The sequence below is a fragment of the Medicago sativa genome, chromosome 2 (assembly GCF_051527215.1).
Source record: "Medicago sativa cultivar Bolivia chromosome 2, Bolivia_mono, whole genome shotgun sequence".
Classification (NCBI taxonomy): domain Eukaryota; kingdom Viridiplantae; phylum Streptophyta; class Magnoliopsida; order Fabales; family Fabaceae; genus Medicago; species Medicago sativa.
Window position 1 is genome coordinate 31175548 of NC_140750.1, and position 72089 is coordinate 31247636.

Sequence of the window (72089 nt, forward strand, 5' to 3'; positions counted from 1 at the left end):
GCAGCAGCCACCGCAGTATCATTCCTTCCAGCCATTCTAGTTCTCTTATAACATATAAAATTTGCAGCCTCCAGGTCTCTTCTCTGCACAACATACAACAATTAGAATAACATAATAAAGGTATTCCAACTGCTAAAAGACACAACTTGGCTCACTACTTGGCCGGACGGACCGACCTGCTCTGATACCAATTGTAACACCCCGTTTTTCACAACTTAAAAATTTCATAAAAATTATCAGAGTTTATCATCATAACGGAGCATCACGTACATCAATTCCAACAAATATAGTAATAGAAAATACTATTTATCTAAACAACCTGTCTTTATCAAATTCAATAATCAAATGCAGCGGAATTTAGTTTACATCATCTCATAAAAACCTTGGCATTAAAAGGCCACAACTTAACATCTCAATTAGTCTTCATAAATGTTTCAACATTATTAAAAATAAAATACGTAACAAGGAAAAACAAGCATCAGACAATCCCCATCCCGTTACATATCAGAGCACCTAGACACGATGTGAAAGCCTACTCACGAAAAACTGCTAGTCCTGGTTACCTGCGCGTTACCAACGTAAGGGCAACATTACAACAGAAGGGGTGAGATTTCACATTCATTAATGACAAGTAATAATTCATAAAAAGATAATCAACAGCGTATATCTAACATTAATATCATCATTTTAACAGCATTTAACAAGATTAAGCAGTCAACAACTTCATAGTTACCAAAAGTAACATATTTATCTTTATAACACATCATTTACATCATTTATTAATGTTAGGACAGCAACAACAACAGCAAGACAGCAACATTCATCACGACAATCATCATTTATTATAATTTACGACAACTCTACAATGCAACAACAACCTCAACAACAACTTAGACAACGTCAATATGCATGTGGTACCACCAGGGCATTAAGCCCCCTTCGCTAAGGTCATATTTGGACCCGTCGGGCATTAAGCCCCCATCGCTAAGGTCACAAAGGACCTGTCAGGCATTAAGCCCCCATCACTGACTATGCAACGACACAACGCTAAATGCAACAATTTCATTTATAATGTTAAATTCATTAACAATTACTCACAAGGATTTCATCATATCAAACAGCATCTACTGGAACAACAATTAAATCAGCAACATTTTTCATTTATACACCAGGACCTATCCCATCGTAGAAACGAGTCAAAACTGCAAGAATTTGTGAAACAGCAGGTCTGTACTGCACTAACTCGCAGTGGCGGATTACTCTACTTGCAATGGCGATCTCAAGGTTTACTCGCAGCGGCGAGCAAGGTTACTCGCAATGGCGAGTTGGGGAGTTACTCGCAGTGGCGAGTTGAATCACTCGCAATGGCGAGCGATGACAGAAGGGTCTGTCGCAGACCCTCTGTTCTCATCTCAGCATCCAAATTTCCACTACCCAAGCCCAAATCCATCAGAAATCATCTTCTACATGTTTCCTATGACTAATTAACATCTTTCTACATCAAATTACACCAAATTCACTGAAATCTTCCATTTTTATTGATTCTTGACCTAATCTCAATTCCTTAAACCTACAACAATTGACTACTTTCTATGAATCAAAACTTGTTAATAATGAGAGTTAGTCTCACCCTTACCTTAGATTATCTTTCTGAAATCCAACAGTCGCGTTCTTCGTTCTTAGGGTTCTCTCTGACTTCTCTTCTTTCTCCCCTCTTTTCCTCCAATTGTACGCGTTGTGTTTTTCTTTCTCACTTACATATTTTATTCTTTCTCTAATTACTCTTCTCACCACAATCCTACTCTCTCCCCTAATAATTATTTATTTCTACTAATAATAATATTCTCCCCCACTTAAGAATAATACTTATATTATTATCTAATAACATATATTCTATCCAAATATATTTAATAAACCACATAATATTATACATAAAATATAATAAACTAATTAAATAGTAACTATTAAAAGTAGGGCGTTACAGTGTGACCCTAGCATTCCTCTTTAAAGAAACTCCATTCAAATTATTGATCTTTGTTGACCGAATCTAAAGCCTCACAAGCTTCCATGTCACTGATCCTCATCAAACCAGTTGCTATTTTCAACCAATTGTTCATCTTCTTCTACGATGCTTTCCATACTTCCCATGACAGCCTCACGCGAGAAAGAAAATACCATATCCTCGGGCGATCTCAGTCACCGACGGTGACTTCTCAACGAAGCGAACCCGCCCGTACTAATCTGTTTGAAACCGCATCCACCACCCGCTCACCTGTGAACCGACCTTATCCGTTGAAGGTAGATCCTAGGTGCCAGTTTAGCCGAGTTTCCGATAGGTCAAAGGGTCTTGTCCACCCCTACCAACAGGGGTGGAGCTATTTATGCTTGAAGGGACTCAACTGAACCCCCTGGTCTTCTGAAAATTACACATAAATCTCTGTATTTTTACATTATGGATCCCCTGACTTTTATTGTTTGCACTTCTGACCAGCTCATATCTCATTGCACACTGCTTGCTTCTTTCTTATCAACTTAGTTTGTCTCTTCAGAATTACGATGCAAGTGGCTAATCATCAAGTTCCCTTACTATATAACAAAAACTTGATCTACTTCAACTCATAACTGTTTAAGGAAATATATAACAAACATTAGTCAACAGTAGAAAGAAAACATAGTAGTGTCAGTCGAATATAAATATTGTGGTTGATTAAGATATGAAAGATATTTTGGTCAAGAAAAAGATTTGAAAGATATTATATAGATATAAAAAAAAATGGTAGATATAATACATGCTTAGTAGATACAGGAGATGACACAAACAAAATGAGTGAGATAGTATGCATGATTTTGAGACTCTGGTATGACAGTTGAAGATTGGATTTAAGCATGCTATAGAAATAGTATTGAAAGTTAGTGTTTGTAATATCCCATCATGTTTCCTTATTAGTTGCCTTTTATATATAGATTGTCTAGTATAGTTGTAATTGTATATATTTACAGCTGGTTTTAGATTCTTTACTTGTGCAACCAAGAAAAAAGGAAGAAAATATAGCTGGCATAACATGCAGATTTATGGGGGTTGAGGCACATTTCTTTAGCACACGACATAAAACAAAATATTGAATAGAAGTCTATGAGTTTTCTCATCAACTAGCTGTGTCAAGAAGCAGGAGCGCAATTATATTTCATATAATATTAATAGAATGATTGTGTAATTTATCAATGTATAGTTGTAATAAATGTAAACGTAATAGGGATATATCTATAAATAATAATATATTTTGCAGTTAAACTGGTATGAGTAAGGACCGATTGTGATGCTATAAAATTAAGTTATGACAATGTAACATATCATCTGATTTGTATATTAAATTAATAAGGAAATACAACATGCAATTGGACAGTAATATATAGAATCTGGGAATATACATATTAAGTATAATGTTGAGATAATTTGTACACAATGACATAGTTTTTTTGGCATGATAAAGTCACAGCACCATCTTGCGATGATAGAATCTGGTAGGCATAATTAAATATTTGTTAAATTCAACTTGATGAGAATTCACAGCACCATCTTGTAACATCCATGTCTCTTCAAGTTCATATTGTTTGGCATTATTAGTAATATATTTTATAAAGACTCATTATTATACAAGATGACTCATTATTAATTGGTTATTTGATAAAGACCGAATTAAGCAACGTTAATTAATTGAACATTATTTACATATTAAATAAAGTAACATTGGCTCTAACATGCGTGTGTAAACTATGGAATGTTATGCAGGTATAGAATACAGAAATAAATGGATAATTAGTTATATTATACAAATTTGCTGAATATATAAAAGATATAAACCTTGATATATATATATATATATATATATATATATATATATAGCAGCAAGTTGATTTAATAATGCAAAACATTAAAAGTGACATTACAATGGAATGAAAAACAGTAACATAAAAGTAAATAAAGACAACAAAAGACCATTAATATTAAGGTACATAGAATTGAAACATACAACATAAACACTTTAATCACTCTGATTGTCATGCTCACTGTCACTGTCACTGTCATACACAAACTTAACATAGATATTCTTAGAAAAATCTTCAATCCAAAACATTAACCTATCATCGACTTCAACTTTCCTCTCCCTAACAAATGCATGCCAACCACTTGCTATATACCTCTTATGAGGATCTCCTTCTTCAGCAACAACCTCACATCCAAATGCATGCACTGCGTCTAGGTCCCGATCAAGTTACGTCAGCATTATGTTCTTCTCAGGACTTGAAACACCTTCGTAAGTAAGATGAGAAGGTAGACGCTGCAATAATTTAAAAAAAAAAATAATATTATGTTAATATACTACTAAATTATGAAATAAAATATAAAATAAACACATACGAGTTTATGATTTGGTTGAACATGAGATGCAGTCACAATCATCTCCCAAGAATTTCTCTTAACATTCAAAACAGGAGGCACTTCAACTGGTTCACGATAATTGTCAATCAGTTCCACTTTTGCCACTTCCTGAGTAACCTCATTGGCTTCAGCAATATGTTTGGATCCAACACTAAAAAAATAACATGAATAAAAGTAAAACTGATTAGTTATTTGTTACTCTTAATGATATGCATAATGAACTGACGAATATATAATTAACCATTACATATAGATGAATAATTTGCCTCTTTGAAGAAGACATTACAAACAACTGGTACAACAGAAGCTATGAAGGAGTAAAAGGATGCAAAATAGTTGTAGTAGACATGACTATTTAAACAACATAAAACCGGGTCAATAAAATGTTGTCATAATTGGGTTGAGCCATACAATGCAAAGCCCAAATATGAGTTGTATAAAGCTAACATATTATATTATTATTCGCACCACTATAATTCACATCAACATATTTATAAAAGAAATTGACAAATGGAAGAATTCCAAGTGTTAAAATCTAATGGTCGTATAACTGTACAACTATTTTCGTAGTTAAGTATCATGCACTACTTTGATGTTGTATAGTACAGAAATATAGGTAGTAATTGTCAATTGTAAGGAATTGGGCACAACATAGAAAAAAAAATCATAATAAACGAATCAAATATAGTGCATAACATGAAACCAAATATAGTACAAACATGCATGAAACCTTAGACAGTGCATAAGAAATAAAAACATAAAGAATGTTGTACTTAAATTACAAACCATAAATAAGGTTGTTGTAACATTGAACATAATATATAACATAAATAACATAGCAGAATTTAGTTTTATTCACTACTCTGATTGTCTTCATCAATTCTTATCACCCCAACATGAAGAATTTCTGCTGATTCCTCCAAGCCAAACACGAGCTAGTCTCCCACGTTAAGATTGAGATCCTGGGGAAACTTATACCATCATTTACCTATGAAATATTCAGGAGGGATTTTGTTTGATATTTTCACTTTGCAGTCAGTTGTTTCATCAATTTCTTCATTCATTAGAGTTATGGTATCAATAGTTGGGAGTGGAGAAGAATCAGCTACCCATTTAGGAAAGTGTTGCATATAAAAATATACAATGATACATATCAAATAGAATATTTGTAGTTGGAAATATGAAATTAATTTGAACAAATATGTATAAAGATTAAATAAAATACCAGAATGGCAAGAGATATTCTAAAACATAGTACAAAAACATTATTAGAAAGCAGAAAAGCATATCTAAAACATAATATATGATCTTTAAAACATAGTGAACAGAAAGTATAAACATGAACATATAAAACATGAAATGAAGTACAGGTAATAAAAATCAATCAAAAAAAGGGTCATGTGAAAAAATATAGATGAGTTAAAAATAGATGACATTAAAAATGAAATGTCTGAATGAAAAAATGTTACAAAAAAAAAAAGTGTGATGATAGTATAGAAGGAACTTACCACTGAGTAGTCAAGTAATGAGAAGGTAAAATATCTTGTTGTAGGGAAGAAAGAGAGACCGATGTAAGGGTTTGGAAAAGAATGAGAGAGGGATGTAATAGTTGTGTATGGAAGAATGAAAAAGTAGATATCATGAAAAGAGTGTAAGTTGATTGGATGTTACCTGCAAAATGATAATTTAAACTAAAACCGTACTTCTTCTTTTCCCACCAAACATATAGCAGTTGAGTTTAGTTACAAATGGAATGGTAAAGTGATACATAAGTGCAAATAAAGACAACCAACTAATGAGAACCAGATACATGCCCAAAATTCAGTTAGATGAGTGAACATAGTTAGGAAAAGTATATTTTAGACAACAATTACCCCTAAATCGTGTATGTGTCATTAAAAGAGATAAGGGCAAATTTTGGTTTTCCAAAGCATCTTCTTTTCTTATATTAAAGGAGATTTGCCCACTTATTGTAGTCCCAAAAGTGAAGGATATTTTTGTAATTTCCAACCTCTCGAACCCTCCTTCAATCACCAGCATCCCCATAACTTTATTTCTCCCGTTCCGTTCCGTTCCCTCTCAAAACCCTATACCAAAAACAAAACTCAATCCAAAAATTCAATTTCGAATTTCATCATTCCACAATATCAAACGCCAATCTTCACCAACAACAGTTTCAATCGAGTTTCCAATATGACACAATCGAAGAAAAATCACAAAGATAAACCAATTTGCCGCAAGAAAGTTTCATCAAATCTCATATTTTTTTTCAAAATCATCGTTTTTTTATGGAGTGGGAGGGTCAATTAGTAACTTCTATGGGGTGCAAATAGTAAAGTGTTTGGATTTAAGAGAAACCAGAGGAACTAGAATTGCAAAAATATAGAGATCGAGCTAAAGAACGTAAGGAAGATCAAAATCCTGATTATGAACAAACTGAACTTGGTTTTCATGCTGTTGCTCCTCCTGGTACCGTTGATATTAGGTAAAGCTTCGATTTTCGTCAAAAAAATGAGTATTATATACATCCGCATTTTTTCCTTAAAATTAACATATAATTTTTTTCTTTCAAAAATAGCACATCAATTTTTTAAAAGACAAAATAGAACATCATTATTAAATATAATATAATATAAATTTTGTCAAATTAGTAGTATACAAATCAAATATATTTTTTAGAAAAATATACATATTATATTAATAGGGCAATACTTAGGTGAAGTACCATAGGTCCAGTTGGTACTGTTCCCAATCAAATAATGTCACATGTACAAAAATACAAAATTAAGTGTTCCAAGTTGCAACTTATTTCCTGATATTCCATTGTCTCCATGATAGAGCTTGTTATCATTTGCGCACCTCATGAAGTTGTGACATCTGATTTCATGACCTCCACGGTTCCACCATCACGTAACACCATGATGACACTGTGACTGGACCATCGGGCCTTGCCTTCACCACCATGCCCAAAAATTGCAAAATTCTTCACAAATTGAATTGGTTTGATGTTGATTTATATCTTCTATGTATACTAAGACCATGGATGAAGTGATTTCAACATTGGTTTGTTTTCCACATAAAAAAAATACAAGGAAGAATTAGAAGAAGAAAAAAGTTAAGTTCAGGTCACAAAGGATATTTCGAGATGTAGCGGTGGAAGTGGTTTGTCATCGGAACTGTTAAAGGTAATAGAACTAGATGAGTTATGAGAATTTTATTTCATTTTTTTAATGAAATAAAAGGTCTATGTGTCATAATCTAATTGGAGAACTTGGATAACAGGATGACAATCACATAAGGCGCTGTATTTAAGTTTTCTCCATATTAATATTAATATTAATATTAACATATACACTACCAAAAAAACATATTAATATTAACATATATGCAAAACAAAATTTAGTTTCTCTCAACAAAATATAATTACAAATATTGAAATCTATATTACATGTCGTTTTTAAGTTGTCGAGTCATCGGTTCAATACAATTTAATATAGTTAAATACATATATAAATTTAACCTTAAGATCGAGTGATCTAACTGAGTTATCCAGTTTAATCCGGTTTAGTCATGCAGTTCAACCAGTGACCTAGTGGTTCGACCATTGACTCGGTGACCAAGTACACCTGCCAAGTCGATGACCGAGCCAAGTTTTAAAATTATGCCATTAAGTACATATTGTTTGTTGACTAAGTAATGTACAATGAGTCAGGTGCCATAATATCACATTGTACGATGTTATAACTATCTACTGAAGGAAAGTGAAACACATAAGTAGTATTGGTAGATATAGCTTTGCAACAAACATTTTGTAACATCAAGGATAAAACATCATCAGCGTGTTCACTATTAAAGGAAATTGAAACACAAAAATATCATTAAAATATTTGATGTATATAAAACATAAATACCATGGAGTAAAACACCATTTGGATCATTGCATCTACATTATAAGTGAAGCATCATATAATCTTATTGGTACTTATAACTTTCAATATTTGGAACATGCTTCAACACATTCATGGACACCAAATTTCGAATACATTCATATCTTATATGTATCAGATTGAAGAAGTCATAAGGAGAATATTATAAGACAAGTTCAATTACCAAGTTCAAAGCTTAAAGATATGGAGTCATGAATACCTCGAGTGTGGAGAATTGGTTGTAAGAATAGTGAAAGTTTGAAGAGATGAAGTAAAGAATATTTGTATACTATTGATTATAGTGAAAAGTCATTTGGATTTGCAAAGGTAAATCTCTCACTAGATAAGAGTTCTAGAGGTAGCACCTACATTAGATTGTGAACTTAGTATACAAATTTATGTGTTTTCCTCTATCTCTATCACTTATTTCTTTACTACATATTTAAATTAATCTTGATTACTAACTATGCTTTAAGGTAATTCTCATAAATAAAAGGAAAATTTTGAAAATGTTTTAAGTTGTTAATACAACAAAAACAATTCAAACCCACCGGTTCTTGTATTTTCTTGTTCATAATCAACCACATTTTAAGTAAGTTTATTTTTCTTTATTGGATCAAAACTCTTAAATATAGGGAACTCAAAATGCATTTAAGAGAAACTTGAATTATTTTGAGTAAATATCTAAATCATTTCTATCACTTTATAATACTTTTGTATCACCAGAAAATATATTTTTGATTGATCCTTGCACTGCAATCTATTCTCCTTTACCCTAGTTTCATCAATTTGTATTTTCATGGTAACATTTTTAATGAGATAATTGCTGTTGTATCTCTCTATTTCTTGTAAGTTTTGATTAGTCCCTCCAAACTTATTTTTCAATATTATTATTTTAATATTATTTATTCTAGTGTTGTGGATGATATGTGGTGGACTTGGGTGCGAACAGGTAGGGCTGAACAACGGGCGGGTTCGGGCCCAAAACCCCTGCCCAATCCAAATCGACGGGTGTGATAACAAGGCTCACTTTTCGCCCATACAACAGTTCAGATTTAACTGGTGATGATTTAGCATGTCAACGGGTTTTTCTAGCGGGTTCAAACGGTTGAGAGAGATTGTCCTTGAGTTGCAAAACTAAGAAAATCTATTGATGTGGAGCCATAAACGAAGGCATGAAGGATGAAAAAATTTCCAAACTCCATCAACCGCGCTTGACTACAGATCTAGGATGTAAAGAAAGAAAATACTTGAATTGCTTTTTATGTTTATTTTTTAGTAAAAAAGTCATGTGCAAGTCGCATGCTTTTAAAAAAGAGTACTGTCAGCGTCACACCTTCTAACACACTCCAATTAAAACTTGACATGTCATCAAAACAATTCATGCATTTACCTGCTGACCGGTTGCACAAGTTGAGGAAAAAAAGTTTGCAAAAAAAAAAAACAAAGCTTACTGCACTCTAGACTCTCCTCCATGGATCCTCTTTCCTATCTTCAATTTGTCTGAACTCTCATGCGACGTTAGCCGCCGTTGTATCAGCTGCAGCGATAAATGTTTTTGAAACATCCTTATTTAGAGATCTATCGTCCTCTCACGAGGTTGGATCTATTCCGTGCGCCATCATCGATCTGTTTCATTTCGAAGCTCCTGTGTCATCTATTGTTTTTTGGTCGCGAGTGATTTATACCACCGTTTCAGAGAAAGGAACTCCATTTCATATGACATTAAACTTGGTTCCATCTTCAATTTTTGTTGGATTCCATTTTTGTTACAGATCTATTTTTCCGATCTATTTTTTTCTAATATTTATTCGATTCAAAAATGACATTCTCTTTTGCAGAAGTTTTTTCAATTAAGATAACATCATCTACAATGTCATTCTCTTCTGTTTTGGAATCGAAAAACATGTTCTTTTGGTGATTGTTTGCAAAAGATATTCCAATTAATTTGTCCATGGTATTATTTGGGGAAAAAAAACAACATGAATCTGGAAATCTTTTCAATCAGGGTTAGATAAATTCCATTAACATATTATAATTTGCCAGAACATGAAAGGTTAAGACATACATGGATGGTGAAAACTTGTGTCCTGAAGATGTAAAGTTAAAGTTTACACAATAAAAAAATAATATAAAATAAATAGTTAGGCTCTTGTAAAATGGAACCGGTAACAGGTCAACAAATTAAAAAGGTTGATGACATGTTTAGTTATAATTGGAGTGTGTTACAGGGATGTGTTAGAGGGTGTGACCCTAGCATTCCTCTTTAAAGAAACTCCATTCAAATTATTGATCTTTGTTGACCGAATCTAAAGCCTCACAAGCTTCCATGTCACTGATCCTCATTAAACCAGTTGCTATTTTCAATCAATTGCTCATCTTCTTCTACGATGGTTTCCATGCTTCCCATGATAGCCTCACGCGAGAAAGAAAATACTATATCCTCGGGCGAATTCGGTCACCGACGGTGACTTCCCAACGAAGCGAACCAGCCCGTACTAATCTGTTTGAAACCGCATCCACCACCAGCTCACCTGTCAACCGACCTTATCCGTTGAAGGTAGATCCTAGGTGCCAGTTTAGCCGAGTTTCCGACGGGTCAGAGTGTCTTGTCCACCCCTACCAACAGGGGTAGAGCTATTTATGCTTGAAGGGATTCAACTGAACCCGTTGGTCTTCTGAAAATTACACATAAATCTCTGTATTTTTACATTATGGATCCCCCTGACTTTTATTGTTTGCACTTCTGACCAACTCATATCTCATTGCACACTGCTTGCTTCTTTCTTATCAACTTAGTCTGTCTCTTCAGAATTTCGATGCAAGTGGCTAATCATCAAGTTTCCTTGATATCAACCTTCTTGACTTTTCTTCATTCACATTTTTTAGTTCAATTCAATCTTACTTTTTAATTTTATATTGAATTTTGTCCTTTAGTTTTTACTTATAGTTTTATTTACAAAAGGCAAGCCTTAAGGGTTGAACCCTTGTTGGTCTGAAGTAAAAAGATCTTGAAATCGTGCTAGACTACAAGTTGTGAAATGTAATAATTCATAATTATTTCCTATAATAGAAAACAATAATCATAAAAATATATGTTTAGTGCGCGTTTATATAATGATTGTTGGTATCAATTAAAGTTAAAAAGTTTGCTATATTAAGAAAAAACACTCTTCTCTCACCTTTCATTCTACTGAGGTAACAAAACAACCACCATGCCGCCGCTCCCCACATAATCCAAACCTATCTCCCTCGATGTAGCTGCACACTAGTGGTGCGCTCGTTTTTGGCGACACCACCCTAAACCCTATCCGAGGTATGTTGCACAACAGTCGGCGCCTCCGCAGTTTATACAAACGTTTTCTTCTTGTCCATTACTGGGAGAAAGTAGGGTTGATCTCTTAAATTAGGTTCCTCACACAGGTTTGGTTTCATGTTCAGATTTTTTGTGGGTGTTATTAATCTAGATTTGTTAGGATCTGGGTCGATTTTCTGATGGTTCATTTGAAACGACGATGGCTGGTTAGGCCTCCATCGTTGTTGTTTCAAAGAGGACTGAATATGCTGATTTGGTTCTAGTTTCAAGTTTGAGATAGTTATAACTTTTGACTGTGTTTAGGACTTTAGTGCTTGAAAGGACGATGGCTGCAATCTGGGTCTGTTTCAGGATGATTCGTAGTTGTAAACTTGTTGTGGTGTTTTCCTCGCAGCAAGTGGTGGGTAGATGGAGTTGCTTCCGTGTTGGCGGACAATTCCATTTACCGGTTTTCATATGGAGGAACACACATTCCACTTATATGGAGTTGAACGCTCATACACCATTTTCTTCTGCAATTTGGTTTCGTGCCCCGAGTTGGGTTCATTGGATTGTACACATGGTGGCTGAACCTATTTGCTCCATTTTTGTTTCTTCCTTTATGGTTATTTTGTTAATTACCTTTTAGAGTTGGTCCTAAAAAGAGTGTAGCTTGACATTGGTTGTATTGCCCTTTAAAGGTTGTTATTGCACTCTTGTTTGATCTCACTGGGTCAGGTTTATGTCCCTCAATTGTTTGTACTTTTCTTTTATTTTATATATTTCTTTTTTCTTAACAAAATAGTTAAAAAGTTTGTACTTGCTTCAAGAGCCTATGACTGATGAAAATTAGTCGATAGTTGATAAATTAGTTTATAGCAAACATGTTTATAGCGGATGACTTGTAAGTTAATTTATAATAGATAACAGATATGATAATTGATTGAATTTGTAGTGTTCGCTAAATTTAACGGTTGAAGTAGTTCATAAATATGAAATGACATAAAAAATTGCTCGTTAATTAATATTTATTTTTTTAATTAAAATTATAGGGATAAAATGGAGATAAAAAATAATAAGCTATAAACTTTAAGTTATAAACTACATGAATTAGTTTATAAAAACCGTTATAAGCTCATAAAAATAAGTTATAAGTTTGGTAAAAATGATAATTATCAAACAAATATTTTTTGATCATGAGTCTATAAGCTATAAGAAGCTATTGGCCATAAGCTCAATTTTATGTCTTACCAAACATACACCTTGTGGTAAAAAGACATGTTTTGGATCGAGGGGTTTTGGGTTTGAACCCTATGTGTTCTTGAAGGAATATCATTTTTAAATGTTCTTTGAGCATGAAAGTCTTCTTCTCTTCCTTGTATTATTAGGGCATCATCTCCTTACGCAACATTTTCTTTATGGAAAAATAAAAAATCTGCACCCCTAATCCCAGATCCTTGCTACGCAACTAGATGTCAATATAATTGAGACGTCAAGTTTATCACACAATGAATTAACACTTTAATTTTTTCTTAAAAAAAATCAAGCTTACTTATAAATAATAGGGTGAATAGTGTTTTTCACCCCTGTAATATAGGCCATTTCCGGTTTTCACCCTTATGAAATTTTCGGTCCGGTTTGCACCCTTGTAAAATTTTTTTTTTCCCGGAAAACACCCTTCCCCCATCCAGCTCATCAAAATTGCCTATGTGGCACTGACTTGGTTTTTTCTTTTAGTTTTTTTATATTTTTTTCTTGCCACATCAGATATTATTATTAAAAAATAATTAAAATTAATTTAAAAATAAAAAGATAATTTAAAAAATTTGAAAATTAATTTTTTTTATTCTTAAATTTTTTTTTATTATCAAAATTTTTACGACTTTTTTATTCTGGAATTTTTATTTTCAAAATATAAAAAAGGTAAATTCTCAAAATTCATAAAAAATATTTCATTGAATTTTTTGAAAAAAAATTTCTTTTACAAAAAAGAATTTCTGGGAAAAAAGTTATTTAGAAAAAAAATCTGGAATTAATTTTCAAAAAAATCTGGAATTTAAATTGTAACACATTATTCCTTTTTCGAACAAAAATATTTAAAAAAAATCTGGAATTTAAATTTCAATATACAAAAAAGGTAAATGATTTTACGAAATTTTTTTTTTAAAAAACTTTTCGAATCTGGAACTTTTTTTCGAAAAGCCAAAACTTTTCGAAAAACATTTTTAAAAATCTGGAATTTTTCAAATCTGAAATATAATTTTTTTTCGAAATTATGAAGATTTTTCGATTTTGGCTAAAGATTCCAACGAAAATCCATTTTGGGGCTAATGATTCGAAAAAGTTCAGATTTTTCTTTTGAAATTAAAAACTTTGTTTTTTTTAATACAAAAAATATAAATTTTGGTAATAAAAAAATCGTTAAAATCTTTTTAATTTCTAAAAAAATGTGATTATACTTTTTTCCCATAAATTCTTTTTTGTAAAAGAATTTTTTTAAAAAAAAATTCAATGAAACTTTTTTTAATTTTTTTTTGAGAATTTACCTTTTTTATATTTTGAAATTTAAATTCCAGATTTTTTTTTAAATATTTTTAATTTCGAAAAAATGTGATTTCAAATTCGAGATTTTTAATTTTCCAGATTTTTTTTAATTTCCAGATTTTTTATGAAACTTTTTTTAATTTCGAAAATATTTAATGAAAATGAAAAATCTGACCTTTTTTAAAAATTTTGAAAATTTGCCTTTTTTGTATTTTGAAATTTAATTTCGAAAAAATGTGATTTTATTTTCTGTTTTTTCTAATTTTTGAAATTTTGAAAATAAAAATTCCAGAATAAAAAAGTCGTAAAAATTTTGATAATAAAAAAAAATTAAGAATTTTTTACAAAAAAATAAAAATTAAGAATTTTTTTCAAAAAAAATTAAATTATTTTTTCAAAAATTAATTTTCAAATTTTTTAAATTATTTTTTAATAATAATATCTGATGTGGCAAGCAAAAAAATATAAAAAACAAAAAGAAAAAACCAAGTCAGCGCCACATAGGCAATTTTGATGAGTTGGATGGGGGAGGGGTGTTTTCCGGAATTTTTTTTTTTACAAGGGTGCAAACCGGACCGAAAATTTCATAAGGGTGAAAACCGGAAATGACCTATATTACAGGGGTGAAAAACACTATTCACCCTAAATAATATCATCCTCGTAAAAAATAACATTGATTTTCTTGTCATTTCAGTGTACTGTGACTGTGAAGAGATAGGAATAATTTAAAAAGGTATTCAAGATCATGAACAATTTTCTCGAATGCATTTTTGAGTTCGTCTATATTTAATCATGTGTTCCGGAAGGAAAAAAAATCATTTTAAAATCCTAAATTTGTGTGTAAAGAATCATTTAAATACTTGACTTTAAAATTGCACGCAGACCAATTTTGCAGGGATAAAAAAAAATGTATCATTTTTTTTTTGGTGTTGCTAACCAGTGCCCTAAGGGCAATGGTTAAAGATTCTATAAATAGAATTGTTGTCTTGAAAATATAAGATGTTACTTTTGATCACATAATAATTACACACATTTTTCATGAAAACTTACTTATTTTGTATGCTTAACCAATGCCCTTAGGCACTGGTTAACATTCTCCTTTTTTATTTTTTTTTTATTTTTATGAAGACACATTCCTAAAGGTAAGGAATCTGAAAAACCAAAAGGTTTTGTCTTTGCAGAAAATGAAACTGGGAAGACAAAAATAAAGTTGATAATTTTCTCGGAACGAAAAATATATTCAAACTGCCTTTAATAATAACTAGCTTACAACTTAGTAGTTGGTTATTATCAAAAGAAAAACTAAGTACTCTCCACCTCAAAATAAAAAAAACTAAGTACTCTCATCATCCTAAATTATAAGTGGTTTAGACTATTTCACATAAATTGTTTTGACTATTTCACATAAATTAAGAAATGTAATCAATTTTGTATGAGAAATAAAAAGTATGTTATAAAACAAAATATGAATTATTTTACAAAATTATCCTTCATTGAAGATATGAAAAAGATTAAATTAGAGAAATGAAAAAAGATAGAGTAATAAATAGTTAAAAATATAACATAAAAACGACTTATAATTTGACACAAATTTTTTCCTTCCTAAAACGACTTTTTTTTTCCTTCAAGTGAGCTAAATTTCACCTATAATATGAATAAGTATTGCGCTCGGGATTCGAAACCCGACTCATGTATATAATGCATTGTTCTATCAACTTTGATATGTTAAGAGGGACAAACGGCTCATTATCTAGGAGGGAGGAACTTATTAAATTAATTCTCTATCGATAAAAAAAAAAAATCATTGAATTAGCTTCAATAAAAAAACCCAAATTACTTTTGTTAAAAAAAACCAAAAATTACTTGTTTTCTATCTTTTCTTCAATTCCTCGTTCAATTATTCCTGAAAGCTCCTTCATTCACAAGCAGAGCAGCTTCCCATCTTTCTTCTCTCGTTCCTTCGCAAAACCCTAAACCAAAAACAAAACTCAATCCAAAAATTCAATCTCACGTTTCAACACTTTCAATCGAGTTTCCAATATGACACAATCGAAGAAAAATCATAAAGATAAACCAATTCGCCGCAAGTAAGTTTCATCAAATCTCATCTTTTTTTTCAAAATCATCGTTTTTTTATGGAGTGGGAGAGTCAATTAGTATCTTCTGCGGGGTGCAAATAGTAAAGTGTTTGGATTTCGTACAGGGAAGAGAAACCAGAGGAACCAGAATTGCCGAAATATAGAGATCGAGCTAAAGAACGTAGGGAAGATCAAAATCCTGATTATGAACAAACTGAACTTGGTTTTCATGCTGTTGCTCCTCCTGGTACCGTTGATATCAGGTAAAGTTTCGATTTTCGTCGAAAAAATAGTTTTTTTTGGATACCCTTTATTTGTGGTTGGTGTTTTCTAATGTTGATGATGTTTTTTAGGGCATCTGATGCACACAAATTATCTATTGAAAAGAGCAAGTACCTCGGAGGTTCGTCTTGTACTTTTATTTTGTTCTACATTGATTTATAGTATCTTGGTTTGTGCTATGGTATAATGAAATTTTAACAAATCGGTAGTGTAGAAAGAGGACCTGTAGATTTTGTAGTAAGGTGAGTAGATAGATAGAGGGTATCTGAGAAAGACGTAGAAAAACTATATGAAAAACTATTAAGAAACATCTAGATATTAATGAATTGGATAGAGATATGAAATATGATAGAATAGAACATTATGATGTTGTTTGATCCATGTAGCCGACTCCACTTAATCACACAAGGCTTGGTTGTTGCTGTATTGTTCTAAAAGCTGCCTTGGTTTGCAAATAAACAGTTAATCTTAAACAGTGTTGTCGAATAGCAGCGTTGTAGTTTAATGAAATTTTAACAAATGACTATTGTTCTTAAAGCTGTCTTGGTTTGCAAAGAAAGTTATTTTAAAAGTAGCATTGTCAACTGGCCGCACTATAGTTTAATGAAAGTTTAACAGACTGCTATTGTTCTAAAAGCTGTCTTGGTTTGCAAAGAAACAGTTAATCTAAAATCAGTGTTGTCAAATTGCTGTGCTATAGTGTAATGAAATTTTTGGCTTTCTGCCGTCAGTCATCGAGTGTGCTATAGTACTGTAGCATAATGGAATTGGAACAAACCGATATTTTCTGCGATCTGCGATTGACACATTGCGTAAAAGCTTGTTTTAGGTCTCTTCTGCATGTTCATAAAATTGTTAATTACCATATAATATTTGTTTCTGGTAAGGTTTATTACTTTGGTGCATTGGAAACCTAAAAATAAGATGTAATGTAAAGTCAACATTCACTTGTTGTTGTCATCCTCAACAACAACAACAACAACAACAACAACGCCTTATCCCACTAAGTGGGGTCGGCTACATGGATCAAATGCCGCCATAATGTTCTATCAAAGACCATATTTGGATCCAACTCATTGACCTCTAAATCTTTTCTAATGGTTTCTCTAATAGTTTTCTTAGGTCTTCCTCTACCTCTTTTAACCTGACTCTCCTCCATTTGATCTACTCTTCTTACCACGGCGTCTACGGGCCTTCTCTCTACATGTCCAAACCATCTAAGCCTATTTTCTACCAACTTTTCTACTATAGGTGCTACCCCCACTCTCTCTCTAATGATGTCATTCCTAATCCTATCATGTCTAGTCTTACCACTCATCCAACGCAACATCCTCATCTCCGCTACGCTTACTTTACTCTCGTGTTGGCTCTTAATCGCCCAACACTCCGTACCATACAACATTGCCGGTCTGACTGCTGTCCGATAGAACTTTCCTTTCAGCTTAAGTGGTACTTTCTTATCGCACAAAACACCTGAGGCTCTTCTCCATTTCAACCACCCAGCTTGAATACGATGATGTACATCAGCTTCTATTTCTCCGTCATTTTGTACTATGGACCCAAGATATCTAAACCGTGTAACTTGGGGTATGATATGATCTCCAACTTTCACCTCTAAGGTAGACCCACTTCTCCTTTTACTGAAGTTACATTCCATATATTCCGTCTTGTTTCTACTCAGGCGGAAACCGTACGCTTCTAAGGCTTGCCTCCAAGTCTCTAGCCTCCCGTTTAACTCCTCCCTCGACTCACCAAGCAAGACTACATCATCTGCAAAAAGCATACATCTCGGTGCTAACTCTTGGATGTGTTCCGTCAGTACATCCAAAACTAAAGTAAAAAGATAAGGACTTAGGGTTGACCCTTGGTGCAGTCCTATTGTTATGGGAAAATCTCCGGTATCCCCATCCTGCGTCCTCACACTAGTCGAAGCCCCCTCATACATATCCTGGATAGCTCTAATATAGGCAAATCTCACCCCTTTCTTCTCCAGGGCTTTCCACAAAATCTCTCTAGGTACTCTATCATACGCCTTCTCCAAATCAATGAAAACTAAGTGCAAGTCTTTTTTATCCGTCCGATATCGCTCCATCACGCGTCGAAGTAGGTAGATCGCTTCCATAGTCGACCTCCCAGGCATAAAACCAAATTGGTTATCCGTAACGTGAGTCTCTTTTCTTAGTCTTCGCTCAATTACCCTTTCCCATAACTTCATGGTATGACTCATTAGCTTAATTCCCCTATAATTCGCGCAATCTTGTATATCCCCCTTGTTCTTATAGATTGGAATTAAGGTGCTTCTTCTCCACTCGTCCGGCATTTTCTTCGTCCTCATAATCTCGTTGAAAAGTTTTGTGAGCCACCCAATTCCTCTATCGCCAAGACTTTTCCACACTTCAATAGGTATGTTGTCCGGCCCAACTGCCTTGCCATTACTCATCCTTTTCAACGCTTCTTTGACAATAATTCAACAACAAGAAATGGATCGAGCTACGTTGTAATTTTTTTATCATAAATCTTATATAAGAATAGAATCTTTTAATGCTTTTTTCTATAGGTTATTTGGGTCTCCTTCTATACCTAGTTATTAGAATCTGGATTATATTTAATTTGCTCTAGCCTCCTAATCGATACATCTATAGGTGTCTTCCAAGAATCTCAAAAATTGTAGATGAGTCTCTACTAGTACTCACATTTTTAAACAATAGGGTCTACCCGTACTTTTTCTCTAATAATTTTGTTTCTACTCTTACCTTGCTGTTTGATCACTTATCCTTTGTATCATTCTTATTTGTGCAACACTGTACTTACTTTTTCATAGGCTTTTTACTACCCAATATTCAGTCTTGTAGTTGTGCGATAAAATTGTCATCTAATTCTGACATCTGAGTGATATTTTTCTATCAAACGTTACCCTAAGTATTCTTCCATTTCATCTACTCTGGTTGGATCTTGTAATTGACATCTGTTGGAAATTCCACCTTTACTGTGATCTCCCCCTTGTCGCCTAATTGCGACATTTGAGTTGCCTTGTGTTGTCTTTGAGGGGGTGAATTTAGTCCCACATCGGTTAGATAGGACTCTTGATAAGAGTTTATAAAGAGGAGGCACTCCTCACCTTACAGGTCGGTTTTGTAAGGATGAGTTATGCCCCAAATTTCAACAACATCTTCTGTTTCTTCGTTATTTTGTGAATTAGACCTAATATACCTAAACCATGCTACTTACTAAATAAGTAGATTAGCTTGAAATTTTGAATTTCCTATGCTGCATGTCTCATAATCTTTTCTTATTCAGGTTTATGTTCTTATGCTTTTGATTTCATTTTGACATTCTTGCTTTTTGATAGAGTATTTGTCTGTTATCACAAGCCTGGTTGTGGAATCAGTACACGTAGAGATATTTGCTTTAACTAAAACATGAAGCCCTAACTGAATGTCTTGTGTTAATAACTTACCTTGATTGCTTTAATTGTATTGTTCAGGTGATGTGGAGCATACACATTTGGTTAAAGGTTTGGATTATGCTTTGCTGAACAAAGTAAGAAGTGAGATTAAGAAGCCAGATGCTGGGGACGATGGGGATGGGAAACCCAGGTGACTGAGTCAGAATTGTCTGTAGTTGTTGTTATGTGGTTGTACTGCTATTGATTAAGCATTTTATTGTCCTTTAAAAGTTGTTTAGTAAAAATTGTTCTTATGTTTTCCTGGCAGAGCACCCAAGGAAGACCAGAAAGTGTCAATCCGCACAGCAGTTGCTAAGGTTCTTTTGTAGATTTATATATAATAGGAACTGGAGAATGATTTTACAATTTAAGTTGAGATTGAAGCTTATAGTTGAGAATTATTGTCAGCTGTTGGTATTAATACTTTTACTCTTTATTTCAGTCAGTTTATCAGTGGATAGTCAAGCCACAGACCATTAGCAAGACAAATGAGATGTTCCTCCCTGGTCGAATGACATTCATTTATAATATGGTGAGTATTTACATTTTGTTGATAAGGTTCTGTTGTTTTACAAGAACATATGATGGATACACTCTTATAATCATAGAATTGGCGTGTATAGTCTTGCAGCATGTATGCGTGTGTACTTGTGATCCAAGATACGAACATTTTGCCATCTGCAATCTACAGATGTTGTCAAATGCTCTTGGTTTGTGCATGATTATGTGTGTAGAAAACTGTTCTTATAATTATTTGAGAAATGAAAGGAGTGAATCTTGACTATAGTTTATATGGGACAGAGAAGACTCAAGATTAAACCATACGACTTGATATTTTAACTAGTGGCTGGTACTAGTACATATTGCATCTTTCTTTGTTTTGATTTGGATGTGCATAAAACATTGCAATGGTTGTTGGACCTGCTGGGTACCCACAAAATATCCATGATGAGTAGGGTAAATCTGATGGCATAGGCATTTTCTTGTACTTCATTCTTGTACTTCGTAGATATAATCTCAACTCTGAACTCAATGCTAAAATAGCTAGACAGTTGTAAGTTATAAATCCATGTGGACTGATTCAATCAAAGGAATTTCAAAATAGCTCCTCTTCCACACAACCTCAAGAAAAAATAGTTAATGAAGAAACAGCTACATGCAATTATTGCAACATGCATATGGCAAGTAGAAGATCTGATGGAACAGCATAGAGATATAAGATAATCATCCTGTTGAAAGAGCAAAATATAGATGGGTTGTCTAATTATTTGAGTAACTATTATTTTGACCAAGAGTGATCAAGAAAAGACCTTATGAGTATCTGCTATTATTGGAATATTTTTGATGTTTGTTAATTTGGATGTTTTAAGTTAGTAAAATGTTCTGGTTTTATTTTAAAGAAATTTGAATGGCTTTTTGTTTTTTTATAGACTTATTCTTAGTGATTAATTTGTTAAGGGAGGATTCGTTAGTAGCAAGGATTCTGCCCTAAAACTCCTTCATAATTCTTCTTTGATGTTCCAGCCCATACCACTGAACCACTTCTTTGGAGACTTTTGAATGGTGTTTTAGTCGAGTTCTAATAATGATAATTTGTTATTATAGTTAAAATGTGAGTAATGGGTAGGAGTACACACACTTAGGTACCTAGCGGGTAAGAATACTTTTTCAATTATGGGTATGTGGATCAGTATTATAGTACCCTAGTCATTGCCATCTCAGTGATAACTTAATAATATAATACTCAAAGTAATGATAGGAAAAATCATTTGCGAAGTTCAGGGTAAAAACTCATGTATAGACTAATGGATCCAATCTTATTATATATATAATTTTTTTTTTTTAAATTCTCTAAAAGCAATTTTCTGACATAACTTATGTTTAATCTGGTAGGAGAGTGGATACCATCATGATATTCCAACGACCTTGCACCGTAGTAAAGCTGATTGTCCAGTGCCCGAGGTTTGTGATCCTGCATTTACTCTTACGTTTGTCAGCTTGTCTATACTTACATTTTCCTGACTTGCTTTGCGTTTATTTGGAACAGGAAATGGTTACAGTTAATGTTGATGGATCTGTTCTAGATCGAATTGCTAAAATAATGTCATACCTTCGTCTTGGTTCTTCTGGAAAGGTCCTAAAGAAGAAGAAAAAGGAAAAAGATGCTAAAGGTATTGTACCAAGAAGATTCTTTGGGAAGTAGGGTTATTATCTTATAGATGCATGTTAATATTGATTCATACAGTTTTCATCCAAACCATGTTTCTGTTAGGTGCATTATTATTTTATGTAAAAGATCACAATGGTTTTTTTTTTTCTTCTTCGCTGTCATGATTTGTGGTGACCTTGTTTTTGATGTGGGGTGAAAAGCTTTTGATCAGTTTGAGAGACATAGGTCAATGATGTTAAATACTTTCCTCCCTTGTTTCTTTTCGAAGCATCCATTATCTCCTATTTTATATGCATTTTACTTAAAAAAAGGATTTAATGGTTAATAAATTCCTTACACTCTCTTATTACCCAGGGAAGTTTTTGGCTGTTGGTAATGGATATGACAAAGAGGATAAGCTGGCAAAGGTTGAAGGTGTGGGGACAAAGTATCATACAGAAAGAGAACCTATCCTTCCACCTCCACCTCCCATGAAGAAAAATCCTATTATTTCAAGAGAGAATCAAGGTCCAGCTGTTGCTAGAGAAGAAGATGACGACATTTTTGTTGGTGAAGGTGTTAACTATGTGATACCGGGTCCCCCAAGTCCTGTCTCTGAAGACATGGAAGAATCTCCGAAAAACAAAGAAAGACCTCAATATTTCGCTGAACCTGAACCTGAACCTGTTTATGGTCCTATCCCACCTGTGATGGATCAAGGATGGCAAGAAACGGTAAGTTGATGCTATGCATTTTAATTTTGGATTGCTGATTTACTTTGCAACATAATTGGAAAAATTTCCACATTCCTGTTATAACATACATGTTGTCTCTGCTCACGGAACAAACATTTTAGTATGGATACCCTTATTTTCCATTTTCTTCATTCTCATCGTCTTCAACACCTACTCGTTCATTATCATTCATTTGGAATAACTAAAATATTTTGTTCTCATTTTGAGATTTTACTTTTCACATTTTTTCTTTACCCACAGGGCCGTTTTTTTAGGCATTGTCATCATTCAAGTTTTTATTCATTTTCAAATACCTGTTTTCATGTGACCACTTCTCCCATTTTCAAATCTATTGTCCAGTCCTACATTTCTCTTCGAATCTAATATCACTGCTGCGAACTTCACCCAACGTTATCAACCATGCCTTCATTAGATTACCTATTATCTTTCGCACAGGTCCCTTCAAGAACGTCACCATTCTCCTCTAGTACTACTTCATCTAGTGTAAGTCTTGCACTGGGTATTGAGTTTGCTACCCTTATATCTTAATACGAGTCTCGAACCTATTGCAAATTGTGAAACTGACCGTCTCGATGGCATGATTTTCCCAACAGAAAAAGTCAATCAATCTTCAAAGCTTGACCCACTTTTCCATCTCAGTTTACAGCGCCGTCATATCTTAATTCATTTATGAATGACCTGGTTCAAAGTTGACCACATATATATGGCTATATGCTTGGTGTCTCCTCCCTTGTAAATTAGCTTAGTCTTCTTCACAAATACTTCTCTATGGTGACTCTCCAGTGTCAAATTCATTCATAGAGTAGGGGTACAATATTTATTAACCCTAATTAAAGGCTCCTATAAATCTTCTCATTTGGTCCCCTCACCACCCCTATAAAACACAGACTAAGCCCTAAGAGAAATGTCGGTTGTAGATGCATTTGACATATTGTCTGCACATGGTTTTTAATCATGCAAAAACTGGTTGCAATGAGGAAATACTCGCACAAAGCCCATGAAACACCAACAACTTTGTCATGCCCTAAGCTAGGTCATGCCCTAAGCTAGGTCATGCCCACTCTTTGTAAACTTCTTTCCATTGAGATCTTTGTCCATGTCTCATACATGATACATTAACTTTGTTTATTGAAGGTAGATGAACAGACTCCTTTAGGGATCGATCTTCTTTGAGCTCTAGACAAAGTCTTCAAAGGATAAAATTGAATACAAGTTACAACTATGTGTTTTTCTTTTCCCACTTGAATCCAGCTATACCAACGACAAACCCAAAAGTTATTTAAGGAAACTAAAATAACTGACTTCCACATCAGATTTCAAGTGGCCTTAAATGTGCCATATGGGGATGAGTACTGAAACAACAATAATATATGGTATTCCATTAGTCACCTCATCACTTGGGGATTACAACTCTTCGCTTTTGGAAGAAAAAAAACAGTGTAAATAGGGACTAAAAGTAAAAACTCACATGTCGGTGAGGACAGAAGTTAGTTAAGCCAAATTTTATATGAAATCCAGAACTATTAAAAAATTAATTATATTATCGGTGCTTTTCTGCTTGAATTATGTTTGATGGTGCATTGAGTTCCTAACTTATTTTGTTTCACTGTCTGGTCTCAGAATGGATATGATGTAATGCAAACACAAGCCATGGTTGGTGGCTACCAAGGGGAATGGCAGGAGTACCAGTATGCTGAACAACTGGCTTACCCTGATCAATATCTTCAGCAAAACATGCAGGGTTATGATGGCCAAGCAGATGTAAATATTCCACAAGATCCACGCTTTATGACTCAAGAGGAGAAGGATCGAGGTTTAGGATCAGTTTTTAAACGAGATGACGGGAGACTTCAACAGCTGAGGGAGAAGGATGCACGTGAGAAAGATCCTAATTTCATCTCAGAGAGTTACTCTGAATGTTACCCTGGGTATCAAGAATATAACCGTGAGGTAGTGGACAGTGATGATGAAGCTGACTTGTCCAAAATGGATATGGGAGGAAGGGTAAGTAACATCTGCTTTTCTCATGAGGAAACTTCCTGTATTTCTTTTTATTTGGTTGAAGTGGTGTACAATATATCTTGTCATTATTTCAGTAAACTATTTCATATAAATCAAAATAAAATAAAACAGTGACAATTATACGTTGATACTTGCATCTTTTAAAAAATAGCTACCACAGAAAAATAATTTTGATAAAATTGCTTACTAGTGTTGTCAAATATCGGCCATGGTGGATATTGGTGGTGGATTTTTTGCTTTCCATCATGGCCAATTTTGTGAAGGATGGCGGCACCATACTCGGGTATGGTGGCGCCATATTTCGTCTGGTATGTCAAATTTTTGGCTTTCCTCCATGGTCCACCATCGACAGCATTACTATAACCAATTGATGTGTTGAAAGATCCAATACTGAAATGTGCATTCTGACAGGCAAAGGGCCGACTTCATAGATGGGATTTTGAAACTGAAGAGGAATGGGCTACTTACAACGAGCAGAAGGAAGCAATGCCAAAAGCTGCATTCCAGTTTGGTGTGAAGATGCAAGATGGTCGGAAAACTAGAAAGCAAAACAAGGACCAGAAACTCAACAATGATTTGCACAAGATCAACAAGATACTCTCAAGAAAGAAGATGGATAAGGAAGGGGGCGGTGAAGGTGGCGATTATGATGATGAGCCAACCCCTGGAAAGAAGGTTCGAGTATGAGTCCTATTCACCAGACAATGTAGTATTATTTTTTGGCTAGAATGTAATGTAATCTTTATATATTGAGATGTTTATTCAATTTATATATCTTCTTATCTTACGATGATGAGCCAACCCCTCTTAGAAACCTTGTTAAGACTGTTTTCTCGTTTTCATAGATTGAAAATAATTGGCATTAATATCAACTGGGTGTCTAAACTACTACCAGTTTTCACGAAAACTGAGGACATAAATTTATGTCTGGCTGCTGAATAAGTGCTGATTGGCTTGATTTTCGAATACTAAGGGAGGGAATTTACTCATCTAGTGTGTTAATTTTGTGGAGGACGGTTATATTGTTGATATAAAAAGCAATTTGTAACTTTTTACTTTCCAAACTTTTTCCTTTAATATTTTCTCATTAATTTTTATTTGCTCAATCATCTCATTAATTCATTCATATTAGGTGTTTTCTTTATAAAAAAAATAAAATAAAATCATTTATGCTATGTTTGACAAATATTATCAAAATAGTATGGTACAAATGATAACATGGCACCTTTTGGTTTGAAGATGTTAAAAAGAAGTAAACAAGTATTTGTCCAAAAACAGATAGTAGAAAATAATATTAAAAAACATAATTAAATAGTAAATGCTAACTTGTGCCCTTGAGCCACAAGTTTAGAAACTAAAGAAACATTTTTTTGGAAATTATGCATTCAATGCATTAAAATTTTATCTTTTAAATACAAAAGTTATATTTTAATTTCTTTTTTAGCTTCTTAACCTTTGCCCTAAAGGCACAAGTTAACATGACCCTTAAAACGGTTTGTTTACTGATCCATTTTATGAAAAACTATAATTGAACTATGACATGACAGAACCATAACTCCTAAGGCTCAAACTCAGATCAGCCAGATCAATTAAAATTAAATCAAACAAAACCTAAAATTAGAGAACACTAAAATCACTAATCAAAGATTCCTAAATTCAAAAATAGAAACAAACTAAAATTAAAAGGGGGAAGAATTGAAGCTCCACCGCCATTCTCGTTGTCTCAAATTCCGAATAGTAGCAGTGTCATCGCCACTCTCAGTCACACATGCTGCTAGTAGAAACTGAGTAGCATCTGTCATGAACAAAATCTCCGCCATAAAACCCCTTTGTGACCGCCCAACTCAATGAAGCTCTCTGTTATTCTTCAGTTTCTTCTGTATTACAATTTACGATCCAACACCCTAGAGTACATTTGATTTTATTTTTCATAATTTTATGGGTTTTGTCTGCTTTGACTCTTCAATCTTCTCTTTGTATTTCCATTACATCTTTTGACAAATGTGTCACTTTTATCTTGCTTTTCCAACGATGATTACATTTGCTTATATATGTAACATACCAGATTAAGGTTTCAATTTTAACTTGGCTCAGTTCGGTTAAAAAATACTGAATCAGTTCATCGTACTGTTATGGCAGTTGAGTTCGGTTTGAAACAATTATTAACAGTTCGGTTCAGTTTTCTCTCTGAGCCAAACCATGAAGTCCTAAAAGAATAGTTAAGTCACCACAATACTTCTGCACCATGTCAAAACATTGGTAATTTTTATGGCAAAATTTTTTAAATCACCACTATTGGCAAATATTGCTCGCTATTCTGCAGATCTTTTTACAACATAAATAAAAACAGTGACAACAAGTACATGAATCAGGAAAACACCTACGGAATAAATCACCACGCTTCCAGTTTGACATTTTGGATCAACTCCATAAACAGTATTAAGAAAACGGGAATTGTCACGAGTGAAATTCTAATCTTAGCAAGTAACAATAGCAATAGAGGGCGTCTCATGAGCACCATTGCACCAATATCAACATTGTTCACTTGTCATAGTAGATCAATTTTCCCACTCTCTACAAGTGGTTTTATCGATTTGTAACAAATGAAGTAAAGGACATCAGGCTCCATCTCAAACAGCTTCGACCTGCAAGCATAATCAAATTAAACAGCTTTCTAACTTTTAAAAAACAGGAGAAAAAAATTCATGCGAGGAAAAGATAATTGCCTGTCATCAACAGGTCCATCTTCAAGTTGAATTCCTGTGAGATATTCTTTACTTCTACACAAAACAAACGTGTCTAGTCGGGGTGCTGGAACTGAAACATTCAAAACAAAATGTCATTGTAGATGGTTCGTTTATGTCAGGAGACATCCTAGTGTCAAAGACATAACATATAAAAAGGACAGCATGATTTATGGTAAAGCAGATCCAAACCCTCAATTAGCAAGAGAGAAAACACAAATGGAAAAAAACGAGGGAGAAGCCTCTCTAATATGGTTTTTCATGGAAAGGAATCTACAATAATTTAAATGCATGCGCAACAACTAAGCCTTATCCCACTAAGTGGAGTTGGCTACATGGATTAAACGACGCCAGACTGTTCTATCAAATACCATATTTCTATCCAAATCATTAATCTCTAGATCTTTCTCAATAGTTTCTCTTCTAGTTTTTCTAGGTCTTCCTCTACCTCTAGTGATTTGACTCCCCTCCATCTGATCTACTCTCCTTACTACAGAATCCGCGGGTCTTCTCTTTACATGACTTGTGTCCAACTGTAGTTATTATCAGTAAAGCTACAAGGTTTATAAAATAGCCAGTTGCAAGCAGTAATAAAGTTCGTTAGGTGTTGCCCAGTGCTAAGCTTATTCCGAGAACAGATGCTCTCTTCCCATAACTAACTAAATGATTCTCCAAGATATCCCACTATCTTCTTCATATCCAAATATAACAGAACCCATCACATAAATGATCCATCTCTCTCTGCCACATCAACATTTTTTCCTTCACCCTTCTTATGTTTCTTAACATAAACTCTCCACACTGTAGGTTTTAGGCAGCTCATGTGCTAACTGCACATTTTGGCCCACACTCTCATTTAGCCCCTTCTCTTTTCAATTTTTTAGGTTTGCATGGTTAATGAGACTTTTCAAATTTCTAGGTTTCCATGGTTAATGAAAGATTCTGAATGTAAAAGTGACCTTTGAGGATTAGCTATCAAAATATTCAAAATTAAGCACAACCAAAGGTCATTAAGTGCTTACAGGGATATAAAAATAATCTCTATAGCCATCACCATAAAGTATTACATCAAAATCATTTAGCATCATCCTAATTTGGTAATGGAAGGATGAACAGCCTAAGGGATTCATGCACTTTAAAACAACTTCAAATCAAATATGCAAAGAAAGCTACAAAGCATGAAGTTTATAAAATGTTGAAAAAATAGTGCTACAGAATTGATCATCATACTTTGAGTTTAATTCATTCAATCCAATCATTTCAAAATCTTTCATATTACTTGCCAAAATGGTAACAAGAAATTTTCTCTCATAACAGACTGATTTCAGAAAAATCAAATTTGAATACCTACAGTCCTAGACAGACACAAAATGGTCCATAAGAAATAACAAAACCAAAAAGGACAACTAATAATGGTAAATTACCCATGTCATCCTCTTCACTAATGACAGATTGTCTCTCATAAGACTGATAATTTTCAGGTAGTTTTGATAGAACACTGCTCTCTAGATGTTCCTTCAGGTCATCTGTGCACCTGCACCCAGAAAACTAGATTAAAAAACACCAAGTAGCCTACATTGCTATCTTTTAAAACACATTGATAGTCAGAAAAATTTCTTGTTAAAACACATTGAGCTATCTTTTACAACACATTGGATAGCCTTACCTTTCAGTGAAAAGTTTCTCATCCCTAGAAAGTCTGTTCCAAAGTTCTTGAGTTTTTCGGATGTGGAACATGTACTTTTCGATCTGCAATATAAATATGGTTGTAAAATTAAACAAAAAGCAATCTAGTGAATATAGCAATAGGTCATGCTACCAGTATTCAAATATTTCAACAATTAATGTGTATCTTAATTACATAAAACCTATGATATAGGTAGAAACTAAGGTGGTAAAAAATATTATCTCGCAAATAGAGGCTATACCGAAAATCAAATTTCAATCTAGTTAAAGATTAATAAGGCCGGTGTTAATACTTGAGGGTAAGGCAACAATAAATTATTGGTTTGTTTTTCTTAATTTCTATCAAATGAACTAATTTAGACTTAACAGTAAACACCCATAAATAATCCTATCACTTTGAGTGTAAAAGCTAAAAGCCTATGACTGATTACCTTCAGGATGCGGATGCGGAGATATGACCTTAATAGAAACAAGGTTCTATCTAAGTCCATCTGATACAGAGATACAGAAAGAGGGTCACTACCAACAGACAATTTCTCTTCCACAGTTTCTTCCTGTAAAAGGAGAAAAACACATTTATTAAATGTGAAGTAACTAGGAAAACCACCAAAACATCAATGAAAGGTTACTAATGAATGAAAAACCGACAATAAGAAATTTAAGTTTCTTTTCTCAGTTCAATATTTTTTATAAAAAAAAAACTTGAACTTAATATCCATGTCTTCAAAATTGAAATTCATTTCAGTTGGTAAGCTATCATAAGAAATCACAAAAAGTAGAAGGTAACAAGTTTTCGAAACGTTACCATCAATTCAATCTGTCCTTTGACGCGGTTGATCAAATCAGATTCAAAACGAAGAATCTCGGGGGCTGCCTTTTCGTTACGCCATGCTCGCTTGAGAAGCTCAACATCAGTGGTTGAAATCAAGGCATCATAATCGTCAGCGAGCGATGATTGTTCTCCTTCCGTAGATCTTGAACCCATGGATCAAAATTTACAATGAAAATGTTCTGCAAGTGTTATTTTTCAATTTTGTTGCTCAGTGCTATTCAATGAAAAGAACCAAGAGCATGGCCACCTGAAAAGAGTTAAGGAGAGAATATGTGTAAATGTGTTTTTTTGTTCTAACCTCATTAGATAAAGTGATGGAACATGAACAGTGTCAGAATGATGTTCGACAGCGGTCAAACTACTGATAATTAAATAATTTATAATTTATTTTAATACAATATATAAGGTTTTAAGTAGAGGTTCGTGACCACAGTCTGGACTGCGACGTAATAACTTTTTATGTTAGTGAAATCCAACGCGTCCATGACTGAATCTGCATTGATAATATTCTAATTAAATAATTAATATAGTCCCATAAGTATAACTTGGTAAAAGACTACAGACACATTTTGATATGTTGGGGGTACCGGTTCGAACCGACAATTCCCAGCTTCTTGGCACTTAGTGCGCACTCAACTACATAACACGGTAGAGTTAAACATGGTAGCCATAAACATTGTCATCAAACATGCTGCAAAATGTACTACCATAAACCACACATCTTATACATTCTTTAAAGCAACAGAATTTTCAATCACCCAAATGTGGTCAGGGGCGGATGTTGCCTAAAATATTGGGAGGTCATATATAATCAATTTTATCATAAGTTTTCCTCTTAAAAGATGCACCGATTTTCTTATGTATAACCAATGTATTGTTCCTAAAAAATACACAAATCAATTACTACTAACATAAGGCGGCAATAAATTCAACAGAATCTTTGACAACAAGAATGATGCTCTATTCAACACAAACAGAGACTAATTAAATTGTTAATTGACTTAATAAAAAGAGACATATACAATGTATATCAGAAACCCACATAACAAATGAGACACAAATAACTGGGGACCCTTTAATGCATCTAGCCTCCACAAATTTACACTTTAGGTACTGATTTTTTAAGATGGCCACCCATTGTTTGCTCAAATTCAGATGCAAACCCCACACCATTTTATTCAACATAGCAATATTATTATATCTAACCTTTCTACACCTTAATCCTCCCAGTTAAAGAACCATATTAAATATCAATTGATACAAAGAAGAAGAAAACAGAGCGCATGCGTAAAAAAAAAAAATAGCAGAAGAAGAAGAACAGCAACAACTAACACCAAAAGTGATTCAACAGAAGCAGACATCAGTAATTTCGCAATGAATCATCAATTTTCACAAAATATATAGAATACAAATTTCCCAATTTTCAATTTCTAGGATTCAATTTTTCCCCAGTTATTAAAGAAGAAACATAGAATAGTTTGTATTAAATGAATATGACAATTGAAAACAAACAAACCTGAATGGATGAGAGAGAGAGAGAGAGAGAGATAGAGAGAGAGAGAGAGAGAGAGAGAGAGAGAGAGAGAGAGAGAGAGAGAGAGACGAAAGTGGGGGTGCAATTAACAACACCCCATCGACTAAATTGACTAAAAATGAAATATTTCAACAGTAGATACCTGCTTGTTCTGTGAGGGTCGGAACTGTGTGACCTTCGTGCTGCGGTGCGTTCTCGATGTGCGCGGGAGAAAAGAAGGTGATGTTCTTTATGGAGGGAAAGTTATGTAACATTGAGTCAATATCCATCACCGGATAAATCCTATGGTCCATATTTTGACATGTGTCCGGATAAATGTCATTTTTGTATTATATTAAAAACACAAAAACAAATCAGAATGAGACTATGAGAGACTGAACCATTTTTCACGACCCGTTCTTCCTTTCTACCCTACCTCGTTTTCGTTTCAGAAATGATATTTGAACAACCATTTTTTGACAACTTTTGTGACAACTTCCTTTCTCATACTCATATGATCATTCTACTTTATCTCTCTATTGCTTTGATTTTTGTGTCACTTCTTAAACTTCTTTGTAAAATTTGGTTGTCCAAATAGTTGTCACAATAAATGGTTGTTCAAATAACATTGCTCTTTCGTTTTGATTTGTTCACAAATTGGATTGGATTTTCTAGAAAAGGAGATATGGAAGAAAAATACTCACCAACAAACAACATAACACTGTATACACACAACAACATTAAACAACCATGGTTACACAATAATCACAAGAAATATAATCTTGCTAGCTTGCTTATTAAAAGAAAGTTAAATGGGTATTGACATTGACGAGAATGAAAATCCATTCAGTGGATTGTGATTTTCTAAATTATCTTCTCCGGTATCTCTAAAATCCATTCAACGTGCTAAATCAGAATCATCTTGATAGGAAAAAAAATTGAGACATAGAAATGAAAAGGCGTATTTCAAATTTCATTGAGCATTTATTTTTACCCAGTAAACACTGAACAAATTCGCGGTGAGAATGATGGCGCACGACAACCAAGACGGCGGCGAGCGGTGGAGATAGCGACCGGGTACTGTAGAACGGGTACTGATTTGTGAAATGGGTCTATCAATCTAATTTTGTTTTTGTTTTTTAACATAGAAAAAAGGTTGAGACATGTGTTTAAATCTGAGCCATGAGATGAATCCAATGATGGATATTGACTCAAAGTTATGTAACTTTCCCTCCATAAAGGTATACAATCAGAATCTTTTTTTAGGGATTTAAAAACGGCGAAGGCTTCATTGCACGAGTAACTTATGTCACCTACAGTGCGAGACTACTGAGATCCGTTGGATTAGAATAGGTTTCAATGGACTTCTTCACCTCTCTTCTGCACTATATTTGAATAGTTCATGCTTTTACAACACCTAACAATAATTATCTTGTTAGTCGAAATCGACAAATACCCCACTAAAGGTTAAGCCCTTTTTCCCCAATAGACGAAAGGTCAATTGAGTGCTATTTTTGCCAAGGAAGGATTGTCAAATTCTTTCTTGAGTCTACTGGCTAATATGTGGGTCTTGAAGACATCAGACTGAGTCAAAGCTCAAGTAGAAATTAACATTGAGGCATTAAACCAATGCTCACCGATTATAGCGCCACAAGACACAAGAAGCGATAAACGAAGCATGTTTTGAGGAACTGCTCTGCACTTTAGACCTTGTCAACGGATCATGTTGTGAAGTTGAAAGCTGAAAGACAAACATAGGGCTCCACGAACACCTAAACGAGGATAAACTCATGCTCTACCCACATAAATAGCCGAACAAGGTTGTACACCACATCATTTTAGCCTGTAGGAATAGATTTGACTATCAATACTTAGTATGTACAATGTATTCAATAGACAATCAATCAAGACACAAGCTATTTTCTCTATTTATCCATTTACCACTTTTCCTTAATCTTAGTTTAAATGCATTTCTTAGTATAGTAACAAAAAATTCAAAAACTATCGTACTTAACGAAAGGGAATCAACTTCAATCCCTTAAAGAAAGAGAATTACAGTTGAGGACGTAAACTGATTCCTCAACTAATCTCTAGCTTTGTCAATAAAAATATCCTTCTGTCACTGTTATAAGCAAAAGTTAAATTCATTCAATAAATGATGTATGTAGTTTATATATAGACCACATACATGATTTATTAAATGAATCTAAAAAGTCAACCTTTACTTATAATAGTAACCGGAAGGAGTACAAAATAAGATCATACTAGAATCTATATTGTTTTAGTCGCTATGATCAATTATTCAATTAAGGATTGACCATTATTAATTACTATTAATTTAAATTATTGTCTTGTGTTATTAAACACTAATGATCATCATTCTACCAAAAAAAAACACTAATGATCATTTATCAATGATTTCAATGTCAAAAAAAAAAAATATCAATGATTTCATTGGACTATTTTTTCCTAGTGAACTATGATAGATTTGACCATTCTGTTAAGCACAAAGAGAGGTCCTGTCTCAACTGTTTAACTATTAAAACATCACCTCATTAGATAAATGATGTGGAGGAAACCTACATGCTAACGAGGATAGTCATCCCTCTTATACTTGTTTTCTCTTGACAACTACCTTATGCTAAAGGTACACCGTTCATAAGCTATAATTTACATTGTCAAAGTTCTAACATCTAATCCATATAATGGCCCATAATTATTCCAAAAAAAAAAAAAAAAAACTAATCCATACAGTGGCCAATAGTAGAACACATTTGGACTGTCACTCATTTGACTGTTTTGAAAATAGTGTATTCCCTCGCTGCTCCATAGAACGATAATCCGATTCCAACGTATAATTCCGTCTTCCAAGGTTACTTCAACTTCCCAACCTATATCCATTAATTATTCTCCTTAATTTAGGTGTTCATTTTCATTTTCATTTTCTCTATTCTTTTCATTTCCTTTGTAACATGCAATTCTCCAATGATGATGCTAATCAAAATCATAGCTATTGTGAAAATGCACTAGGCATTTTTGATGGTTGTTATGAATCAAGTGATGATTCAATTGGTATCATACCCTCTTTCACAAACAAGCCTTCTCAGGTTAACTTGAAGAATGTGATATCTAGGGCATTTTCCATTTTAACTGGACGAAACAAAGCATCGGAAACCAATGATGTATCATTCCTTGGTGTCGGAAAGGATGGAGACATTGTCGTTGACCCTTCGGTGTACATGCCAAGTGCACCACCAATTGAGATCGATTATAGTGCTTATAAAGCGGTGCTAGAGGTCGAGCCGCCTGAGTGGCTTCGTGATAGTTCTGCTACTGCTTGTATGCAGTGTAGTGCTCCGTTTACTGCGCTTACTCGTGGAAGGCATCATTGTCGATTTTGTGGTGGTGTTTTTTGTCGGGGGTGTACGAAGGGGAGGTGTTTGTTACCTGTTGCGTTTAGGGAAAGAAATCCGCAGAGGGTTTGTGATGCTTGCCATGGGAAGCTTGATCCTGTGCAGGATTTTCTTATCAGCAGTATTAGCAATGCTGTGCAGGTTGCAAAGCATGATGTAATGGATTGGACTTGTGCTAAAGGGTGGCTTAACCTTCCTATTGGTTTTTCTATGGAGGATGAGATTTATAAATCTTCAAATACTTTGAGAAACTACTGCAAGGTTTTTTTTTCTTTCATACTGCTTTATTTAAGATTGCATTGAGTGACATGTTATTTTATTTCATTGATGACTTATCCTATTGCTTGTATCTATGGAGCACCAATGCTTCATAAATGGAAAATTTTCGGTACCAACACATATCCGATATTTATATGCGTCTGATACCTAACATAATATCTTCGACACTTGCTACCAACTAAAGACACGTCGACACACTAATTTGAGAAAATGACATAATTTAGTGTAGTGTCCGACACCAGGACACACCTAATCCTAGGAGTGTCCGTGCTTCATTGAATGTCACTTGATACATGTTCAGTACATTATTAACTACGTTTTTTGTGACAGATTCATAGTATAAAATTATATACCATGATACAGGTGGCGAAAAACATGTAGCTAAGCATACTTGTTATGATCATTTTTTTTAATCATCAAATATTGAATTGATATATTATGATTTAATGAGCAATTAGCAATGTAAATGTCTCTCTACTATTATTTGCCAACACATTTATCTTGAATTTGAAAATTTTATGGTAAATGTATCCGTGTCCTACTATGTATCTGGGCTTCTTAGGATTGTATGATATTTGTTTGAGTGATTGCTGCTAATGCCATCAAGTATGGACTGTGAATTATGATCAAGTGATTTCTTTGTTGCTATGATAATAGTAGATTATTCAAATGTATCTTCTGGTAGGTTGCCAAGTCCAATCCTGAGAAGTCAATCCCTTTAGCCATTCTTAAGGAAGCCAAAGGCCTAGCAATTTTAACAGTTGTCAAGGCTGGTGCATTGCTCTCATACAAACTGGGTACTGGTTTGGTTGTTTCGAGAAAATCAGATGGATCATGGTCAGCACCATCAGCAATATTTTCCCTAGGTTTAGGATGGGGTGCTCAGGTAATGAATCATATATAAGTAGATTTCTATGATGTGTAGAAATATAACTCTACGGTTGTGCTCATTATTTTGGATTAATGGAAAATGAAGAAGAAAGAATAGCATGTGTCAAGTAATTTCTTTTATTAGTATATTTTGTATGCTGATCTTGCGTTTGCTGAAACCTTTGCTTAACCAAATATAATAGGAAATCATTAATAATACAATATTAAGACCCTGTTTGGATAAGGAGCTTATTTAAGTGCTTGTATATAAGCTATTTCTATGATAAAAAGATAAAATAAATTTAAATTGTTTTGATATAAGATGCTTCTTTAAGCTCTCCCAAACAGTCTCAGAAATGCTTATGTCAGTAGATAAGTTCAAATATGTCAATCCATACAGGCCATAAAATCAAAACATAACTGTTAGGTGTACGCGCCTACTTGTTGACATGCTTACGATTTCTCTGCGATTGACACAGATTGGAGGTGAACTTATGGACTTTATTATCGTTCTTCGTGATATCAAAGCTGTGAGGACATTTTGCAGTCACATGCATTTTTCTCTTGGTGCTGGTTGTAGTGCTGCTGCCGGGCCTATTGGAAGAGTTCTTGAAGCAGATATTCGTGCTGGTGACAGAGGTTCTTGCATGTGTTATACTTACAGTTGCAGTAAAGGTAGTTTGCCGTAAAACTTTGTTTCTTATCTCTTAACCTTCTTTTGGATGAACTGAAATGTCAAGAACAATTGTTATGCAAGATTCATTTAATTACATAACCATTAGGCTATTTTGTGCCATGTTAATAATATTCATACTATGGCAACCCACTAGGGTTGGTCTAGTGGTATTGACTTGGGACCTGCTAACATGGAATGTTCTCAAACCGTAGGTGCATTTGTGGGAGCGTCATTAGAAGGAAATATAGTTGCAACGAGAATGGATGCAAATATGCAGTTTTATGGAAATCCATGTCTCACCACATCTGACATTCTTTTAGGGATGGTGGACAAGCCGGAGGCTGCTGAACCATTGTACGGGGCTCTTCAAGACTTGTATTCCAGTTTAAGCTGTTAGTTCTACTTCCAGCTGTATGTAAATTGCACTCGTCATTCTATCCGCTGTATATATAAATCTGTCACATTCATCGAGTTCTTAAATGTGGTTCCTCAGTTAGCATATTTGAAGTCATTAGGGATCATGGAACAATACTTGAATTTTATATCCTGATGCACTTGACAAATAGACCAGTTTATCGTGTGAATATGTTAATAACTTTGTGCATAGCCAATGGATTAAATAAATTATTAGTTTTGTTTCTTGAAATTTTATATCCTTATTTAGAGGTTTCTCCGATTCGAATCTTCTCTCTCGATGCAGCGGTGCAATTACATCGAATTTTTTTTGCCGCAATGTTTGAAAGAATTCGAGTCCAAGGTTCCTATGGAATTTTTTACATTGAGTGGTCATTGATTATTGATACCAGAATCGAATTACCAAAAAAATAGTGCAATGTTCACTATCAATGAATCCTTGTAGTTTTAAATGTTATGCTTTGACTTAATTCTTCCAACTAGCAACGTAATCTATCTCTGGTTATGCACTTCTATTTTAGACTAAACATTCAAACACTTTTTTTTTTTTTGTTTTTTTACTATATTATACTATTTAGTAGTTAAAGCTTGAACTTTGGGTCCTAATTTTGGGTTCCCTGGGAGGATAGCTTGATATTCATGTTGTCTTTTGACAACATTGACAAGCTTGGAATTGTGATACCCATTATCATGTGGGTCATTTGATGTGCTAGAAATATGATTTTTTTTATGATATCAATATGCCTCTCAAGGTAGAGGCTTCTTTGTCGAAAATCAATGTTATGACTCGTGATGTGACTCAACCATTCAGCGGCATGCATAAGGAGATTACCAACAGTCAACCTCGGCTCATTGTTTGGTAAAGAGGCCATTATGGTTCATATATCCTTAATGTGGATGACATCGCTCAAACTAACCTACGGGCTTTTGTGACTTAATTAGAGAGTCTGATGGAGAATCTATGCGCGATTTCCATGGTGATATTTGTTACTTGAATATTTTTCATAAAGAAATTTTGGCTTTGATTCACGAGATTCAAATTTGTTGGGACAAATGTTTGAAAGACATTGTTTGCTATACTGATTCTATGGAAATGAGATAACCATTAGTAAAGAGTTCAAGGTTTCAACTTCGACACACTCTTAGGGAAGGGAATAGGTGCGCTGACTATTTAGCCAAGTTTAAAATAAGGTCTATTAATGATATGTGGATTGTTTCTTGATTCAGGGATAGTACGAGTGTTGCTTATCATTGCGATCAATAATCTTTTTCTTTGTTTTCTACGTATGTATTTTCTCTAGTAACAAAAAATAAAATAAAATAAAATACTCCAAGAGTCTCTGAGTTCAACCATTTAAACTACGTCTGGTGACAATTTACAAATAAGTTAATTCTATGTTATAATACATTTAAGGTAATTATTTTGTACCAAATAGATCTATAAGTTTTTTTTTCCGTCAAGATAGATCAAGAAGTTTTTTAATTTTATCAATTTTATATTTGCCGATCAACTTAAATAATTATTTTATACTAAACCCGGCTCTTTCATTTATCAAGAATTATATATCCTATAAAATAGATTATATATATAATATTCACCATTAAATTCTCTCAAAAAAAAAATCACCATTAAATTTTTTTTTTTTTTGACAAGCCATTAAATTAAATTGTTGTTGTTAATGATATGTAAATAATTAAGTAGATTAATAGGTTAACAGTCAAAAACCATTTTGCATGTTAATTGGATCGAATTTATTCACATCTGAATGACCCTTTCAACCTGATTACTCTCTCTTCCCCCATAAAATATGGTAAATTCTACATCACACTATTACTACCACTATCTCCATAGAGAGTAATATAGCTGAGTGAATAGGTTTTAAGTACAATTTCATGCACAACAACACAAAACCACTCTTGATAGTAAAATTTTCAGCATGGGAAACAAAGTTTGCATGCTTAATTGTGGTTGTGTCCCCATAAAAAATACTAAAAAAAGAAAGACTATAAAACAAAACCTCTCAACTCCAACATCATTTCCTAATCCCTCCACTGATTTTACCCTAGATGAATATTTTGCAAACAATGAAATTACTATTCCCACCCCTCTTCCCATAAAAGAAGTCCCATTTTATGATTGTGAAATTTGCTGTGAATCAAAGCCTCTAAATGACTCATTCAATATACAAGGTTGCTCTCATTTCTTTTGCACCAAATGCACAATCAAATACATAGTTTCAAAGCTTCAAGAAAACAAGCTTAACCTAAATTGTCCTGAATCAAGTTGTTCTGGAGTATTGAATCATCAATATTGCAAACCAATTTTACCTAACAAAGTGTTGGATTGGTGGGAAAAAGCTTTGAGTGAATCAGTGATTCCTGAAGAGAATAAATTCTATTGTCCTTTTTATGATTGTTCAGCACTTTTAATTAGTGAGAATAATCACAAAAATGAAGTGATTGCACAATGCATATGTCCTCATTGCAATAGGATAATTTGTGTCCAGTGTAAAACTCCTTGGCATCAAGAAATGAGTTGTGAAAAGTTTCAGAAATTGAAGCATAGTGATGATGAGCTTATGTTTGATCTTGCTAATAGGAGGAAATGGAAAAAGTGTCCACTTTGTAAGCAGTTTATTGAAAAGTCTGAAGGATGCAATCACATGAAATGCAGGTTGGTAATTCATTTCCTTTTTTTCTTATTTTTTTTTCTTTCTACACAATGTTTTTCTTTTAAAATCATTGAATGTGTATGTCTTTGAATTCTTGATTAATCAATTAATCTTATTTAAGGTTTCATTTCAAGAAAAAACTTATGGAACTTATATTTTTCTGTCCTTTGATACTGGATCTCGATGTTTATGATCTTAAGTTAAATTTTTCAATTTTTTTTAGCAAAAGTGACACTTTTTTAATAGGCCAATGTTCGTTAAGTTAGTGGTAGGGATTTCATCTCTTTCATGCGATACTTTTGCACTCTACTTTGTTTTTAAAAGATAGTAAAGTTAGTTATGTTAGTTTTCGGGAACTACTTGTAACTCTTTCAATGTCTCTTAGCTTATTCAACTAAACTAATAGTTCCTTTTCCCCTTGCTTGAACTTGCTAACTTTATCCTTCAATGGATAAAATCCCACTTTATTACTACATGGTTATACAACTCTGATAGAAAGAGGAGAGAACTGGGTAAAGTAATCGTATTGTGTTCTATAGTCCAAAACGATTCCTCTCCTTGTTAAGGTAAAAATCCATAGCCATAGTTGTCGAGCTTGTGTTTTTTTGGTGGATATTCGATATGGGTTTATTGGGATTTAGAAATATTTCATGATGAACATATTGAAAAACCTTCTTTGAATTTGCCAACAATATCTAGAATTCATTTATTTCTTGCTGGGATGGCGTGTTTTTGCGCGTTTCATGTAATGAAGAGAAGTTTTTTCCGATCTTTCACTAAGAAAAGTATTGTTACGACAACAAAATTAGCCATATTAACTAGTTGGGGCTCTCCATGGTTTAGTAAAAGGGAGGGGATAACGTCTTTTGATCCAAGGGATTTATTTTATTCATAATCATACGGGACTAACTAAAGTGACATGAATCGCGCAATTTTAGACCGGATTGAAACTCCGTCTCCTAATGATATAAAATCAAACTCTTACTTATACAATGGATTGTATAGTACATGCACTGGGTTCATGATGATTGCATGTAGAAGTATTTTTTTCTTTTAAAAAAAAATGAATTTAACATGTATTTTAATAACTGATTAAAGATTTATTTTGGAAAACTCGGTAACCGACCTAAATATTGACTAACTCAGGGATCAATTCCACTGTCCATTGGCGGAAGATAACTGGTCAGCGATAGTGATTCATAGATGTAGAGCTAGACAATCAAAATTTTCTTTCAATAATAAGAAAAAGCTAGACAATCAATCTCTTAGGAATATATCAAAATTTGAAAATAATTAGACCAGGAAGCCACAAGGCAATAATCCCTAACAACACTCCCAGTACAAGGAAGATGATTATTAATTAATCCTGATATTCATTTATGAGTCTTGTTAACGAGTGTCCCCGGAGCACTCTTTAAACATTTCAAAAGAAGAAATTATTCCATAAAAAAAGTCAAATATTTCAATTTTCAATGCATTGATTACATAAAATTTCAAAAAAAATTACTACTCCTTCCGTCCCGCAATAGATGACCTATTTGAAAATTTGCAATTTTGACCTAACTTACTTTGACCATATTTTTCTACTAATATACAAAGATAAATAATATCATATAAGATTAGATTCGTCTCGATGAGCATTTTCAAAATATCAATTTTTCATAATTTTTTCTAACATATTATTCAAAATATTTTAGCTCAAAATTATGCATTGGTACGCGTAATGGAGTCAACTGTGTCATGTATTATGGGACGGAGGGAGTATTTAAAGGTCTTAAAGAGTGTCCCGTTAACGCTTCCCTTCATTTATTTACGTTGGAGCAAGAAAACTCACAGTTGGTTTTCTTGCTCACAAACTTTTGTTTCTTGATAGAAAAGAAAGGTTGAAGAAGGAGATAAAGATTTTAGAAAATTGGGGAGAAAATCAGTAATTGTGATGTTGCTATTCATTTCACACTTACAGGTATTTATATGCATGTGGTATATGATACATCACACACACGCGGCACATAACCGAATTAAATGCCTTACCTAACAAAACAAAAATTTGAAATTTCAGAATTACTTGAACTTCAAGTAATAGATCATGGGCTAATATTAAATTACACTATCAACACAACATCTTAATTCATACTAGTCAATGTTTCAATCCCAATCAAGTCTCCTATAACTTCTTAAACACTTTAGTTTGAACACCTTTGGTTATATTAACACATCAACTGTTTGGTTCTCACTTTTACAATGCTCCAACTTTAGCTTTCCTTTGCTTACTTGTTCTCTCAAGTAATGAACTTCATATGTATATGTATGTTTACTACTCCCTTGTGCAATGTGATAGCTTAGATGTCATCAATCTTCAATGTCAATGCTTCATACTTCTCATTGCTAATCTCTTCATTAGCTAAGCGCGGCTTGACATGCACGAAGTGATGCATCTATGGCTTTGTTTAATAAAAATAGCAGATATCTGATAAACTAGTTGATAGCTTATGGTTTATGGTTGATGACTTATGACTCATAAACTAATTAAAATGTTTGGTAAAATTAGCAGTTCAATTAGCTGATAAATATAAAATGAAATTAAAATACATGTTGGGACGGTCTCATTTATATGAACTTGGTTCATTTAGTTTCCTACCATGAAAAATTCTTCAGGCTACCTTCCCATATGTATGAACTTGGTGAGGATAGTATCTATGTCTATGGGTGTCCTTTGGAGCTAGTTTACTTCCTTAAATTAAAATATATTCTTAAATTATTTATTAATTATATTCTTTGAATTGTAGGTGTTCGCACAAGTTTTGTTACGAATGTGGACGTGGCCTTGATCCTCCTCACAAAGATTGTAATCATTAAATGAAAGCATGGAGAATTTTGTGTAAAGAATAATTAGATTCATGTTCAGGATATGAGAAAACGAATTCATTTGCTCAAGAGGAGGCAGAACAAGATTTATTTCAAGCTTCTTAAACTTCATTTTGATTAGTTAAGTTATATTGATAAAAGAACATTTATTTTGCTAATTTCTTTGAACGGATTTATTTTTCTAATTAATAATAGTTCAGCTTTGTGGTGTTTTTTAAAATTACTGTGATTTTATTGTATGTAGTACTTTTTAGGCTAAAGTGCACTTTTCCCCCCTTAACTTTCAAAACGTTGCGATTTTGGCCCCCCATGTATGAAAACCACAATTTTGGCCCCCTATGTTTTAGCCCCTTTGCATATTTGGTCCTTTTGGTCAATTTTGACCAAGTCAACGCTTATTTGGCAGCCATGTGTGTAATTAACAATTTAAAAAAAATAAAAATGCAACATTTTAAATTGTTGAATTAAAAAAAATGAAAAAATAAAATAAAAAGGAAATGAAGAAGGAAAGGCACGTGAGAGGTTCATCAACCTCCTTCTTCATCAACCTCCTCCTTATCTTCATAAACAAACACAACTACATCACAAATTAAACAGAGAAAATAACTAAACAATTGCATTCATCACTTGGCAACCACCATTCTTGAGATGAATCTTCATAACGGATCTTCCCATCAGACCCAACATCAACTTCCCTAATACATTCATCAAACTCAGCAGGCTCAACTCAAGCTTCTCACCAATACTCGTCAAAATATGATGAAGCTCATTCACAGAGACAAATCCAGTAGCATCTTTATCGAGAACTTTGAGAGAAATCGAAAGGAGAACATTCGGCGACGATGGATTTGAGTTGGGCTTGGGTCGGGTTACCGCCGAGAGAAAGCAACAGGATTCCAAGCTTCGATGGTGCGATCTTTCCGTGGTTGTCGGTGTCGAAGAGTGTGAATATGCTACTTTCATTGATGAGATTTGAAACTCGGGAGGTAAATCATACATGAAAATTTTCAAAACACCTTTCGTTTTATTGCTCTTGTGTCGTTGTTTTATACGGTGGTTGTTTCGGTTTTGCGTATTGGAGTTTCTGATGTTTGTGTTTCGGTGTTTACGAGGATTGCTTTATCTGAAGAAGGATTCAAAGTTTTGTGATTGAGATGTTACGGAATCTGAACCTTCGTTGGAGGTGGTGGAAAGAAGTTGTGAGATGGTTGCTGGTGTTGAATCTGAACGTGTGGAAAGGAGAACAAAGAGACATGACATGATGAAAAATAGCGTTGTTGTTGTGAAAAAGATCCATAAAGATTTTCTTGAAACAACTTTAATGGCAGAAGCATTTCTCTCTGCCGTGTTTGTGTTGAAGAAGATGAAATGAAATTGAAAATGTTGTCCAGATCTTTCTTTTTCACTCTCTCTTCTCAAAATCTCTATTGTTATTGTTGTTGTTGTTGAAAAGATTCATGTTGTATTTTCTGGATTTTCTGGTGTTGGTTGAGAAAAAGATGAAGTTGTATTTTATGGATTTTCTGGTGTTGGTTAAGAAAATGAAAGAGAAGATGAAGGAGATTAAAGGTGTTGCTGGGATTGATGAACCTCTCACGTGCCTTTCCTTCTTCATTTCCTTTTTATTTTATTTTTTCATTTTTTTTAATTCAACAATTTAAAATGTTGCATTTTTATTTTTTTTAAATTGTTAATTACACACATGGCTGCCAAATAAGCGTTGACTTGGTCAAAATTGACCAAAAGGACCAAAAATGCAAAGGGGCTAAAACTTAGGGGGCCAAAATTGTGGTTTTCATACATGGGGGGCCAAAATCGCAAGTTTTTGAAAGTTAGGGGGGAAAAGTGCACTTTAGCCTACTTTTTATGGTTTGAATAAAATAGTATTCAACCGCTTAACAAAAAAGAAAACATCGTAGTACGAATTTAAATGTTTCTACTATGTCCCTTTTGTGTGACTTTCTCCACCAAAGTGTGCTAAGTGCGAATTTAAAGGTTTTGAAGAACTACTAAAATAGGAAATTTTTAAAATATAAATTAAAGGAAAAAAATATAGGTAAATGCGAGTAGAATAAGTTGTTTTTATTGATTAGCCTGTTTAAAATAAAATGTAGAAAAACATTTATGGAGAAAGATCACAAAGCGTATATGTAATTTACGTCATGATCGTTACCTACAAAAGACTAAGTTTTGATTGTCGTTATTTAGCTAAACTTGTATGTAACTTATGCAAATGAAACCGTTCTCGTATGTATGTGGTTCCCCAAGTGTTTTTCTCTATGCACCTTGTTTTGAGTCATGTTTTATTACCATATCCATGCAAATTTATCTTACTGATCATGCTTCCTAGATTCTAGTCGTGGTTGTTACCTTAAGCTATAAGCTATAAAGTAAGAAAGCGGGTTTATGAGGTCTAATTATATGTTTTAGGTGAGTTTGACCAATTACGACATTCCTACGAACCATCGTGTAACTCTTTTGAACACAGAAAGTTTGGATAAGTCATCGTTAGTTGTTCTTAATTTGACTAATCACTCACTCTAGTATTTAAGAATCTACTCACCCTTAATTAGGTTGTAAGGCATTTTTGACTAACAAATTTATTAGGTTGTAACTCTTTTGTAAGGAATATTTATTCCTGAAAACAAATTTTTAAACTATTTTTATCTGATAATTCGCCCCATTTGACTCATATGACACAATTATATGTCATGACATGCATGTTATATACCTTTTTATGAACCATCAAATTTTCGGACTAGGGTTTACTGCTGTAGCAGAATCACGCAGTTTCACACAGTTACAAATCTCAATCATTGATTTGAGATCGGACGGTTCAGATTACACTAATAATTTCACACAATCAACAATCTCATTCGTTGATTTAGATTGGACGGCCGGAAGCTGTTACTGCGTCACGCAGTTACAACACGAAATCCATTTCCCAAATTTTCATACCCTTAAACTAAAATCACTAAAACTTGATAACTTAAAAAAATTTCATAAAACATTCAAATGATGTAATCAACAAAAAGTCAATTTAAATCAATAAAATTCCCAATTTCACATATCAACAATCATATATAAATCAACAAAGTTTCCAATTTCACAAATCATCACCAAATATATAATTATCAAAATTCACATATTCATCAAATCAAATCTAACATAAACCCACTAATTTTCTATTACGTTTAAGTCTAATAACTGGATCTAGATTATATTAATTGCTAGAATAATTTATCAAGAGATTGGGAATACAACTAGTATGACACATGCCTAACTGTAATTTCATTTCTTGAGTTTAACACCTTTGTGCACAAAAACTTTGTGACCATTAATCAATGGATAAATAGCTAGAAAAATCAGATCTTACCTTTCAACGCACAAACTTGATATTTGTTATGTCAGTATGTTGGTTCTACATAAAATAAACCATCACCACACGATACACATAAATTCCTACCATGAACCTGAATATTGCAAAGCTACCTTAATGATTTAGAAAGTGTGAGTCTATTTTTGAAAGAGTGGAGTGTGTTATAAAATAGTATAAAAATAAATATTAAAAATTAGTCTTTGTCCTCAAAATATAAATTGGGACGGGACGGGTAACCCAAAACCCCCGTCCCTTTTTCAACAGCATCCATGTCTCTTATTTTATATTTATTTTTTCTGACTAGTCAAACCCGACCCATTACATTCAAACCGAGGACGGGTTGCAAGATTGGATCGAATATTGTACACCCATACTTAAATTAATGAAAATGTTTTTCGTTAAAAGAATAAAAAATGTTTAAAACAATAGTACAAAATATATCTATACTGTATATAAAGAAAATAATCTCTTTCAACTCTTTTTAGCTGACTTTTTCTCATTTCAAAAATGCTCTCAATTTTTAATACAAATAACACATGTAACAAATAGATAAGAATAAATTTAAATATTAAAAAAATGTAACAAACACGATATATATATATATATATATATATATATATATATATATATATATATACACACGTTTGGATTTTTTTCCCTTATCATTTAAAAAGTGTAACAAACTAGATAAGTATATTTATACTTACTTTTTCACTATCTCAATTATTCCATTAAACAACTTTTTTCATAATAAAGATTGTTAATTTCATTAAAAAACAATTAGATTATATTTTTTTGTTACATAGCTGGTGTCATTGAAATAGATAGTCATGGTTAATTTGGTTTGTTATAACTTGAAAGCAACAAACATTTATATTTTTAGTTTTAATCAAAATCAAAATCAAAATTTTCATAAAAAAAAAACACCGTTCATAATTTTCAAACGTTAGCGCAATAAAAAGAGCGGAAAGACGAACGTCTTTTTGCTAGTATATGATAAAAATAATATTTATATTTATTTAAATAGATCAATATTTTTTTAGCAAGTTTTAAAAAAACAAAAAGGGATTTCACTATGTATTAAACCTAGTCTCTTTAGCTAAATTAGTTTTTTTTGTTCATATTCATAGGCCGGCTCTCATTTTGAACCCTAAATATAAGTAAGCAAGAAGAAATGGCAGCGTAATTACGTGCACCCCAAGTGTTCTACAACGCCACCACAGACTAAAGCTTCTGAAACGCTTGAATTCCAATGGTTCTGGACAACATCAAGAAGAAGAGGGGGCGTTCTTCCTTTCATGGCAGACGTCGTACCTTATCGATTTTCCAGCATCCGAAATATCTCCGCTATCATTTATCATTCATATGCAGAAGACGAAAACGTTTGAATCGAAAAGGAAATAACAATACAGAGAAAGGAGAGTGTGCTTCAAGTTCAAAAGACAAGCTGTTCTTTTGTGAAATCTGCACAGACATGAAAGCAATGAAGGACGTTTTTTGCATCAATGGTTGCTCTCACGCGTATTGCTCTGATTGTGTGGCGATGTACATCGGTTCCAAGCTCAAAGATAATATCATCGACATTCGGTGTCCTTTTCCTGGATGCAGTGGTTCGTTGGAAGCGGACTATTGCCAATCCATTCTTCCGGACGATCTTTTTGACCGATGGGGGAAGGCATCTTGCGAGGCGTTGATTGATGATTCGGTGAAATTCTACTGTCCCTTTGCAGACTGTTCTGCTCTTTTGATCAACGATGAAAAGGAGGCTGTTATAAAAGCAGAATGTCCTTATTGTGAAAGGATGTTCTGTGCACAATGTAAAGTTCCATGGCATGAAGGGATTGAATGCAGTGAGTTCGAGAAGCTGAATGCGGACGAGAGGGGGAAAGAAGATGTTATGTTGGTGGGCCTTGCAAAGGATAAGAAGTGGATGCGATGCCCTAATTGCAGAATTTATGTTGCCAGATCTCGTGGCTGCAACAGCATGAAATGCAGGTTACCATTTCTATTTAATATCCTCTTACTTTGATTTTGTGAATATTGAACATTACACAACAATAGGTTAGGTAGGAATCAAATTATCTTTAAAGGGAACTCAACGAATGTAAGCGGCATACTGTCACATAATAAAATGATTTCGAGAGGATGGTTATTACACCAAAAAGATGCATTGAGGGTGTAAAGTACTCTAGTTGGTGTATAAACCCTCTGTAATGTATTTAGCAGTTGTACTCGTTTAATTTGGGGTTGAGTATGCTTTGCACTCTCCTTTATAAAGTCGTTGCTTAACGGAAAAAAAAAAAGATGTTGGACAACCAAAAAGTTACAACAAATCATTTCTCACAATCTTTAGGCTTGAGATGATAAAGAGATCATCTGTATAACTCTTTGCTAACAAATTAATAACTAATTAACAAATAACATTTATCAATTCAAAAACAAATCTGATCTTCAGCCCTAGTTCAAGTTAAATATTCCCTCGACTAGTTATTCCCTCAAGTAGAAACAAAATTTTATTTTTTCATGTTTTCCAAAAACTTAATTTTTTTTTTCTCTTAACTGGTTAATTATTTAATTTAATTGTATTCTTAAATTGCAGGTGTAGTTGTAGATTTTGTTATAGATGTGGAGTTGCCTATCATAACAGCAGATGCGGTTGTTAGAGGAACCCTCTCTATATTAGTCTCTAATGGTTGGGACATATTTTCCCAGAGGTTTAGCTAGTGGAACTCTCTCCTATTTTAATCCATACCATTAAAGTTCTTTTTCTTCTTTTTATATTTTTAAACTCTCTTTTCCTAGTTATATTTAATAGTTAATATTTCATTGGTTAGTGATGTAAGCAAAGGGAATTCAAGCCCGATAAGCACAATTTTTAAGTGATTTCATGAATGATCATAGTTATGTTTGGTTCTACACTTCTACTTATTGTTTCTGTCTTCACTGTGCAGTTGTATTTGTATTTATTGTGAATTTTTTTTATATACAATATTCTATTAAATTTTAGTTATCTATTATATTGGCATCCGAGAGGGCCACCGTATGGATTAGGGTAACAAAGTAAGAAGAGAAACTCATTGGTTGATTAGTATCAGTGAAGAACTGGTCAAACATAACTCTTCCATCTACATTGAGAAAGTGTCCAAACATATTGGCTTAGCCAAGACCTTGGAACAAGGGGTTCAAACTTTTGAACGTTCAAACACGTAATACCTAAATGTGTACGCAAGTGTCATATTGACATTTGAATGTATCGAAATTGAAAATACATTCACATGTGTCTCTTTTATTAGTTTTTTTCCTTGAATTTATTTCTAGATCGTCAATTTAGCACTCAACTATGTTTTTTTTTTCTTTACAATTTAGTCCATAAAATTACTAACAAAAAAGCCACACTTGATAACATGTGTATGCAATTCCGGTGCATTTATGAAAATAGTTGTTTGCCTATTTAGAGACAAAATAATAGTTAATATATTTAAGGCCAAACGTAGTAAAATTATAAATGCTAATATATATTTATATTTATTCTATAAAAAATTTCATGTATTTCATTTTTTTTTCTTATTATAGAATATTTTATCAATTCAAATTTGAAAATACAATGCTAGATATCCTATATAACCCTTAAAAAATGATTCCGATACAGTATATTGAAAATATATGTGAAAATTTTAAAATATAGATTTCACAATATTTTGATTCAAACCTATTATCAACTAGTCTAACTAGTATATAGCAAGAGGGTGGTTATGAAAGTTTAAACATGATTGTGTTGCGATGGCAACAAGCTATGCTGGTTCTATAACGCTAAACGCTGTTAAAATATGAGTTGGAATAATTAACAATGTCAGCTTTTTATTGGAGACCAGTACCAACAGTACCTAAGTAACTGTATATAAGTTTTCTCCAAAATTTAAATTAAAGTACTTTGCCTGTAAGATAAAAGTTTGACTTTATCAAATAAATAATGAATATATTATCCAAACACATGAAAACCAAATTATAGACATAATAGATCGCTGAGTTTTTGAACCTTCTGTTTAATGGTTTGAAATACTTAAATGATCAATTGAAGAGAAACCAGTCCAACGGTGAACATGTTGTCAAAATGCTCTGTTAAACTTAAATACCTTCAAAGGAATATCCCTATCCGAAAGTAAATCGTGAATGAAAATGAGGAACAAAATTAACTAGCATCTGATATGTTTCGCTGACAGAATAACCAACATACACTCCTCCTCCCATGCAAACAACCACCGCACATTTCCAAGTTTTGCTCCCTCTTCCCAACCCAAAGAAAACATATATGCAAAATTAATTGATCCCATAATTACTGGCCATCAATAAGAGGGATAATCCGTAAACAAATGATAATCAATCTCGTAATTGATATCATAATTGATGTCAATTAAAACTTAATTTAATTTGTTACGATTTTTTTTTTTAATTACTATGGATAAAATTAATTAGGATACCTTATTTTTGAGGAATTTAATTAAATTAATTAGGATACCATATTACTATGGAGAATTAGGATACCATTTTAATCAAATTGGCAACAGAATCCGTGACACATATGCATAAAAATATATAATCAGTTTTTAAAATACGAAAGTTTCCGCTAAATATGAAACCCTTGTGAAGATAGTGATCACTACCCTAAACATTTGAAACCCTAGTGAATGCCAAACCAATGGCTCCGGAGACAAGAGCAAGAAAGAAAAGAAGCATAGCTTCGGCAGAGGTAATTGACTTCAAATCATTCCGCTCGCTCGGAAAACGACCAATCTCCGATGTCATCAATCTTTCCGATGAAGAAGACAACGGCATTAATATCTTCAACTTCACTCCGAAATATAACCCATATACAAAGCCTAAAACAAACAACTTAGAAAAAGGAGAGTCTTCAAATTCAAGTATCACTCCATTCTTTTGCGAAATCTGCACTGACACGAAAACAATGAAGGATGCTTTCTACATCAGCGGTTGCTCTCACGCTTATTGCTCCGATTGTGTGGTAAAGTACATCGATTCCAAACTTGAAGATAACATCGTCAATATTCGGTGTCCTGGTTTAGAGTGTGAAGGTTCCTTGGATCCTCAGTTTTGCCGTCCCATTCTTTCAGACGAGGTTTTTGATCGGTGGGGTCTGCTGTTCTGTGAGGCTTTGTTCAAAGTTTCGAAAAAGTTCTACTGCCCCTTTGCAGATTGTTCTGCTCTTTTGATAACCGACAGAATGAACACGGTTAAAAATTCAGAATGTCCTAATTGTAATAGGATGTTTTATGCACGATGTATGGTTCCACAGCACAAGGTTTGCGCGCGATGTAAGGTTCCACGGCAACAAGGAATTGAATGCAGTGAGTTCAAGAAGCTGAATGTAGGCGGGAGAAAGAAAGAAGACGATATGTTCATGTGCGTTGCTAAGCATACGGAATGGAGGCAATGTCCAAAATGCAGAATTTATGTTGCCAAATCTGAGGACTCCATCAACATGACATGCAGGTTGTCTTTTCTATTCAATATTCTCTTGCTTATATCCATACTTTTTGAATAAATTGAATTACATAGCAATAGGTAAACTTTAAACAATAAAAATTAAGAAAAAGAATTATAATTTTGGTTTTAGAAATTGCGAGTAAACAATTAATTCTTAAGCATTAACAATCTTTCCTTCAAAAACACAATTATTCTTAGTTACCCATAAGTACCAAATAATTGAGAGTCACACCAAGTACCTTGACTTCCTCCATGCCTCGCCTGAAAACAAACTGCCATGTTGCAGTAAATGATCCGCCCCAGTCCCCGCATACACGCCTTCAATGCCCAGGTAATTACCTAATATCGATTTCCACACTTCGTAAGCAAAGGACAGGAGAAAAACATGTATTTGCAACTTTCTTCTGCTGCTACATAGAACATGCATAGGGAATTACCTGAAGAAAAAATACCCCTAGCTGCCAGACCATCCTTCTTTACTCATCTGTTTTGCAAAATACGCCATCCCTGAAAAATGTATTCCCATGGCGCCAAACATTTTCAAAGCTTCTTAAAGGTTAGAACCAGTCCCTCGCTCCAATGCTCCTGCACTAACAGATTTTGCAGCTGGTTGTAAGCAGACTTAACAGAAAAACCAGCAGCAACATTGTGCTTCCAAACCCACTTGTCAGCTGTCCCGAAGGTAATAGTCGTACCAGCTATCTTCGCTATTAGTTCCTGCATGTTCATCACATTGTCGATCTTGTTAAAGATTTCTGAAAGGGACCACTCTTGCTTCATAGATTCTTCTGAGTCTCCTTGTCGCTCTTGTAGAAGAATCTTAACATGGACTAACTCTTACTTTAGTAGTTGCATTTTTCTTCCCATGCTTGTACTCAAGTTGAGCATCAGAGGCCACAGGTCTCCATTTTTATTTAATACATGGGGTTGTGTTATATCTGAGCTTGAGTCTTGTTTGCCATAAATTTACAATATTAGTTGGACTTGATGTTAAGAGGATCGGGCTGTTAGGTTCCCTGAACTCCTCTCATGCCTTCTTAGTTTCGGGTTTGAACTGAAACAGAGTCGGTCCTATTGTGTTTGAGTTATAGATTAGATAGAGCAAGTGGTGGAGTGTTTATTAGCATTGCACAAGAGGACACACATTGATAGTTAGCTCATTGGAGGAGGAGAGAGTATGATGTGGTGAAGCCTTCAATAATAAGACTTCGTACAAGATACCAAATGGTGGGACCCTTTGAAGCATAGGTACTCCAAACATGGTGAAGACCTTTCGGGACCCCTTTTTGGAACCTACTTATGTTGAAGCTTTAGTGCACCAAGCTGCCTTTTAACTATCACCCTAGGTTAGACAAGGTTAATCTTGGAATCAAAGGCAGTGTGATCTTGGAGTTAGAGCTCTATGCATGCTATAGTATGTTGTCGATACCTTTCGCTATCACTCTGCTAGATTGTTCTTCCTAGAAAAAACTTCTAATGCAAACCTTCACTTTGGTTTGTTAATGTTATTTTGTTTTCGCTACCCTTTACCAATATGAGAGAATTATTTTTTATTTGATAATAGACTATACTAGGTTTAACATGAATGACCTTAAAAATAGACTATTTCCAAGTCGATTGCTTCCTTACTTTTTTTCTCTTCCTAATTGTATAGATTATAAGCAGTACTAGGTCTGTTAGTATTTGTTGGAGGTGTAAGATAACCTGATACCACCCTTATCACTGCATTCCTTAACGCTCTCACCTCAACCCCCAAACCAATCTTAAATATGCTATAGATAATATTACTTCAATATTTTACTTATGGTACTTAAATGTTTTTATTCTTTAAGTAACTCTACTCCTTAACTCATTGCTTCCTTACCTCCTTCTAATTGGAGAGGTTCAGTGTGTGATTATGAACTCATTGCTTCCTCTAGGGTTGGAGTTATAAGTAGGTTACTAACTCACTCCCTACTAACAAAACAACTATGATTTGCCCTGTGAGCTTAGTTCAGTTGGCAGGACATTGCATTATATATGCAGGGGTTGGGGATCGAACCCCGATCTCACTCAGACTACTAAAATATAATTTTAGCCCTTGATCCTCTTCCTTATTTCCCTCGATTTGTTATTCCCAAAACTACTTATTTTTTATTTTATATCTGAAAAAATATTACATTTTTTCTCTTTAGAAATTCATTGTCAATTCGATTGTTGTTTAAGTTGTACTTTTAAATTACAGGTGTGGTTGTAATTTTTGTTACAAATGTGGAGGTATTGACTAATATATATTTCCACAAGGAGGACTTTCTCTACTGGGAACCAGAGGGCTCAACAAAAATATATTTCCTAAAAACCCTAATGGTGGAGTTCACACTAGTGGAACTTTTCCTAAATACGAAAGGCTTTGTGTAACTCAGTGAAACAATTCTCCACCCCCATTGTTTCTCGTTTATTTTTCTATTTCTCAATTTCTTGTATAGTTTTATTCTTCTTGTTGCTTTCGGTGTTCACACATGTGCTTTGTTCCGGTTTCCTGATTCTTTTTTTATCAACCAAACAATGAATTTTCGATAAGTTGATTTACATTTTCATGTGTTACTTATGTCTTTATTAAAAACCCAGTGCATCACATCGTCAGCCAAACTATGCATTTTAGATATGTTAGATTACATTACTAGGTGCATAAATGGGTTGTGTGACTCAATTGACGAGTATTAAATGACTTATCGATAGGGGTGTTGTCCCTTTTCAACACCAATCATAATGAGAATTCATAGAAGTGCAAATATAATTAATGAAACATTTTATATATTCCTATAGATTTGTAATGATTTTGGTTCATGACTCAATGTGTAGTTGATAAAGGTCGGATCTAAGTGTCGACATTGAGTTACACATTCAATCAATTATGTGTCGTTTCATATTCCTATGAAGATGCATTGTGTGTTGAGTGTAAAGGGTGCTGCACAATTTTTAACATCAATCATACTGGAAATACATAAAGAGCACACCTATAAGTAATGAAACGTTCCATCGTTAGAAACAATATTAAAAGGAAATCATGAAATTCAAAAAATGTTTTCTAACAACGTTCAAGTTGTTTTCACCACACTACAAGAAAAATGCATTTTGCGACATTTAATATAGTGGATTGGGACGGTTTAAGGAACGGTCGTTATAACCGTCGCAAAGGTTATTGCGACGATTGCTAATAGTCGCAATACTATATCTACGACCACTCAGAACGGTCGTAAAGTAGGCACCTTAATCTAAATTAAATGTGCTTGCGACCCCTCACAACAGTCGCAAATCTTTAATTTTTTTAAAAAATAAAAAATTGAATGGGGCATTTTTTTTGACAATTTAAATAAATATATTGATAAATACTTAAAATACATAAATATATATAACTAAAAATATCTAAATCCCATAGGTAGTTAACTGTCATTTGCACCTACAATTTTTAACTACCGTTTTGTGTAGGCTGCCAGAACACGAAAAAATGGTAGAAAAATGTGACAATGTAAACGGGTTAAAAGATGAAATATTTGTTTCTTGATGTTAAATGTGTGAGGAAACCTTATAGCAATACTTCTTCAATGACATGAGACAATGTTTTTTGAAAAAATTGGAACATTTTGGATTAGGGATGGAAGAGGGGAGAATAGTGCAATACCGGTGAACTTCCTGGTATATCAAACATGTATGGAAGTTGAGTGTCGATGACGTACAACGAAAGAGGGTTAACTACAGTATATAACGAACGGTAGATAACTAACGTCTGAGATAAAAGCGTCAACTTGGGGTGTTTGAGATTAATTGTTGAGTGCCTAAAGATCAATTTTCAAAATTAATATCTTGTAGGAAGAAAATTTGCAAAATTAATTGATCCCATTATTACTCGCCATCAACAAGAATGTCCATTCGTAAAAAATGGTATTACTTTTTCCACCCTATCTATTTCTCGCGCGTCCTATTTTTCTTACAAAATTGCGCATGAGGCTTCAGACTCTATAATTTGAACACTATTAGGATATGTTCGAATTATAGAATCTGAAATATGTTTATATATAAGTAACAATCAGAATCTCTCTCATTTCAGCAGTTGCAAATTTTGATTTTAAAAACAATCATAAAACAAGGTTAAAAATGATAAAAACGTGTCAAATAAATAAAATAAAAATATAAAAAATATGCCAATTTGGGTGGGCTAGTTTAGCTTCTTCAAAAAAAAAATATAAAAAATACCACCAGAAAAGTAAAAATCAAATAAACATAATGCAAATTTTTTCGAATTTATCCGAGAATATGAAAAATAAAAAATAAAATGAAAAATGAGTCTAAACCATAGAATTTTGGATTGCGAAGGGCGGAGTCTTGGATTTTCGACTGGGATACAACGGGAACAACTAACGACTTAAAACACAAAGTTTGGGGTTCGGTGATGAGTATGATCTTTAAACTGGTTATCTATCTTACAAACAGACTTGGCATTTGTGTTGATATGGTTAAGATTATATAATCCAGACTATTTTTCCCTGAGTTTTTAGCACAAGAGGAGTGTTTAGGAGGTGTTCGAATTTTATAATTCAAAGAAGCAAGGAATGCACCCTATTCTTTGGGGTGTTCGGATAATAAAATTAGAATTGATGAAAAACTCATTTTTCTACCCAAAACAATGAGAAAAATCATTTCGGATTATAAAAATCCGAGATTCCTAAGAATTTTTTTTGTTAGAATTATAAAAATACGAAAATCCTATGAAATTTTTTGTTAGAAAAGAAGGGTGCGGGAGAGATAAAACTATAGGGCGTGTGGGAGAAGGTTATGAGTAAAGATAGGAATAATAAAAAATGTTATCAATCTTGTAACTGATCTCTTTGTAAAAAAAAAAAAAAATCTCGTAATTGATCTCAATTGATGTCAATTAAAAAATTAATTTAATTTTTTACTAATTTTAGTTTTTATTATTTTATTACTGTGGATAATTAGGAAATTTTTTTCTTTAGATTGGTAAAAGTTCTACCCAAAATCCGTGATTTAGGCATTAAAAGATAAAATCAGTTTTTAAAGTACAAATGTTTCTCCTAAGAAAAAAAGAAGTACGAATCTTTCCGCTAAATATGAAACCCTAGTGAAGATAGTGACGAATCATCTGAAACCCTAGTGTATTCCAATGGCTCCGTGGTCATCAAGCAGGAGAAGAAACAAAGCTCCGGCGGATGTAATCGACCTCGAATCATTCCGCTTGTCCAGCAAACGACCAATCTCTGCCGTCATCAACCTTTCTGATGATGAAGATGACGATATTAAGATCATCAATTTCATTCCAAAAAATACCCCTTATGGAAGGCGTAAAAGAAACAATTTTGATAAAGGAGAGTCTTCAAATTCAAGTATCACTCCATTCGTTTGCGAAATCTGCACGGACACTAAAACAATGAAGGATGCTTTCTACATCAGCGGTTGCTCTCACGCGTATTGCTCCGATTGCGTGGCATCATACATAGGTTCCAAACTTGAAGATAACATCATCAATATTCGGTGTCCTTTTCCAAAGTGCAAAGGTTCGTTGGAAGCGGAGTTTTGCCGTTCTATTCTTCCTGTTGAGGTTTTTGATCGCTGGGGTCAGCGGTTGTGTGAGGCTATGTTCGATGTTTCAGAAAAGTTCTACTGTCCCTTTGCAGACTGTTCTGCTCTTTTGATCAACGACGGAATGGAGGCTGTTAAAAACTCAGAATGTCCTAATTGTAATAGGATGTTTTGTGCACAATGTAAGGTTCCATGGCATGAAGGAATCGAATGCAGCGAGTTTGAGAAGCTGAACGTGGACGAGAGAAAGAAAGAAGATGTTATGTTGATGCGCCTTGCTAAGGATAATAAGTGGAGGCGATGTCCTAATTGCAGAATTTATGTTGCCAAATCTGAGGGTTGCAACAGCATGATATGCAGGTTCTCTTTCTAGTTACTCTTTCCTGGATTTGTGATTTTCTAAATATATATAACATTGCACACTGAAGAAGGAGGTAAATTTAACAAAATAAAATTGAGAAAAAGAATTATAGTTTTGAATATATAGTCATTTAATTTTGTCATAACAACATGAAAAATGTCTTTGGTTGAACTCATCTTAATGGAAGAGTTCAAATTGATCCATTAGTGAAACCACTTCTTACTTTTTGTTTCCTATCATATCATATTGACTGAAGTTTTAAAAACGGCAAAAATGAGTGACACTTCTAAATTTTAGAGATGATCAAATGCATTTTATGTTTTTGACAAAATGTTCAAATGCATTAGGCTTTGGCCCTCCTGTATTCCAAAAAAAGATATTATGAAATGCATATAACTTGTAGTTGTTTACAACTTGAAATGAGTATTTATTTTAAGGGCGCACTTTTACTTTTTCAAGAGTAACTCTCATCACCATTGATAAGGTTAATCCTGGAATGAAAGGGAATGCAATGTTGTAGTTAGAGGTCTATGCAACTACAACATTACGTTGCTATGCCTTTCATAGTGCCTCTTTTACCTAAAGGTGAATTCTAAGTGGACCACCCGTGGAATGATACTTAAAATTATCAAAAATTTAAAATTATCAAAAATTCTAACGACCGCTTGACTATACTCTTTATAAATGAAAACGGATGACCCTCCTCATCTTTACGGTGAAGATGGTGATCCGGTTGATGTAGGTTTAATATGTGCTACATATTTATTTAATGTTGTTTAAATCAAACTTGTATCAATTAAATCATTATCTCATCCGTAAAATGAGGAGGACCACTAATCTTTAATATTATCACTAACTCATTGTTATCAATTTAGTGCCTACTCATTGCATCCTTACCCTTTTTTCAGTTGGATGGATCATTGTAGCATAGGTAATAGATAATCCTAGGTTTAGAATGAAACACTCCAAATGTGCTATTACTAACGCATTTGCCATGAGTTAGATGGTTATGGTTAGACGCTTTTCTCATGATTTTTTAGTTTTGCACTTTTTTTATTGTGGGAGGAATTTTTTTTTTTTTTTTTGGCTTGGTTTGAGTACCGCTCATACTTAACCACCACCATCTCTGGTGACAATTCTGGCAGTTAACCACCACCATGTGCTTTTCCTCCTTCTGATCGGCACATATTCCGAAGATCAAAGCCAAACTTCTTGCCACACACTCTCACGCGCCACCAATCTTTCTGCGCGTGGGTCTCTCGTGTTGTTACAACTTCCGCATGTAGAGGCGTGTACAACCTATGTTATGGCCACTGTTTGTGTCTTCGGACTCAGAAATGTCTGGTAGTTCCAGGTCTGCCATCACCTTCTAGTTTTGAGCCACGAGTTTACGTGTTTCATACTAGAGATATAGTTTAGCTTCAAGTAGTACTAGTCCTATAGTAGTATATATAGTTGTAACCACCCCATTAGTGGGTTAATTCAATCATTTTGTAATATCACTCTTAAATATCAACACAAGTTTTATAGCTTTTCTCTCCTTCATCCATGGATGCCATGTTTCCTAACATGGTATCAGAGCATGATTGGTATCCACCTTGAACAATTTTTCCGCTACATTTTTGAGAAAGTTTGTTTTTCTCGTGTTGTTTTCCTTTTCTTCCTCGTTCTGATTTTTCTCTTTTATCAAGTCATTTTCTTCATTTTCCTTTGTCTAATTCTCGAGAAAACATTGATTCTTTTGTTCTTCTATTTGGTTCGATTTCTTCCGCGTTTGTTCTTGTTTTTTCAATCTTTTCTTTCTGTTTCGATCATTTTCATCTCGTGATTCTGTTCGTAATTCGGTTCGATCTTGTTCTCATATTTTTCCCCAATTCTTAGGGTTTGTGATTCGGTTTTGATCACATTTTCAGTTTATTGAATTAACATCATTCGCAGTTCTGTTTCACAAATTCCTCTTCGAATTCACAATTGACGGTTTCATGTACTTTCTTCGATCTCTGTTTTTGATCTGTTTCATTGTAACTCGTTTTCGTTTCGTTTGCGTTTGCAAGACGGAGTATCAAATATGATGTTCTTGATCGATTTCTTGGCTGTGACTAAAACCGTAATTGTGAATATGATCTGAAAGAGATTCAATGCATCTTATATTTCATCTGTGCTCTTTCTCTCACAAATTTTGATGATGAATTGTGTTCACAACTACTCATGTCTTCTTATTCTTCCAATTATTGAAGTTTATAACTATTGTGCTCACAAGGTGTTCGTTGAAAGTCTCCACTGAAACAATTTGGTGTTGCGTTCAGTTCGACTAACGATGGTTGTTCGTATGACTGCAATTGCAACCGTGAGAGTTTTCTCCAATTTGTATATTCATATTGAGGATCAAGAACCAAATCAAAGGAAATACATCTACCGTTATATCCCTTCTTGGTTGAGATACTCGGTATGATTGAGTTTGGCCTTTGGATATTGACTTTGAGATGGTTCTGCTATGCCTTTTCTTTTACCTGTAACTACCTTTTTTTCCTTTTTTTCGCTGCTATATGTCAGTCACTGGTCTCGGAAAATGATGGATTGAATCTTTGAAATTTGCAAGTAGAGTTTCTTTGGATTCTTGGTCAGGAAGTATTGTTAATTTTAGTAGCTTGTGAGTTGCATCTCTTCTAGCATCTTGCTTTGAAGACTTCAATTTGAGAGAACTTTATTTTGCAACAACTAGTGATGATGGTTGTGCATATTTGGTTGAATACAAGTTGTTGGTGGAGCATAGAGATTCCTAGATGCATTGATGCACACATTCTGATTCTTCCCTCTGCATTTTTTGTTGATATTGCTGACTAGTTTTGGAGTTGTTGGATTGATTCTTTTGGACATTTCATACTGTATGTTGCCTTGGTGCTTGGCTTTCCCCTGCTGCCTTATCTGGTTATATGATTCGATTCATTGTGATTATTGGAGAGTGGTTCACAAGGACATCGAAATGGTTTGTTATGGTTAATCAAGACAGATACTACTTTGTTGGCTAGCTTACTCTGATGTTCCATTTGATGTCTATGAAGTTTGTGTTGCATCCTCTTAGGCTATTGATTCAGATTGTTTTCTACTATTCTGTTGGTGTTTAGTACATACAACATTTATCTTCTGCTTGTACTAGTTGGTTTGCGAAGTTGCTTTGGCAAATTTATCTCATTTTTTGCAGAATATTGTGGTATGTAGAGTTACATTTAGCAATGTCTCTTGATTGAAGACATTTTGGGACAACCTTCTGGTTCCATTATTTTCATGATCTATCAATTGGGACTTTTGTTTATGGTTGGCTCTGGTTGGATTCTTTGTTGGATGCCTTTGATTAGTTGCCTCTCATTTTGTCCTGGATCGTTATAGACGTTTTTTGGTTAACTTCCATCTGATGTTGCCCATAGCATTGGTGTCTATATGGGTTCTGGAAATTGAAGAAGTTGCATTTGCTTCTGGTTTGTATGTCACTGTGAAGATTGCACACTTCATTGTTGGTTCTTTCTTTAGCTTCATTATTGGAAGCATTGGTTTTGGCCTATGGTTTGAATGCATCAACATGGATTTGTTTTCTATGGTTTGAAGACACATCACATGGCTATGCATCTCTATTGGCTTGCATTTGGTTTTTCTTGTCTCAGCTCGGCATTGGAGGGCATCTCTTTTTTATCTTTGGAACCTTGGTTTGTTGCTTCATGGTACCTTTTGTGTCAAGTTTGTTCAACATATGACCTCCTTCCATTGTAGATTTTGGCTCTTCCTTGCACTTCTTTTCTTTTGGATATCATCATTGATTTTGGATATCCTCGTTCTTCTTGTCTTGTGCTTCTATCTTGAGTGATTGAGAACTCTTGATGGTTAAGCGTTGTGCCTTTTAAGGCTTCGTTGATATTTGCTTCTACCGGATGGTGGTTAAACGTTGTTTTGTTTCTTCTTCCTCCAAGAGGTTAAACCTTGAGTTGTGGTTTCATCTTGTTGGATAAGCATTTGGTTGTTGCTATTCTCATGACCGATGTATTTCCGGCATCACTTGTATTTTCCTTTGTTTGATATCCTATTGTATTGTTCATCCCAAGTTGGAAGTGTTGAGAACACCTTCCAACTTGCGGAGGACTATTAGAGATATAGTTTAGCTTCAAGTAGTACTAGTCCTATAGTAGTATATATAGTTGTAACCACCCCATTAGTGGGTTAATTCAATCATTTTGTAATATCACTCTTAAATATCAACACAAGTTTTATATCTTTTCTCTCATTCATCCATGGATGCCATGTTTCCTAACATTTCAGTTCAAACTGTCATGTATCTCTCCCGGAAGATCCAAAATTCCTTCTTTTTGTTCCTTGTATACCTCCTATGGCTGCTAATCATTCTCTGAGGCGACCACTGACATCCATAACTTGTACCATATACGCCTACCTATGAAGATTTTCTCTAGTGGGTAAAGTTTGGTCAAAACTCAGGACCCGCTATTTCGGGGGCACACCTTCGTAAATTATTTGCTTGCAATATCCAGTTACCTTCTCTTACTCTATTGGTTCTCGATTAAGGTGCATTTCATCATATTATTGGTAATAAGGTTATTGTCTCCTCTCATCACATCCAGCTACTTACCTAGTATTGTCTCAACCAATGGTTCTGAAACACAGTCTCAAGGAATTGGCACTAACCAAATTATTTCTTCTTTATTAATTACATTTGTCCTTTATGTTCCCGAAAATCCATTTAATTTAATCTTTATCAGTTTATTGACTCGTTTTCATGATTGTGTTGTCACCATTACTAATGACAAAGTTACTTTGCAGGATCGACTTTCGAGACAAAAAAAATTGGTGTCGGATGTGAGTCTAATGGCCTTTATTATATCTCAAAACAATCAACAACATGCCCTACCACATATTCCCCACTTATTGTACATTCTTAGTTGGGTCACCCAAGTCTTCCCAAACATCAAAGGTTGGTCCCTAGTCTTGGTTTGCATTGTGAGTCATGTTAAATAGGGAAACACACTCGTACTAATTTTCCCGACCGATTTAATAAACGAGTATCTTCCCATTATCTATAGTCCATTTTGATGTTTGTAGACCTTCCCGTCATATCTCCACTCCCGAGTCTAAATATTTTGTCACTTTTATTGTTGACTTTTCTCGTTGCACATTATTATTTTTAATTAAAAATAGCTCTGATACCATGTTGAATAAGAGAGAAAAAAAGCATATGATTAAACTTGTGTGATTGAATAAAACTACGTAAGGTCTATTATATAAGAGATTATATACTTGATTACAAAAGGAATATTCTATGGTCGGATCCGGTAAAGGAGATGCTGAAGAAGGAGAGTCTAGAATGACATCAATATGCAGAACATGTGTTGGAATGGATGGTTGTATACCATGTTGAATAAGAGAGAAAAAAAAGCATATGCTTAAACTTCTGTGACTGAATAAAACTACGTAAGGTCTATTATATAAGAGATTATATGCTTGATTACAGAAGGAATATTCTATGGTCGGATCCGGTAAAGGAGATGCCGAAGGAGGAGAGTCTAGAATGACATCAATATGCAGAACAGGTGTTTGAATGGATGGTTGTGGCTGACGGCAGTCATAAATTTGAAGAGGTAGTGGAGTGGAAGACTCCGCGGGAGGGTCTCTAGGAGGGTATGCACAAGGGTCGTGGGAGCAAAAAGAATAGTAGTGCTCAGGTGGGAGGGACAAACACAATAGGTTGAAGAGGGACAATATCATGCGGGATAGGCATATCGGCATGAAGAGGGTCAAGAAGTGCATGAATAAACCCAAATTAAATAACATATTCAAAATGTAACATCGCATGAAATGAGGTACCGTCGAAGTGTTAAAGAGTAACAACGATAACCTTTTTGAAATCGATGATAACAAAGAAACACACATTTTAGTGGTCGGGCTGAGAGTTTGTCAAGATCAGGAGAAAGATTGTGGACAAAACATGTGGGCCCAAAGACATGGTGTGGAAACAAGTGTAAAGGGATATTAGGAAAAAAAGACTGAGTGTGGGACTTGATTACCTAAGATCGATGAATGCATGTGATTTATATGATAGCATGACGTTAGAACAACATCTCCCCAAAAGCAAACAAAACATTACTATGAAGTAGAAGAGTTCTAATGGTTTCAATCAGATGCCGATTTTTGCGTTCTCCTACCCCATTTATTTGAGGTGTATGAGCTCAAGATGTTTGACGAAAAATACCGTTAGGGGCCATAAAATTTTGAAATTGGTGAGACAAATATTCTTTGGCGTTATCACTATATAAACACCGAATAGACACTCCAAATTGAATTTTAACTTCATGATAAAATTGTTCAAAATTAGGAAAAGGACTCATTTGTGAGGATAAAAGACATATACATATAATTGGTTACTCAGACACTGTTAGACAAGTTCACCCTTTGATAGGCGATCCACTTCTGGGTATTGTGTGCTCGTTGGAGGGAACCTGATATCTTAGAAGATTAAGAAACAAAATCTAGTTGCAAGATCAAGCATTGAGGCAGAGTATATGGTGTCATGGCACTAATAACATGCGAGCATATTTGGTTGAAGAAGTTACTCAAAAAAATTCAATTCGAAGAAGCACGACCATTGAAACTAATACGTGATAATCAAGCCGCGTTACATATTGCCTCAAAAACCAGTCTTTCATACGAAAACCAATTATATTGAGATAGACTGCCACTTTATCACTAATAAGATTGAATCATACGACATCGTCACAAGCTTTGTCAATTTAAACTTCAGATTTTTTGCGATCCAAAATTTCAATTTTTTTCTTTCATTACCAGTTCATTATTAATTTGATTGTATATTAAATCATATTATTAAATTGCAGGTGTCGTTGTAATTTTTGTTACATGTGTGGATTTGCCTACTCTGCTGGCTGCAGATGTTTTTCGAGGATTGCTCAAGCTCAACGTAGGGAACAAATTCCCTCTAGAGCTTTCAACGGTGGAGTTTCTACTAATGGAACTTTGCCTAATGTGAACCCCATGGGTGGTGTTTCCACTAATGGAACTTTCCCTAACTTCCCCTCCTATTTTAATCCATACTATTAAAATTCTCTCTCTCTCTCTCTCTCTCTCTCTCTCTCTCTCTCTCTCTCTCTCTCTCTCTCTCTCTCTCTCTCTCTCAATCCATTTTATATTTTTAAACTCTATTTTATATTTCCTTTCATATGGTAATGTCACCAAAGGGAAACTCAGCACAATTTTAAGTGATTGCACGAATGGTAATAATAGTTAACTAGTTTTAGACCTGCAAGTTGAGATTTTGTATTTGTATTCTGTTGGATTATTTTCTTACAATTTTCTGTTGGATTTTAAAGTGGGATATTCACTATTTTTTCTAAATAACTTTTCTGGTACTTTTAAGTATGATGACACTTTCCTAAAAAAAAAAAATGTATGATGACATATTGCATTTAATTTGTAAATTTGTTTAGTATAATATTTTATCCTTTTAACATAATAAAATTTCATTAGAATGAAAGTATTTCATATTATTTATTATTTAGTAAATTACTAAATAGTGAGCAAGAATATAGTCGAGCTTGAGCATAGAAAGCAAATGCATTCCGAAGTTAAATATATAGTCACTTATTAATTTTGTCATTCCAACATGAAAAATGTCATTGGTTGAACTCTTCTTAATAATAATGGAAGAGTTCGAATTGATCAATTTGTGAAACCACTTCTATTTTTTATTTCCTCTATATCATACTTAAGTTTAAAAAGGGGCTAAAATAAGAGACACTTCTCAATGCTAGATATGATCAAATACTTGTTTTTTATGAGGCACTTTGGACATCTGCGATCCCATTGAGTGCGTACTGGAACCAACTATCTGGTTATAATTTAAATAATCTTTGCTTATTATAATAAATTTTATATAAAGTTAAAACACTTTGCACCCATACTCTGGTTCTGGGATCCACCGCTAGTAATAACATAACACACATTTTCTGTAAACACAACTTAGTTGATATATGTAATGATAATAATATGCAGGAGTTGAGGTTTGAAACCCCGGACTTTTCACTTCTCTATATTCAAAATGTATGAACTGCAACCACTAGACTATTTAAAAAAAAAATCATAGCAAAATATGATCATTAGGATTGGAATGAAAAATAAGTCACATGTTTAACTCCCTACCCCACTAACCTAACGACATTTTTTTTGAACAGGCCAAAATAGAATTAAATTAAAAACCAACAAGCATTCTCCTTAGCACAAGGTGTGCCAAAAAGAAGCTTTAAAGTTCAATACAATAGGACACAATCAAGGTAAAATTAACCACCACTCGAACAATCAAAAGGGCTGCCACTAGCCATATAGCCTTGAGCTAAGTTAGCCACCAAAGAGAAACATGCTTAACCTTATCTAGCAACCGAGACATAGTTTTTCCTTATGATTAAAAATCTTGTCATTTATTTCATTCCAAATGACCCAAACAGAAGTAAATCAAATTAAGTGCATAAAAGAGCGCCACACTTTAGAGCCACCTATCAAATTAGCATACATAACAAAGTGCTTCGTAATAAAACGGGGGTCAACTGATGAGAAACCTAACCAATCACGAACCATATTCTAAAGAGAGCCAAAAAATTTACAATTTAGGAACAAATATTTTTCCGTTTCCAGCTCACAACACCCACCCACACAAATTTGATTGTCATTAGTAATAACACCATGTATGACCAAGTTATCTTTAGTAGGCAACCTATTAAGAATAAGATGCCAAGCAAAAACTGAAACCTTAGAAGGAACATCCTTATGTTAAATTAAATTTCAAATTGCGACTGAGATGCCCCTGGAGGACACGACTTAGTTCGCTAAACCTTCTTAGGATTAGAAGATTGAATGGCATCAAGTAGACCTTTACCCTTAGAAAAATCAGCCTCACAAGAGGCTGCGATCTCCCTATCTTGAGAATATAAATGTTGTAAAACAATCTTTTCCAAAAACTATGACACACACTTGTAAATGGACCTTTAGAATCTACTTAAACTGAAGTCTTTTCCTCTAAAGGATACTGCTCAGTACCGACACAATCCTTAAGGTAAAAGCCTCGGTGTAGTAGACATTAAAGATGACCCTTCGGTAAAAGCTTGATGAGAAGGCTCCTTGTCTGGAGTATGATTATCGTCCTTATCTTGCTGGTCGTTCCTTTTGTCAACCACATAGTCCTCAACTAATTTATCAACCAAATCATTAACATCACCAATATATGCATCCTCCCCATTCATAATTTTCGGATCCGAGTTCTCCGAAGTCGAATCATCCTCCATCAATTATGCATCTTCCACCAACGAAAACTCACACTCCCTGACTATATTAATCTCGATAACTACTCCATCCACCATAATTTTCTCCACCGATTTCACAATCTCCAAATATGAAGTAGCGAACAAGATACGAGTGTAATCAAACCTTTCCTTCCCCAATGTTCGACTATCTGCCTTCAAAAATTTACCACAGTAAAAAAACATAAAACTTAAAAAAAATTCATTCCATGCATGTAAAGGAACTTTGCATAGACGTAACCATGCACCTCTTTCAAAACCCAATATGTCCTTCCTCCAACACTAGGCTTCATAAAAAAGTGATTAAAAAATTATGAAGCCTCATTAAAAGTTATCATTACATCACCACCGATCATACTCCGCACAAATACTTCATTCTTAAATCAACGGAATTGACTCCCCTTTGATCACCGCAACCTCAAAACCATTTCTTGCCCAAACCAAATAATCACTATCGGACCTATACTTACGCAACAAAACTTTCGGTTGAACCCCAACCGTTGTATGGGACTCCTTCACCTGTAACACCAAAACCTAAATCCACATACGACCTACTATCCTCCGACACCAAAACCTCTGTAACACCAACTTCCATCCTCCCCATACCCCTACTATCTCCATCATACCTTCCTTCTCCCCTGCGCACACCTTCTTACGCTTCCATTTTTCTACTTCGGCAGCTACCACCCCTCCCCTCATGCACCTTCGATCCACCATCCTCCTCCCCGACCATACATTCTTTTCTCCCTCACCCTCACCTCCAATCTCCCTATCAAAACGGTCTAACCTAACTAACAACAACTAATGACTAAAATTTATGGTTTAAAAAACAAATCTGTGTTGAGCCCCTTGTTTCAATTCATTATTCCGCCGACTTGTTATTCTCTCAACTAGAAATAAAACTTCAAAACAAGTTTCTATTCAATAATTCATTTTGTTCTTTCATTACCAGTTCATTATTAATTTGATTGTATATTTAAATCATATTATTAAATTATAGGTGTCATTGTTGATTTTGTTACATATGTGGAGTTGCCTACTCTGCTGGCAAGTGCAGCTGTAATTACGGGTAGAATTTTGGTCAACCACAGAAGCAAATTCCCTCTGGATTTTTCATGGATGGAGTTTCCACTAAGGCTTTGTTTGCGAGTTGGGTTTTGGATGGGAGGGGAAGGAAATGAAAGGCTTATGGAGAGGTAAACCCTTATTTGGGAGTTTTAAAAAAAATAGGGAAAGGTTTTGGGGGGTTTTGAAGGGCTTCATTTGTCCAATTTTAAAGTTCCCCAAATTGGGGGGTTTTGGGGAGTTAAACATACAAAAATTGACCATTTTGTCCTCATAATAATTCAAAATTTCAATTATAATTTACAAGATAAATTGCAAAGTATAACACAATGTATTGATTTTAAGAGAAAAAAAAATGGTAAAATAGTAAAATTATCGCATAAGCCCTCCATCTCCTTTCCTTGTTGGTTTCTTTAACTCCCAAACAAGGGTAAGGCTTTCCCTCCTTTCTCCCTTCTCTTCCTTCCCTTCTCTTCCCCTCCTAAGCCTTTCTTCCCCCTCCCCTAAAAACTCGCAAACAAAGCCTAATGGAACTTTCCCTAACTTTCCCTCCTATTTTAATCCATACCGTTAAAATTATCTCTCTCTCTCTCTCTCTCTCTCTCTCTCTCCTTTTTATATTTTTAAACTCTATTTTATAGTTGATATTTCACAGGTAGTTTGCGAGTTCGGTTATGGAGGGGAGAGGAGGGGAAGGAAAGGCTTATGGAGTGGTAAACCCTTGTTTGGGAGTTTTAAAGAAAGAGGGAAAGGTTTTGGAGGGTTTTGAAGGGCTTCATTTGTCCAATTTTAAAGTTCCCCCAAATTGGGGGCTTTTGGGGGGTTAAACATACAAATTGACAATTTTTTCCTTATAATAATTCAAGATTCCAATTATAATTTACAAGATAAATTACAAAGTATAACAGAATGTATTGATTTAAGAGAAAAAAATGGTAAAATAGTAAAATTATCACATAAGCCCTCCATCTCCTTTCCTGGTTGGTTTCTTTAACTCCCAAACAAGGGGAAGGCTTCCCTTCCTTTCTTTCTTCCCTTCCTTCCCTTTCCTTCCCCTCCTAAACCTTTCCTTCCCCTCCCCTCAAAACTCGCAAACAAAGCCAAAGGAATTCTAGCCCGTTAAGCACACTTTTAAGTATGGTATAATAATTAACTATTTTTGACCTGCACGTTGTGCATTTGTATTTGTATTCTGTTGGATTTTAAAGTGCGATATTCATTTTTTTTTAAATATATTTTTCTATTAATTTTTAGTATGATGTCATATTGAATTTAATTTGTATGTTTGTTTAGTAAATTGTTTTATCTTTTTCAATAGAATAGAATTTCACTAATCTGTCCCTGTGAACTTAGCTCATTTGATAAGGAATAATGCGTAATTTATGCAGGGGTCGGGGTTCGAACCCCGGACACCCCACTTATTCACCTTTAAGGTGAATTTCTCTACCCACCAAGCTACTTGACTGAAAAAAAAAGAATTTTACTAATCTTAATTTGGAATCTTTAAAAAGTGTCTTGTAGTACTCGTTTGCAATTTGGAATCTTTAAAAAGTGTCTTGTAGTACTCGTTTGCAAAAACCTGTATTCTTTACTAAATACAAAACATAGTGTGCAAGAGTATAGTTGAGCTTGAGTATATTTTTTTAAAAGATAAAACTTATAACAAAGCAAATAATGTGTAGACATTATAATAAAGCAAATATAATAATTTGACAAGTTTGTCATTTATCATCTTCTTTTTTCTTTTAAATTAATTATTAATGGTAATGTATCTTTATTTATCATACTTATTTCTAATACTTATAACAATGTTAAGACAAATTGTCAACCCTAATTCTACATCCCTTTGGCGCCAATGCTTCTTTGTTGTCATTGGTTCATTTGATTTTATTTCATAATTATGGCAAGCACAATTCACAACAATTGATTCAAATTCTTAACCCCCTTCATTAATGATCATTAAAAACACATGTATTGGAGGAATATGAGTGGGATGCACACACATTGCATATATTGGTATTCCAAAGTTGTATCAATGATTTGCCGTTTTCCAATATTTGGCTGCAAAAGTTCAAGAGTTGTGGGCCTTCTATATATTCAAGCATTCATCCTTCAATCTGCTCCATCGTCCATTACTATTGATCATTCATGGCTCACCACCATAAAATTCAAGCAATGCTTTCATATCATATGTTAATTGGTAACTCTTCAAAGTTCATCACAAATATTTTCATCATCTCATTTTCAATAAATTTTATATTCCTGTCTTCTAATCTTCTTAACTTGCGTGATATTTGCAGCACCTTTGTACCCCAATCAAGCTACTGATATGGAGAGGAAGATAAACGAGCTTCGTTTGAAATACCGCACCTACATGGTTGAAATGGATGTTAACTATGTGTGTTGTTTATTTACTTACTCATTGCATAATTTTATTATTTTACATGTTTTTAATTGTGTGCCAATATAAATTTCGATGTTGTTTTACTCAGGGTGCAATTATGCTTCCAATGATGTTTTCGCATGACTTTAAAGACCAGATTTAACAATATGCAACTCTGGTAGATCCAAAAACAATCACTTCGAGATATTAGCAGAGAGGAACAACCAGAGAATTTATCTGACAAAGAGCTGGCATGCTTTGCGTGATTTCTACAAGTTACAGCTTGGTGCTTGGATTACCATTGTTTGGATGAGGAATGGAAGGTTCGATATTAGAGTCAAGAATAGGTTTGGTAAGAGGGTTTCGTACCCAACTTTTACACCACCAATGGAATATAGGGTTCAGCACAATGTTGTTCCGGTTGTTGTTGACCGGTTTGTTCCCCGACCATTTTTGCATGATGAGTTTAACTTTCAACTTACTTATGAGAAGAAGCTTGGTTCTGAGTAATTTAAGTTGACAGCCAAATAATGTATGTATGCAATAGCATGGATTTTTCATGTGGAACGTTTCAGTGTAAAAGGACTCTTCTTATATTAATCAAAAATAATAAAATCATGACATTAATAAAAGTATTTTAAGTGTGGACCGTTTCAGTGTAAAATGACTGCAATGGTCACAATTTATAATTGCGATGATCAAACTTCTATTCACATTAGAAAATTACTTATAGAAGTTGAAGATAAAAATTTATCATTGTTATTCAGTTTCCAATGTGAGGTAATTAACTATGGATTCAAAGTGGGATTTTATGGTGCTTTTCATCTCAGTCTTGAAACAATTAGAACTGTAATAACTATGGCAGGTTCATTTCTTTTGTTCACATAAGCCGTCACATACAATTAAAAATGTGTGGAATATGGAGTGAATATGGTTAAGGTTTGTATTATTACTATAAATAAGTCCTTTGGGAGCTTTCCTTCTTATGTTTTTTTATCCAACTAAGGTTCAGAAAAACCACAAACGAAAAATGGCACCGATATACACCCCTGTTTCTGCAATAGTTGTAGGCAAGATTAAGTTGAAACTCAAGGTTTGTGTTGTGCACATCTGGTCCATTCCAGACTTCAACAATGTTGATGAAGAATGTTTTCTTCATATGTTACTACGTGATGACAAGGTAAAATCAAATCAGAAATATTTCTTTCAATTCTATGTGTTGCTTCTTATGTTGGCGTGTTTTTTTTTATTGTTAACCTGATTTCAAATTGCGCTGGCAGAATGGGAAGATCCAAGCTACTGCCAAAAAAAAGTATGATACCGAAAGTGAAGGGATTGGTGACAGAGGGATGTGCATATGAAGTGGAAAATGTTTTGGTCACCGACAATGATCCAAAATTTCAGACCACCCGCCATAGATACAAACTTAATTTGCTGCATAATACTTCTTGGACCAGATTGGATGATGTTGATATCCCTAAAAACCATTTTGATTTCGCAAACTTCAAAGAAACTGTCGAGTCTAATAACGAAGGACAATACGTTGGTATAAACAGTAA

The 72089-nt window shown here is 33.9% G+C and overlaps 6 protein-coding genes and 1 long non-coding RNA gene across 9 annotated transcripts in view; 6 read left to right on the top strand and 1 right to left on the bottom strand.

Annotated features, from left to right (window-relative positions):
• Positions 1 to 16105: 16105 nt before the first annotated feature.
• On the top strand, positions 16106 to 25809 carry SMU2 (RED family protein). Of its 2 annotated transcripts, none has more exons than XM_085744363.1 (11): positions 16106 to 16293; positions 16410 to 16547; positions 16638 to 16687; positions 20051 to 20162; positions 20280 to 20328; positions 20454 to 20543; positions 21905 to 21973; positions 22059 to 22182; positions 22536 to 22894; positions 24536 to 24919; positions 25349 to 25809. In XM_085744363.1, exons 1-11 carry the CDS (start codon positions 16247 to 16249, stop codon positions 25622 to 25624), a joined length of 1698 nt encoding a protein of 565 aa, XP_085600489.1. In that variant the 5' UTR covers positions 16106 to 16246; the 3' UTR covers positions 25625 to 25809. The 2 variants fall into 2 exon arrangements, with proteins under 2 accessions (XP_085600489.1, XP_085600490.1); XM_085744364.1 differs by having other exon boundaries at positions 16124 to 16289; positions 16392 to 16547.
• A 1391-nt stretch (positions 25810 to 27200) lies between these two features.
• SLD5 (DNA replication protein-like protein) lies at positions 27201 to 32059 on the bottom strand. 2 transcript variants are annotated; one of them, XM_085744365.1, is made up of 7 exons: positions 31876 to 32059; positions 30173 to 30446; positions 29799 to 29921; positions 29348 to 29430; positions 29106 to 29215; positions 27664 to 27754; positions 27201 to 27582 (listed from the first exon to the last, which is right to left on the bottom strand). In XM_085744365.1, the coding sequence occupies exons 2-7, from the start codon at positions 30350 to 30352 to the stop codon at positions 27486 to 27488; spliced, it is 684 nt and encodes a 227-aa protein (XP_085600491.1). In that variant the 5' UTR covers positions 30353 to 30446; positions 31876 to 32059; the 3' UTR covers positions 27201 to 27485. The 2 variants fall into 2 exon arrangements, with proteins under 2 accessions (XP_085600491.1, XP_085600492.1); XM_085744366.1 differs by lacking the exon at positions 31876 to 32059 and adding an exon at positions 30628 to 30687.
• A 2625-nt stretch (positions 32060 to 34684) lies between these two features.
• Positions 34685 to 37512, top strand: LOC146946214 (SH3 domain-containing protein PJ696.02-like). Its single transcript, XM_085748169.1, has 4 exons — positions 34685 to 35386; positions 36090 to 36290; positions 36754 to 36949; positions 37163 to 37512. The coding sequence occupies exons 1-4, from the start codon at positions 34685 to 34687 to the stop codon at positions 37345 to 37347; spliced, it is 1284 nt and encodes a 427-aa protein (XP_085604295.1). The 3' UTR covers positions 37348 to 37512.
• A 9791-nt stretch (positions 37513 to 47303) lies between these two features.
• LOC146946215 (E3 ubiquitin-protein ligase RSL1-like) lies at positions 47304 to 48390 on the top strand. The gene has a single exon (XM_085744367.1). The coding sequence runs from the start codon at positions 47533 to 47535 to the stop codon at positions 48307 to 48309; it is 777 nt and encodes a 258-aa protein (XP_085600493.1). The 5' UTR covers positions 47304 to 47532; the 3' UTR covers positions 48310 to 48390.
• A 2586-nt stretch (positions 48391 to 50976) lies between these two features.
• On the top strand, positions 50977 to 65107 carry LOC146946216 (uncharacterized). Its single transcript, XM_085748170.1, has 3 exons — positions 50977 to 51788; positions 56967 to 57719; positions 64611 to 65107. The coding sequence occupies exons 1-3, from the start codon at positions 50977 to 50979 to the stop codon at positions 64831 to 64833; spliced, it is 1788 nt and encodes a 595-aa protein (XP_085604296.1). The 3' UTR covers positions 64834 to 65107.
• A 4907-nt stretch (positions 65108 to 70014) lies between these two features.
• On the top strand, positions 70015 to 70590 carry LOC146946217 (uncharacterized). Its single transcript, XR_015028230.1, has 2 exons — positions 70015 to 70347; positions 70448 to 70590. It is a non-coding gene; the product is annotated as an uncharacterized LOC146946217 (long non-coding RNA).
• A 970-nt stretch (positions 70591 to 71560) lies between these two features.
• Positions 71561 to 72089, top strand: part of LOC146946218 (uncharacterized) — a 1284-nt gene continuing 755 nt past the window's right edge. Inside the window, exons 1-3 of the mRNA XM_085748172.1 lie at positions 71561 to 71710; positions 71811 to 71881; positions 71988 to 72076. Coding sequence (XP_085604298.1) covers positions 71561 to 71710; positions 71811 to 71881; positions 71988 to 72076 — 310 coding nt within the window. The remainder of the gene's footprint in view (positions 71711 to 71810; positions 71882 to 71987; positions 72077 to 72089) is intronic.

Coding starts and splice junctions, on each gene's coding strand:
- SMU2 (XM_085744363.1), top strand. CDS start 16,247: ATGACACAATCGAAGAAAAATCATAAAGATAAACCAATTCGCCGCAA. Junction 20,544..21,904: donor TGACATTCATTTATAATATG/GTGAGTATTTAC, acceptor TTAATCTGGTAG/GAGAGTGGATACCATCATGA. Junction 22,895..24,535: donor ATCAAGGATGGCAAGAAACG/GTAAGTTGATGC, acceptor GTCTGGTCTCAG/AATGGATATGATGTAATGCA.
- SLD5 (XM_085744365.1), bottom strand. CDS start 30,352: ATGGGTTCAAGATCTACGGAAGGAGAACAATCATCGCTCGCTGACGAT. Junction 29,431..29,798: donor TCCGCATCCGCATCCTGAAG/GTAATCAGTCAT, acceptor TTTATATTGCAG/ATCGAAAAGTACATGTTCCA. Junction 27,583..27,663: donor GATGGACCTGTTGATGACAG/GCAATTATCTTT, acceptor TTATGCTTGCAG/GTCGAAGCTGTTTGAGATGG.
- LOC146946214 (XM_085748169.1), top strand. CDS start 34,685: ATGCAATTCTCCAATGATGATGCTAATCAAAATCATAGCTATTGTGAA. Junction 35,387..36,089: donor CTTTGAGAAACTACTGCAAG/GTTTTTTTTTCT, acceptor ATCTTCTGGTAG/GTTGCCAAGTCCAATCCTGA. Junction 36,950..37,162: donor TACTTACAGTTGCAGTAAAG/GTAGTTTGCCGT, acceptor CTCAAACCGTAG/GTGCATTTGTGGGAGCGTCA.
- LOC146946215 (XM_085744367.1), top strand. CDS start 47,533: ATGGTTCTGGACAACATCAAGAAGAAGAGGGGGCGTTCTTCCTTTCAT.
- LOC146946216 (XM_085748170.1), top strand. CDS start 50,977: ATGGCTCCGGAGACAAGAGCAAGAAAGAAAAGAAGCATAGCTTCGGCA. Junction 51,789..56,966: donor TCCATCAACATGACATGCAG/GTTGTCTTTTCT, acceptor GTCATCAAGCAG/GAGAAGAAACAAAGCTCCGG. Junction 57,720..64,610: donor TGCAACAGCATGATATGCAG/GTTCTCTTTCTA, acceptor ATTAAATTGCAG/GTGTCGTTGTAATTTTTGTT.